The sequence below is a fragment of the Chiloscyllium plagiosum genome, chromosome 50 (genome assembly GCF_004010195.1).
Source record: "Chiloscyllium plagiosum isolate BGI_BamShark_2017 chromosome 50, ASM401019v2, whole genome shotgun sequence".
Lineage (NCBI taxonomy): Eukaryota > Metazoa > Chordata > Chondrichthyes > Orectolobiformes > Hemiscylliidae > Chiloscyllium > Chiloscyllium plagiosum.
In genome coordinates, this window is record NC_057759.1 from 849,141 (window position 1) to 921,229 (window position 72,089).

Consider the following 72,089-nt stretch of genomic DNA (forward strand, 5'->3'; position numbering starts at 1 on the left):
TACACTTTACACACACACAGATACTCCTACACACACTCTCTCTCACACACACATGCACCTCCTCATAGACTTAAGACACTCTGCACTCACTACACACACACATACACTTTCTCACACTCACAACCCACAACCCAGATAGACAGACATACACACACAGACAAAGGCCCACATGCACACATATATTTTGTGGGGTGAATTTGTACTTGCAGGGTTACATTGTACTTTGCTTAAAAAAACTGCATGCATTCACGTCGAACTCTGAGCTCAAAAACTGCATGAATTTATGTAAAACTACGTTATCTCACTTTTTAGATTAGAATCAATCTAAACATCATGGGTCAGAGAACACAGGGGTCCAACACCTTCAACAGATTATCTAGCTATCACCATTGTTAACAGCTAACCCGAGAATGAAACATTTTTTAAAAATGGTTTTGCGGTTTACACATGAAAGAAGTGAAACTATCACTGTATTCTAACAGATGAAAGGCTTAACAATCAATTTTTCAATGTATAATTTCATTTACATCACACTGTTAATTTTTGGTATAAATTCTGTGTGTTAGGATTGAGCCCTCCACTATCACCTGATGAAGGAGCGTCGCTCCGAAAGCTAGTGTGCTTCCAAATAAACCTGTTTGACTATAACCTGGTGTTGTGTGATTTTTAACTTTGTACACCCCAGTCCAACACTGGCATCTCCAAATCTTGTCTTTCATAATTATATACATCTCAATTATGTCCCTCAACCTTCTCTGCTCTGATAAATAATGCCATTCTATCCAATCTGACTTCACAAATGAAACTCTCCAGCCCTAGGACAACGTTCTGGCAAATCCTCCTCTGCACACGAGTGACTGGAGCCCAAACATGAACTCTCTCTCTCTCTCTCTCACTCACTCTCCCCCCACTCCACCCCCTCCGGATGCTGTCATACCTGTTCATTTTGTTCTGTGTTTGTTTCAGATTTATCGTATCTGCACTATTTCGTTTTTAGAAATCCACGCTTATCCTCTTGCAGCTGTTTGTGCAAACTGTGAAATGATGCAATTTTGTCAAGGAAGCCAACCTTTTGAGGGAACAGAAGTTTTGTCCCAAGTTGTATCACACACAAAGAGTATTTTGATATGTGGAAAAACCCCAACACATGCAAAGTTTAGCGTATTTTTAAAATCATATCACCAAATTTCAGTTTGGCTAAGTGAAAATAATGCTTAACATGTTTCAGAGGGGGTTACTTATCAAACTCTGACATGAATTTAAACTTTACAATAAAAGTCATATATATTGGTTATCAAGTTTAAATTCGTGTTAGAGGCACCAGCGTCTGTGAGTCGCCCATCAGGTCACTTTTAATCTTTTCATCTCTCACCTTAAACATCTCCTCTCCCCGTTTTGGACTCCCCGTCCTGGGAAAATGACCTTAGGTGTTCATGGCTTTATAAACCACTATAAGATCACCACTCAGTCTTCAATGCTCAAGAGATAACTGTCCCAGCCTATCCAGCTTCTTATTATAACTCAAATCGTCCAATCTGAGTAACAGCCCTGTGATTTTGTTTTTAATGTAATACCATCCTTCCTATTTCACGGGAACCAGAACTGTACACATTGCTCCAAAAGTGGTTATATGTCGGCAATGACTACTGCACAGCCTTCATTTATCTTCTTGGTCTCCTTTTGAAAACACACAAGTTTGTGAGATACAATTTCACAATTTCCTACACAAAGGCATACTTCATATTCCTCATCAGTCCTTGGATCCAAATACATGTAAATTCCAAATCTCAGAATTCCCTGAAACAACTTGTACAGCACATGATTTCAGACACTGCCAGGCTTCTCCTTTCCTAAATATAGGCACATTAGACTTTAGTCAGGCCTTTGAAAAAGTTTCACATGAGAGACTGGTTAGCAAAATAAATGTGAGGTGATGCTCTTTGGAAGAAGGAATACCAGAAGGGAGTTACTCAATGAATGGCAGGACATTAGGAGTCTTAGAGAAACAGCGGGATCTTGGGGTACTTGCCCACAGAGCCCTGAAGATGGCAGGACAGATTAATGGAGTGTAAAGAAGGCCTACCGGACACTTGCCTTTACCAGTCAAGGCATCAGCTCAGTTCAATGTGAATAACTTACAGCAATTTCCACCGAAGACAATCAAATCAAAGATAATTTCTTAGGGAAGTTCCTCAATTCAGTTCAACGGTACTGCTTCTGTAATTGTGGTCTTGTCACACTGCAGCCAATGAGACTGACTGAGGAGGGGAAGGTCCAACCACCAATCCTCGAAGCATCGAGTCCTTCTGAAAGCGGCTTTTGTCAAAAGAGTTCTCTGCTGTTTTGTGCATTACAAAAAACCCCAAAATAACCTCAGGGAGCCTTGAGACACCTGCAAGACTGGCATGATTTATTATTCTTTTAATATCACAGCACTCAATGTCACATTCACGTTGTCTGGATGTCAATATCAGTGTCATTTCTTTTGCTTCATTTGCAGATATGAGTTTGAAAAGAAGAAATTCACATTATTCCATTGGCCGCCCAGTACCCCCATTGGGCATGGCTTATGTCCTATTATTGTTTAGTGCAGATGGCTATTGTTGTGTTTGAAGCACATGAAACAAAGGTCCTTATTGCATGGTTGTGTTCACAGAACAAAGAGGAAAACGATGTCCCAAAACACCAATAAGCCAATGACATGTTATACAGTTTTACCAATTAACAACAAGCATAAAGAAAAGAAGCAGATGCAGTGAACTTGAGACCTCAAACCTTCCCTACTAATAATTGATGATTTGTGTTCTGATTGTGCACGACAAAGAACGTTTCTGCCATGCAATAACAATTCGTAGTATTGTAATCAAGTCATCAGGAATGTTAATGGAATGTTAGTCCTTGCTTCAAGGTGATTGGAGTATTAGAGTAGAGAAGACTTCCTGTAACTGTACAAGGTGGTGGGGAGACTACATCTGGTGCACTGCGAGCAGTTTCGCTCCTCTTAATTAAGGGAAAAAGCGATTTCATTGGAGTGTGTTCATCTAATCTTCACAGTATGGAAACAGGCCCTTCGGCCCAACAAGTCCACAGTAACCCTCCAACGAGTAACCCACCTGGACACATTCCTCCTACCTTATATTTACCTCAAACTAATGCACCGAATATGCACATCACTGAATGTTTTGGGCTATTCAGCACAGAGAATTCACCTAACTTGCACATCTTTGCACTGTTGCATGAACCTGGAGCACCCAGAGGAAACCATGCAGACATCAAGACAGAGTACAAACTCCACTTAGACAGTTGTTCGAGACTGGAATTGAACCAGTGATCCCTGGCGCAGTGAGGCAGCAGTGCTAACCACTGAGTGGCCGTGCTGCATGGTTCACTACGCTGATTCCAGGTATGAAAGGAGTGTCTTATTAGCAAAGCTTAAACAATTTGGGACTCTAGTAACTGGAGTTTAGAAGAATGAGAGTTGATCTCATCGAAACATATAGGATGTAGACAGGGTTAATGCTGAGAAAATGGCTCCCTTCATGAGAGAGTCTAGAACAAGAGGGCACCGTCTGACAATAAAGGGGCACGAATTGAGAACAGAGATGAGGAGCAATTTCTTCTCTCAAAGATTTTAGGGTTTTTCGAACTCCTTGCTAGAGAGAGCTGTGTACAGGGCAGAGTCCTTGTGTATATTTGAGGCTGAGGCAGATAGATTCTTAATCTATCGGGGAATCAAAAGAAAGGGCAAGGAAGTGGATCTGAACAATGTCGGATCAGCCATAGTCCTATTGGATGGCAGAGCAGGATCGAGGAGCCGAATGGCCTACTCCTGCTCCTATGTCTTATGATATTAAAACTAGTTTCTTGTGACCTTGAACACTACATGCTCATAAGTGACAGAGCTTCTAATGCTTTCTGAGGTTAACAATTCCAAAGATTAGCAAATCTACCCACTCCACAACCAGGAGTAAAAATTCCTTTACATCCTCATCGTAAATGAGGGGCGATACGGTTGCACAGTGGATAGCTCTGCTGCCTCACATCGCCAGGGACAGGTTTCGATTCCCACCTCGTGCACCTCTCTGTGCGGAGTTTGAACATTCTTCCTGTGTCTGTCCTCCGGGTGCTCCGGTTACTCGTCCTACAGTCCAAATATATGCAGGTTAGGTGAATTGGCATGCTAAATTGCCCGTGCTGTTGGGTGCATTAGTCAAGGGTATATATATGTGAATGTGTCTGGGTGGGTTACGCTTCAGAGGGTCGGTGTAGACTTGTTGGGCCAAAGAGCCTGTTTCCACACTGTCAGGAATCTAATCTAAATTGACCCCATTCCTGCTCTCCAGCTCCATAGTTCTCCACAACCTCAAACATATGTTCCATGATTAATAACCTGATGCATCTTAACTACGTTGTGAATAGGCCCAATCTACAAAATTCAAACTCTGATATTCCAATCGAGCTTTTTAACAAAATCCAGCATTCAACTTCCTTCTTACAAATCATGCAGTGCATTTTTTTTTAAAGAAAGTGTTCCTTTCCACGTGCACTGCCAGATTTGTCTGTGTCATAGCGGTATTATATCTAGACAGAGTTAATACAGAGCCCTAGGTCATGTCCTCAGGGTCTTGTGTTAAAATCCTTCCATGACAGATGGTGAAATTTGAACCCAGTAATAATCTGGAAACCAGAGCTAATGACATCCATGAAACCATTGTAGATTGCTGGGGAAAGACGCGCCTGGCTCACTCACTAATGTCCTTCAGGGAGGGATATCTGCCATCCTTACCTGGTCTGGGCCTATGTGTGACTCCAGGCCACTGTAATGCAGTTGACTCTTTAGAACCGTCTTGGTAATTAGGGATGGGTAATAAATGCTGGAACAGACAGCGATACTCACATCCCATGAATGAATAAAAGATTCTCAGCCCGGTCCCCACCCGAAACAAACCCTGATAGTTACATTGTACTAACGAATTGCATACAGGTCGTCCTTCTATAATACGATGCTTGCATTCTTGTGCAATGCCACCATATAGAAAAAAATGCTGTTTAGAAACAGTGCTTAAAGTGTTGGAGATGTTATCACGTAACAGCCAATGCAGGTATTAAAAGTATTAAAAGCCGTGTCCCTAATTTGTCAATTACATCACAGCAAATTCGCATTGACGAATTGTGCATTATGCCAAACGACCTTACCCCTACTTTCTCAGATTAAAATCTGTTTTTCTTTTTTGCCTTTTCACTTCATATTTCATTAATTCAGTGAATCAACATTTAAAGCTTCCCACAACTTGATATCCTCAGCTAAGTTAGTAAAGAACAAAGCTTTTCGCTACAATGCATGAAATCCATTTATCCAGCTCATGACATTAAATGCACTCAATACTGACCCTTTTGGCAGACCACTTGTTACAGCTTTTCAATTGGATAATGGCCTAGTTCTCTGATTACACTTAAGAAAACAATCAAGAAAGCTGGCCTTTATATCGAAAGGATTGGAGTACAAGGACTCAGAAGTAATGCTGCTGTTATACAAAACCCTGGTCGAAGCCCACTTTTAGTAGATCTGGGCACCACACCTGAGGAAGAATAGATTGGCCTGGGAAGTAGTACAATGCAGGTACACAAGAATGATACCTGGATTTCAGGAGTTCGGGTAAGAGGAGCGATTAAATAAATTAGGCTCAATCTCTCTAGACTATGCAAAGTTAAGGGGTGACTTGATTGATAACTTCAAGGTAATAGAAGGAAAAAACAGGCTGGTTAAAGGGAAACTATTTTTCTCTAGGGGCGGCATGGTGTCTCAGTGATAAGCACTGCTACCTCACAGCAACAGGGATTTGGGCTCGATTCTGGCCTCGGACGATGAGCTGTGAGGAGGTTTCACACTCTCCCCACGTCCGCGCGGGTTTCGTCCCACAGTTTGAAGATGTGCAAGTTCGGCAAGATGGCCGTGCTAAATTGCCCTGTGTTCAGAGATGTATTGGTTAGGTGCATGGTGCAGGGATAAATGTTGGAGAATGTATTTGGTTGGGATACTCTTCGGAGTGGTTGGTGTGGACTTGTTGGGCAGAAGGGCCTATTTCCACACATTAGGGATTCTATTTTCACTGTTGTTGGGATTATCGAACTAGGTAAGGCATACTCTGAGAATGAGGGCCAGATCATTCAGAAGAGATGTTAGGAAGCACTTCGCGACACAAAGAGTGGTGAAGATTTGGAACATTCTTCCATAAGCAGTAGTGGAGGATGGATCAGTTGCTCGTTTTCAGCCTGAGGGAGATACATTTTTGTTAGGCAGAGTTCCCATTTGGAGTTAGGCCACGGGTCAGCCACAATCTCACTGAATGGTTGAGCAGATTCAAGGGGCTGAGTGGACTACTCCTGCCGTCCTCTCCTTCCTGTTTCCTAAATAAAAGTTTGAGCACTGGCAGACAGGGAACAGACAGAGGGGTGGAAATGCCAAATAAGACAAGGACCTGCGGACGCTGGCTATCTGAAGCAAGAGCAGAAAGTGTTGGGGAAAGTCAACAGGTCTGGTGGTGATTGTGTTTAGAGAAAACAGAGTGAACATTGAGTCCAGTGACACTTTTTCAGAACCAAAGAGATGGGGATAGTGCCAAGAGAAACACAAGGGGAAAACAAAGAAATTGTTGACTGCTGTTAACAGGGAATGTTAACCCCACTCCCAAGGCCTAGATGGGTTACTTTCAACGCTGCTATCCCATTGTAAATTCCTCATCATCTCTGCCTTCCTGCTTCTCTTCCTCCCCGACATTTGATTGAAGAGCTCTTTCTCTGCCTACCTCTTTCTCCTTCTCTCTGGGTAACACCTCCATCTAACCTTCATATTCCCCTTCCCCGAAAGCCCGACTACATTTTTGTAAAGGCCACTGAGGAAGGGCCACTGAACTAGAAATGTGAACTCTCTCTCCCTCTCTCTCTCTCTTTAACTGTCTCTCTATCTTTCGTTCTCTCTCCACAGATGCGTCTTGGTCTTCTATGATTCTCCAGCACTTTGTATTAAACACCTCTGATGGTAAGTCTTTCGGCCTCTCTCCCCAAATGCTACCAGACATGCTGAGTTTCACGTGTAAATCCAATTGCTCCAATATGAATTCAATTAGCTTTCTCTTGACTGATATTGTATGTCTGTGTCCCCTTTGATCATTCCTTTTCAACTGTTGTCACCTTTTTTCTTAATTTTAATGTCCCCTACGACGAGGCTCAGTGATTAGCACTGCTGCCTCACAGTGTCAGTGATTGGAGTTTGATTCCTACCATGGGCAACTGTCAGTTTAGAATTTACACATTCTCCCCGTGTATCCCCAGTCAGATGAATCGCCTGTGCTAAATTTCTGATAGTGTTCAGGGAAGTAGAGGGGAACCTCGATTATCTGAATGAGATGGGCGGGCACTATTTTGTTCGGATAACCAATTATTTGGTTAATCGACTAAATGCCTTTCCTATGAGGCTCGGAGTTTTTAAAGTCTGCTCCCAATTCAGGAGAATTCAGCAGGACACAGTGCGTGAGACCCCGCCACCAACCCCGCCTCCCCCCCACCCCTCCGGCCAACTCCATCCAACACCATCGCCATCCAAACTCGCTCCCCGCCTGCCCCCATTCCCGTCCAGCATTGCCTCCGCCCCATGCCCACACCCCATCCCCGTCCAAAACTGCCCTTGCCCCCTCTCCGGGGCAGCCAGGCTGGACACCATCAATTAGACTGCTGCTGCTGCCTTTGTGGGATAAGTCTCCAAAGAGCACGCATGCACAAACACACACACAAAATTTAACTGCAACTTTTTGACATGTTTCATCTCTGCCCTGTACAGGACAATGTTGGTCAGATTATCTAGAGAAGGGGGAGGAGGTTAGGGTACACCGCTCGGTAGAACTCCAGGGATAATATGGGGAGACAGAGAGAACGGGATGTCAAACATTTGGAGACGGTGCCTGTATAATCAATGTAAACAAAAGACACAATCACTGTTGGAAACACGTCTTTGGTGTAATGTTTCTATTGGGACCTCGAGATCTCCATCGGATAATCCGACTTTCGGATAATTGGTATTCAGTTAATCGAGATTCCTCTGTATAGGCTAATTGCATTAGTCAGGTGTAAATATACAGTAGGGCGAATGGGTATGGGTGGCTTCCTCTTCAGAGGACCGATGTGGACGTTTTGGGCTGCAGGGCCTGTTTCCACACTGTAGGGATTCAATTAGAAAAAAGAAGTCCATTCAATTTGTCTGTCGCTAATTGCATCCTCGTGAATTCCACAGATTCTCACACAAGGAGGCAAAGCCTAAAAAATAGGGACAGATTGTTCAGCCGAGATGGTGGGAAGCATTTCTTAAAAAAACTGTTTGTGGGATGTCGATACTGCTGGCTGGGGCAGCATTTATTACCCAGAGGGCAGTTCACGATCAATGTTCATCTGGAGTCATGTATAGGCTATGCAAGTAAGGACAATAGATGTCTTTCCCTGGAGGATATTAGTGAAACAGGTCTACTTTTTTTCCTGGCAGTCAGCATTAGTTGCATTTTCATCATTATACTCTTAATTCCAGGTTATCACTGAATTCATTTTCGACCCTCTGCCATGGCAGGATTTAAATCCAGTTTCCAGATCATTACCTTGGTGTCAGGATTAACAGTCTATCGAAAATACACATCACACTTTGTGTGGGCGAATTATAGAACCGCCTTCCACAATCATTTTTAATGCTGGTTGATTTATTTTATTTAAATCATAGAGTGATACTTTTTTGTTAAACAGAGGTATTAAAGAGTTAGGGAACAAAGGTAGCTCTACGGAGTTGGGTAATAGATTTGTCATACGTCGTAGTCCCCTAATTCTCGGTGTACATAAATCTTTGCAGCACTGGACGTCATTGGCATATACTTTTATAATTGAGATGGAAACGTTTCCAAACATCCCTTGAACCAGAAATGAAAATCTTGCGGACCTCACTCTCTCTCATACTCCAGCCAGACCTATCTTTTGAGTGCAGAATGAGGCCTCCGGGGGAAATCTTGCTGTATTTCAACTTCTGGCAATGCTCTAAAGTGACTTTGAGGATTCAGGAAACCAGGGGTGGATAACTGCTGTATCAATGGATGGGAAGTGGGATGTGGGTTGAATTCATTCACAGGATGAGTTTCAGGAAGCAACATGACAGAAGTAGACGGCAACCGTGGAAGCGAGAGTACAAAGGTTGTTATGTTTTCACGTCCATGTAAACGCAGGGCTCCTCCCTGACGACTGAGGCTGATTCATTTTTATTTATACGATCCATGTTCAAGACTGCATAAGTAACTCCTTCACATTTCTTGTCATTCACATCGGAATACTCGCCCTGCATTCAGCAAACATGTAAAGTGGTGTTTGTAAAGTATACACTGATATCTTGCACTTCTGTTACTCTCGAAAGTTTTTTTAAATTTGTTCATCTATTACAACCTATTGCTTCCTGTCAATCCCTTTCACACCAACCCTACACACTGTTCTTTATTTTTGTCTTTTCAGTCTCTCAATTTGCATGAGAATTCCAGAAGGTATTGTCAGTAAGATTGCGGATTAGGGCTATTTGTGAAGAAGGTTATCTAAGTGTACAATGGTATCTCGGTTAGATGGGATAATGGGCCAAGGAATGGCAGATGGAGTTTAATTTGGATAAATACAAGTTATTGAATTTTTCTAAGGTATTCCAGGGTAGGACTTACACAGTTACTTACACCAATCAGAGAAACTTCGGGGTGCAGGTACGTGGTTCCTGTAACTTACCTCGCTGGTATATAGGGAGGTGAAGGTGTTGTTTAGTACAATTGCCTTCATTTGCCAGAGTATAGGAATTAGGACATCATGTTGTGTCTGCACAAGATATTGATGAGGTCATTTTTAGAACAATGTGTATAATGTTGGTCGCCCTGTGATAGGAAAGATGTTATTACATTAGAAAGGGTACAGAAAAAACGAAATCCAAGAATGTTACCTGGATTAGAGGGAGACGCTGGATAGGCTGGGACATTTTTCCCTGGAGCGTCGGAGACTGAGGGGTAACCTTACAGAGTTTTGTCAAATCATAAGGGACGCAGTAAAGTAAAATAAACAAGGTCTTCCCCCCAGAACTGGGGAGTCCAAACCCAGAGATCGTAGGTTTAAGGTCAGATGGGAATTATGTAAAAGGGAGCTAATGGGGGTTTATATATGGAATGAATTGTCAGAGGAAGTGGTAGAGGTGGGTACAATGACAAAGTTTGAAAGACATTTAGACAGTTACATGAATAGGAATGCTTTAGAGTGATATGGGTCAAATACAGGCCAATTGAAGTAGTTCGGCTTAAGAAACCTCATAGGCATGGACAGGTTGGGCAATCAAGGATAGTAGTGGGAAGTTGTGTGTGGAGTCAAAGAAGATAGGGGAAGCACTAAATGAATAATTTTCGGCAGTGTTCACTCTAGAAAACGATTCTAGAAAAGGAGAATGCTGAGGTACAGGCTACTAGACTAGGTGGGATTGAGGTTCACAAGGAAGAGGTGTTAGAAATCCTGCAGAGTGTGAAAATAGATAAGCCCCCTGGGCCGGATGGAATTTATCCTAGGATCCTCTGGGAAGCCAGGGAGGAGATTGACGAGCCTTTGACATTGAAATTTAACTCGTCATTGTCGACAGAAATAGTGCCAGAAGACAGGAGGATAGCAAATGTGATTCCCCTGTTAAAGAAGGGGAGTAGAGACAACTCTGGTAATTATAGACCAGTGAGCCTTACTTCAGTTGTTGAAAAAGTGTTAGAAAAGTTTATAAGAGATAGGATTTATAGTCGTCTAGAAAATAATAATTTGATTAGGGATAGTCAGCACGGTTTTCTGTCGGGTATGTCGTGCCTCACAAACCTTATTGAGTTCTTTGAGAAGGTGACCAAACAGGTAGATGAGTGTAAACCGGTTGATGTGTTGTATATGGAATTCAGTAAGGCATTTGATAAGGTTCCCCACAGTCGGCTATTGTACAAAATGCGGATAGTGGGAGATATGGCAGTTTGGATCAATAATTGGCTTGCTGAAAAAAGACAGAGGGTGGTGGTTGATGGGAAATGTTCATCCTGGAGTCCAGTTACTAGTGGTGTACCGCAATGGTCTGTGTTGGATCCACTGTTGCTCGTCATTTTTATAAACGACCTGGATGCGGGCGTAGAAGGGTGGGTTAGTAAATTTGCAGACAAGGTCGGTGGAGTTGTGGATAATGACGAAAGATGTTGTAGGTTACAGAGAGACACAGATGACCTGCAGTGCTGGGCTGCGAGGTGGCAAATGGAACTTAATGTGGATAAGTGTGAGGTGATTCACTTTGATCAGAGTTACCGGAATGCAAAGTACTGGGCGAATGGTAGGATTCTTGGTAGTGTAGATGAGCAGAGAGATCTCGGTGTCCAGGTACACAGGTCCTTGAAAGTTGCCACCCAGGTTGACAGGGTTGTTAAGAAGGCATATAGTATTTTAGCTTTTATTAATAGAGGAATCGAGTTCCGGAACCATGAGGTTATGCTAAAGCTGTACAAAACTCTGGTGCGGCCACACTTGGATTATTTTGTACAGTTCTGGTCACCACATTATAAGAAGGATGTGGAAGCTTTGGAAAGGGTTCAGAGGAGATTTACTAGGATGTTGCCTGGTATGGAAGGAATGTCTTACGAGAAAAGGTTGAGGGACATAAGGCTGTATTCGTTGGAGAGAAGATGGTTAAGAGGTGACTTAATAAAGACATATAAGATAATCAGAGGGTTAGATAGGGGCAGGGGCAACCTTTTTCCAATATGGTGACGGCGAGCACGAGGGGGCATAGCTTTAAATTGAATGGTGATAGATATAGGACAGATGTCAGAGGTACTTTCTTTACTCCGAGAGTGGTAAGGGTATGGAATGCTTTGCCTGCAACAGTAGTAGATTCGCCAACTTTAAGTGCATTTAAGTCATCATTGCACAAGCATATGGACTTACATGGAATAATGTAGGTTATATGGGCTTCAGACTGGTATGACTGGTTGGCGCAACATCGAGGGCCAAAGGGCCTGTACTGCGCTGTATTGTTCTATGTTCTATGTTCCATGCTGTGCAACTCTATTATTGTCGCTTTTCAATGTGCTTCCTATGTTTATCTCTACCTCCATATTTCATTGCCGTACCCCTCAATCTCACCACCACTTGCCAAATTATCCCTCGATTTTGTGTTGATTTTCTGCATTCCTCTCCATCTCTCTCTCTCTGTTAATCAATCTAGACTTGTCCTAAACATCCTCAAACTCCAAGTATATTTTTCATTCCAGGACGCTCTCTCGACTGGAGAATTTAATCTGACTTTGCGTAGCAACAAAGCAAAACTGATTTGAGTTTGATTAATAATTGTGTGCTTACCGTGGGGTTGTAATAGATCAAATTGGCGTTGCCACCTGTGATAAAGGAAGCACAGAAGTTGAGTTTTTCTCTGCCTGTTTTAGAAGTGATACTCTGAGTTCATGTTGTCAACTGTTTGTGTGTTCTAATTCCTGATGCCATTTAAATATAGGCCCAAAATATTTTTTTTTTCATTGTAGCCCCAACCTTGCATTGCAGAGACAGAGAGAGAGAGAGACAGAGAGAGCGAGAGAGAGAGAGAGAGAGACAGAGAGAGAAAGACCTCTTGTTGCTCAACCAAACGGTCACCTCACCTCAGAGGATGGAAACGTTGAGATGGATAGTTCTCAGCTAGCGTTAAAATTGAATACACATTATTGGTGGCACTCACCAGTCATAAGAGCGAATTTCCTTTGCATAGCCTTTAGTCTATTAAATGATGGCAAATAATATTTATTGGATCTATAAGCTCTCAACCAGGGTAATTCCTGGGATGGCGGTATTGTCTTATGAATTAAAAATATTCCGACCCTACTCACTGGAGTTTAGAAGAATTGAGGCCATCTCATTAGATTAGATTACCTCCAGTGTGAAACAGGCCCCTCGGCCGAACATGTCCACACCGACCCTCTGAAGCGCAACCCACCAAGACCCATTTACGTACATTCACCCTGACTAATGCACCTAACGCTACAGGCAATTTAGCATGGCCAATTCACCTAACCTGCACATCTTTGGACTCTGGGAGGAAACCAGAGCACCCAGGGGAAACCCACACTGACACGGGGAGAATATACAAACTCCACACAGACAGTTGCCCAAGGCTGGAATCGAACCTGGGCCCCTGGCGCTATAAGGCAACAGTGCTAACCACTGATCAACCGTGCTGCTGGGGAGCAGTGTATGCTGGGAGAGTGTTTCCCCCTCATTGAAGCATCTCGGAACAAAAGGCACAGTCTCAGAATCAAGGGGTGTCATTGGATGTCTGAGATGAGCAAGATTGTCTTCTCTTGGACGTTTTAGTGTCTTTGGAACTTTTTAATACAGAGAAATGTGTGGGTTGGCAGAGTCCTTGTGTATATTTAAGGCTGAGACAGATACATAATTAATTAATAAGTGAATCAAGGGTTACAGGGAAAGTGGATGTGAGGGATGTCGGATCAGCCATGATTCTATTGAATGGTGGAGCAGGCTCGAGGAGCTGAAAAGCCAACTACTGTTGCCCATTCTTATGCTCCTATGATCCGATGGAATGTTCCCAATCCCACGGTTCCTAATAAATTCTGAACATGTTCTGTAAGTTGCTTCTTTGCCCTGTCGGTGCAAACCAGAGTCCAGATGGAGACTGAAAAACAACATAACTTGGATAGTCTTTCTTCATCCTTCACACAGAGGAAAGCATACCACACACTACTCATTCCAGTGCACTGGGTATTTTCTACGAGATGATTCCTTTCTCCAATGCCCTTACACGATATTGGAAAATCAGGCTGTAGGAATGGATTGCAGCTCTATCATTGAGATTTCTGATTTATTTTGAGGACAGAATAGAACAAGGGTGAATGTAAACACAACTGTATCACCTCAAATGCTTGTTTCAACGTGATGTGTTTAACTTCACGTGACGTGAGTCTCCAACATGATGTACACAGTGCCCAAATGCTTGTGTTTTATCTGCCAGTCCTTTAGCTAGCTTTTCTCTGTAAGTGACATTGGACTCGAAAAATGAATGCTGTCGCTGTCTCTCCACAGATGCTGCTAGACCCACTGAATTTCTCATGCACTGTCTAGAGTTGTTTACTTTAGCTGTTTGACCTTAGAAGTATCCATGACATCAGAATTCGGATTATTTCAATTTTTGTTTCTGATGCTGTGGCGCTGCGTTAACAGAGAGTAAACAATCATAGAGTGATCAGGAATGAAGTTTAAAATGTCTCCACTGAAACTATTTACACATTTATCACCTTAATAATCAGAAAGAAAGATGTTTTATTTATAGCGATCATTACAACTAATCATGAGCATCAGTGATATACTTACAAATGCCATCATGGTTTTTACTGTGTCTATTTTGAACTGTTGAGGTTGAAGTCCTGGAAAATAAAGACATATGCTGGCTCAAATGTGCTCCCGATGTAATGGGAATTGATGGCACAAGAATAATTAAGGAATAAATACGAGATCTATAGATGTATTAATGCACATCTATGTATGTTGCATAAAGTCAAGTATCAGAAAAATACAAGTCGTTTAACATTCTCACCTCTGAACATTTCGATGTTTATTTCGACCTGAGGGATAAAAAACAACAATGCATTGTGAAATACCTCAAACATGTTGGCCAATGTCAATAATATAACACAAAGGCCTGCAGGGTGTTGAATATCCGTGTCAAAAATCAGAGAATGTTAAAGAAATACAGCAACTATGACACTATCTATATACTCAGAACAAAACGGAATCGAAAGCTCAAAGGGGAGTTGGGAGTCCGGGTTCAGGATTGTCTTCAGGTGAACAGGGAGGTTCAGTTGGCAATTAGGATGGAAAATGTTATGTTAGCATTCATTGCTAGATGGTTGGAATACAAGAGGCTGTATATGTGCTGCTGAGGCTGTATATGGCTCTGGTCAGATCTCATATGGAATGTTGAGAGCAGTTTTAAACACTGTATGTGTGGGAGGATTTACTGAGCTTGGAAGGAGTCCAGAGAAGATTCACAAGAAAGATCCCATGGATGAAGGGCTTGTCATGTGAGAAATGGTTAAAGAGTGGACATGGAAAAGATGTTTCCAGGAGTAGTAGAGACAAGGAACCGAGAGCACATGCTTAGAGTAAGGAGATGACCTTGGAGGAATTTCTTCAAAAATGGGATGTTGAATCTGTGGAACTGATTGCCACAAAGGGCTGTGGAGGCCACGACATTGGCTTCCTTGAGAACAGAATCAGATAGCTTCTTGAGTGGGAAAGGTGATCCAGGGTTTCAAGTAGAAGGCAGGGGAATCGGTTTGAGAAACGTATCAGTCATGATCAAATGATAGAACAAACTCAATGGACTGAAGGCTCTAATTCTGCTCCTGTGTCGTAAGGTCTTGTAGTGTGTTCAAGGTGCTTGCCAGTCATGGCTGAGAGGATGATCCTCCCTCATGCAAGAGTGTAGGATCAAAGGGTATCGTCTCAGAATAAAGGGACACCAGTTGAAGACTGAGATGAGGAAGGATTCCCTCTGTCAGAAGGTTGAGAGTTTTCAGAACTCCATGTCACAGAGTTTCTCTCTCTGTCTCTCTCCCTCTGTATGCCTGTGTGTGTGTCTGTGTGTCTGTGTGCTGTGTGTATCTCTCACTCTGTATGTGTGTGTTTGTCTGTGCATGTGTCTGTCTATGTGTGTGTGTTTCTGTGCGTGTGTCTGTGTGTTTATGCATGTGTCAGAGTGTGTCCACAATCCTTGTGCATATTGAAGGCTGAGATAGATTCTTCATCAGCTGGGAAATGAAGGGTTACAGGCAGGAAAATGGAAGTGAGGACTGAGGGATCACCCATGCTGGAGATGAGAGTCAAGATTAGAGTGGTGCTGGAAAAGCACAGCAGGTCAGGCAGCATCCGAGGAGTAGGAAAATCGATGTTTCGGGCAACAGCTGTTCATCATAGGATCGGCCATGGTTCTATGGGTGGAACAGGCTCCGGGACCCTAATACTATACTCCTTTTCTTATTTCTTATAGTGTTATGGACTTGAAATGTTAACTCTGCTTCTGTCTCTCTCACTCCATAGATCCTGCCAGATCTGCTGAATTTCTCCAGTGACTTCTGTTTCACTGAACTATTTTCCAAACCCAGCATCGAATTCGGTAATTTGAAAATCTAAATGATACCTCCCAAAACGAAAGGTTTAATAAAGCTATGAATATGTCCACTTCAAACGTACAAAACGCAGAACAAAAGCGATGCAATCACGTTTTCCCTGTTACAAGTTAGAAGCCCTGCAGAGGAGATAGAGTTCATTGACGGTGAATCTACACTGACCCTTCAAAGAGCATCCGATCCGCATCCTATACCTGTAACCACACATTTCCGATGACTAATCCACCTAGACCACACACCATCCCTGCACAGTTTAGCATGACCAATCCACCTACTCATCTGTACCGAGTTGTAATGACTAGATGATTAGCCAGTCAATGAGCCATCTTCTAAAAGAGGCTTCCAGAAGAGTGTCTCACAGTGAATGTGGTGAAATTACTGTATGGAACAGACTGTTTGATGAAAATGTTCTTAGTTACAGATGATAAAGGCCAAACGCCATATAACTGCCTCTGGTCTATATCCCCTTCAGAGCTTTACTCAACAAATATTTCTCTGTCTCCCATTTGAAACTGGCAACTGATGCAGCATCCATTGCCGTTTTGTACTACGTTGTGGGTCTACATGGAAGGAAAAGAATCGCAGCTGGACATCTCCTGTGAATACATTAATGACCCAAGCGGCTGGACAAACCACATGGGTCGTTCTTTTTCACCCTTAATTTGTTTATATTTCTGTACACAGAATGCTTACTGTGAGGCCTTCACTGAAACATAGCGAGGGGTTAGTGTGTTGACAGGGTTACTGGGACACTACCCCAGAACTGACAGCAACATGCCACGTGGCTCCATCTGCCATCTCTTGCGATGCATTCCAAGTTCTAGAGCTAGAATCGGAATCTAGTGATGGAATTCTCCTCAGTTGTGGTTGAAAGCTGATTCCTAATTTATTTTAATTCATTCGTGGGATGTGGGCATCTCTCTCCAGGCCAGCAGTTATTATCTCTGCTTTTAGGGGCCTCTTCTCTCAAAGTGAATTAACTCTTCTGAGGTTTCAGAAAAATAACTTCTTGGACTCCTACCTGAACACATCGGCTAATGATTTTCCTCAGGTCTACCTTTCTGTTTCTAATACAAACACTATTCACATCAGGGTTTTAAAGACCCCATTTCAATGAGTTTGAACAGAACAAATCTATATATATTCCAGTGTCATTTTCACTGAATCACCTAAAACGAAATTTAAAATAAAACTGTCTTGGTCCTCTGAACAGAGAAAACTAAAACTATTCGAGTCACACAGCAATACAGCAGGGAAACAAACACTTAAGTCCAACTTGTCCATACCGACCAAAATTCCCTAACTAAGCTAGTCATATTTACCTGCGTTTGCTGCATATCTCTCTAAATCTTTCTGATCCATGTACCTGCCCAAACGTCTCTTAAATTTTGTAATTGCACTCGCCTCTACAACGTCTCCTGGCAGCTCGTTCTATATATATATACACCACCCACTCTGTGAAAAAGTTGCTTCTCAAGTGCCTTTTAAATCTTTTCTCTCTCACCTTAAATTTATGCACGTCTGGTTTTGGTCGCCGTTACCTTGGAAAAAGACCTTGGCTGTTCATCGTATCAATGCCTCACATGATTTTGTAAATCTTTTTAAGATGACCCTTCAGCCTCTGACACTCTGGGGTAATAACTCACAGTCTATACAGCCTTTTGTTGTAAGTCAAACCCTCCAGTCCCAGCGACATTCTTGTCTAGGCAGCACGGTGGTTCATTTGCTTCCTCCCACAATCCAAAGATGTGCAGAACAAGTGAATTGGACAAGCTAAATTGCCCATAGTTTTCGAGGATGTATAGATTAGGTGCATTAGTCAGGGGTAAATGTCGAGTAATAGGGTAGCGAAATGAGTTTGAGTGGGATACTCTTCAGAGAGTCGATATGGACTTGTTGGGGCAAAGCGCCTATTTCTATAGTGTGGGGATTTAATGAAACTATGCCACTGAATCTTTTTTTTCACCTTTTCCAGTTAAACCATATCGTTCCTATAGCTGGGCGATCTCACCAATATCCTGCACAACCTCAACTTGACATCCCAACTCCTATTCTGACTGCTCTGACGGATGAAGGTAAGTGTGCCAAATGCCTTTTCCACTAACATGTCTACCTGTGACGCTACTTTCAAGGGACTATGCACCTGCACCCCTAGAGCCTTCTGGTCAACAATATTCCCCAGAGCCCTATTGAACCCTTATTTTAAAATAATATCAATACATCATTGAATTTGATCACATCTATCTATCTAAATTGTCATAGTGAAAGAAATTACTGGAACAGGAAAAGACCCATCAGTCTGTGCTGGTTTAAAAGTATTCTAATGCCATTTCATCAGCACTTGGCCTAGATTCTTGGCATCGCAATTGCACATCTAAGCACGTTTCTCCCACCCTTAGAGGAGTGAGTTCTACATTCCTCATTATAATCTGGTTTAATCCTGGTAAATCGTCTCCACACCCTCTCCCACTGCTGTCAAATCCCTCCTAACCAGATGCATTACACATTTTAACGAGTTACCTTTCTTGATAAGTATAAGGCACGGCACCACAAATAAAATAATGATCACGGCAGCACATCCCAGTCCGATGTACAGATATAATTCTGGCTTGGTGCCTATGCAATGCAAAGCAACGGTATGACATTAATGAACAGAAAGAAACATCAGCATGTACTACTGACAATAATATCCATCCTGAAGCATCACATGGTCGTTTTTTGACGCATTTTCTAACTTAATCAACAAATACAGCTAATGACCATTTAAAAGCCTTTCACAGCTTAATGTTCACGAAATTTGATTAGGGGCGTATATCTGGTCGATCCTAGATTGGTCACCATGCGGGGCTGCAGAGTGAGATTTACCAGGATGTTACCTTAGAGGCTGAAGAGTTTCAGTGATAGAAATACTTTGCACAGATATGGGTTCTCTTCTTTAGAGCAGGAGAGTTTAAGAGAAAGGGACATGATTGAGATGCATAAATTGATGAGGGCAATGGATAGGGTAGACAGGAAGAAGGGATTGATGTCTGGAAGGTGTGGAGTGCTATCTTGAAGATAAGTGGCTGAAAGCTGAGAGGAGATGTAAGAATTTTTGGGAACACCCAGAGGGTAGTAGGGATCTGGAATACTTTGCCTGTAAACGTGGAAGAAGCACAAACCCTCATCATATTGAAAGAAGGTGTGGATGTGCACTTGCGACTCTAAAGCATGGGTGGGCCAATGGGAATAGAGAATACTTAAGTGACTGTTTATCACCAACACAGATTCGATGGGTGGAAGGGCCTGTATATAGTCCTTTATGACCCTATGACATGCAATTCCACAGATCCCAGTCACATCGAGTATTAGCCAAAAGTACACCCTAGTTATGTCCTCTGTTTTTTACTTTGATGACTTCTGCTCCTCTGGCAGATAGTCCTGTGCAAATTTCACCTGCTCTGGTTAATTCACGAATATGCATCTTTTCACCATACTCAAAAGCAACTGAGAAAAGTTTGCTAAAGAATGGGGACACAAATGATCTAATAGTCTTCTTTGACAAAGCAAAGAAACCTCTGTATCAAAGCCCAGGGATCAAGTTCAGCATCATCTAGCATTGATTGTGAATCAAGATAAATTCAGCCAAGTTAGAATTAGGCAGCCACCTGCCAGGGCATATAAACCACGCTCAGACCTTTGATCCAATTGCAATAAATTAAAACGAGGGCATAAGACTGGCTTAAAACCTGAAGCACCATGAATCATTGAACAATATTTTCATAATTATCAAATCAGATACAAATTAAACTAATAGTTTCTGCTACCTTTATGTATTTATGAAAACGAGGAAGACTTTCAGATACTAAAACATGTAATTACCAGGTTGTAAGTTTGCTCGCTGAGTTCGAAGTTTTGTCTTCAGACGTTTCATCACTCTACTAGGTATCATCATCAGTGAGCTTACGGTGAAGCGCTGGTGTTATGTCCAGCTTTGTATTTATGTGTCTTGGTTCTCTTAAGGTGGGTGATATGATTTCCTGTTCTGTTTGTCAGACGTTGGTAAGTAGGTCCAAATCTATGTGTCTATTGTTTGAGTTCCGCTTTGTCTGCCAAGCCTCTAGGAATTCGCACGCGTGTCTCTGTTTATGCTCTCCTATGCCCTTTCGGCGCTCTGCCTGTATTCCTGATGAAGAGCTTTTGCCCGAAACGTCGATTTTACTGCTCCTCTGATGCTGACTGAACTGCTATGCCCTTCCAGCACCTCTAATCCAGAATCTGGTTTCCAGCATCTGCAGTCATTGTTTTTACGTTTACTATGAAAGTTGTGTTGTCCCAGTCGAAGTGGTGACCTTCTTCGTGTGTATGTCAGGATGCTAGTGATAGTTCATCAAGTATTTTGATGGCTGGTGTTACGAGGATGTGGGTGTACTGTACCTTTAACATAGTTAAAAGCTAGCTGACAACACCAAGTGTTCTGAATAAGATACAATGTAATATGTGCTGCAGTAGCTAGGGCAGCTGGTTCCTGGAGACAAAAATAACTTTGAATTAAAGCATTTAGTTTAAATTATTCACCCCCAAAAAGACCAAAGTTCAATCAAGTTTGAATTTAGTGTATTGACAATATTGAAAGCCAATGACACAATCCAAAGCTTTGGAGGTATACTACTGGGGGAAAAAATGAACAGTTGGGATTGAACTTCGAAAAAAACAAACAGATGTTGGCTGCTAATAACAACTCTCTGCGAGGTTTCTTTCTAGTGAAGGAGTTTACAGAGATTTAAAAAACATCAGCAGAGAACAAATCTATTGAAGAAGCTACAAAGGGAAGATTGGACAGTTGCCTGGTTTTGAAATTTGAACTGTTTGAAATCATAATTGGAGGGTTTATTGGATTCGTATTATAGAAGGGAAAATAAAAGAATGGTTAGAGGAAGGAATTCTAAATTGTTATTAGCTATATATTCTCTATGATACTTTAAGAAGTAAAGTTGTAAATTTTTCTATATTTTTCTTGAATTTTAACAGAGTACTGCACGTGATAACTATTTTCTGTGTTGCCAATTCAAATTAAGCTGGGGAGGAGGGTTCCAACATTAGTTGGTGTTCGTATGTCCCGATGGTTAGTATTCTGCCTGATTGTCAGATGTCGTCTTTACTGCAGTCTTTGCATTGTATTTTGTCAATGACATTCGTTTTGATGGCTGTTTTTATGGAGTCCTTTAGGTTCACCAGCCGCTGCTTAAGTGTATTGGTAGGTTTGTGGAATACCATAAAGTTGGTCAGGGTAGTCTGGTAGACTTTGATCTGTAGTAATGTAGCTAGAGTTTCTCTGCGTACTGTGTCTATTTGTTTGGGTTTGTTGTTTAGGAATCCAAAGACTGTGTTTATTGGGTACCTATTATTTTTGAGTACGTGGTATAGGTATTTTTCGTCTGCTGTTTCCTGCATGTGGTGGTGTGTTGTGGCCAGTTTAAGTAATGTCCTGGTGCAGCTCCATTTGTTGGGGTTTGGATGATTGCTCTCTGCAGATAATGAGCTGATATGTGTGCATTGTTTTCCTGTAGACGCTAGGCCGAAGTTCTCCATTAACTGTTCATAGAATTTTAGATTAATAAAATCCCGACAGTGTGGAAGCAGGCCATTTGGCCCAAAATGTCGACAACAACCCACTAAAAAGTACCCCATCAGTCCTATTCCCTTACCTCCTATTACTCGACATTTCACCTGACTAACGCACTTATCCTACACAAAGAGTCATAGTCATAGAGATGTACAGCATGGAAACATGCCATTCAGTCCAATATGTCCATGGAGACCAGATATCCCAAAACAATCTAGTCCCACCTGCCAGCACCCTGCCCATATCCCTCCAAACCCTTCCTATTCATATACCCATCCAAATGCCTCTTAAATGTTGCAATTGTACCAGCCTCCACCACTTCCTCTGGCAGCTCATTCCATACAAGTGCCATCCTTTGCGTGAAAAGGTTGTCCCTTAAATCCCTTTTATATTTTTCCCCTCTCACCCTAAACCTATGCCCTCCAGTTCTGGAATCCCCTACCACAGGGAAAAGACTTTGCCTATTAATCCCATCCATGCCCCTCGTAACTTTGTAAAACTCTATAAGGTCACCCCTCATCCTCCGATCTCCAGGTAAAACAGCCCCAGCCTGTTCAGCCTCTCCTTATAGCTCAAATCCTCCAATCCTGGAAACATCCTTGTAAATCTTTTCTGAACCCTTTCAAGTTTCACAACATCTTTCCGATAGCAAGGAGACCAGAATTTCACGCAATATTCCAACAGTGGCCTAACCAATGACCTTAGCAGCCGCAACATGACGTCCCAACTCCTGTACTCAATACTTTGACAACTAAAGGAAAGCATACTAAATGCCTTCTTCACTATCCTATCTACCTGAGACTCCACTTTCAAGGAGCTATGAACCTGCACTGCAAGACCTCTTTGTTTGGCAACACTCCCTAGGCACTTACCATTAAGTGTATAAGTCCTGCTAAGATTTGCTTTCCCAAAAAAGCAGCATCTCGCATTTAACTGAATTAAACTCCATCTGCCACTTCTCAGCCCTTTGACTCATCTGATCAAGATCCAGTTGTAATCAGAGGTAACCCTCTTCGCTGTCCACCACACCTTTAATTTTGGTGTCATCTGCAAACTTACTAATCATGCCTCTAATGCTCGCATTCAAATCATTTATATAAATGACAAAAAGTAGAGGACTCAGCATCGATCCTTGTGGCAAACCACTGGTCACAGGCCTCCCGTTTGAAAAAAAACCCTCCACCACCACCCTCTGTCTTCTACCTTTGAGCCAGTTCTGTAAAACAAATGGCTAGTTTTCCCCATATTCTGTGAGATCTAAAATCCCTGAACGCTATGGGCAATTTTCCTGGAATGACACTGTGTGGAAGCAGTGTTAACCACTGAGCAACTTTGGTCATTGTTTTCAAAAACTGCTGTTGCATTTTGGATGGTGTGAGACCCCAGATCCGCCTGTGGGCCGCACCAAGATGGGATTCTACACAGTTTCACATCACGCCTCACGTAGGCACTGCGGGCGTGCAGGTGGGTTTTATGGGAGCGGGGTGTGTATGTGCAGTCCGGTCGCTTGCCTCTGATAGGGAATGGGCCGAAAAGAAAAATAATAATAAACGTTTCATTAGCATGTTTGTTTTGAAGGGGTGCTTCATAGGAGAGAAAGACGTAATCCACACAGCTCTCTGTTTCAATGAATGTGCAAATAAATGTGATTTGCATTCCTCGATGTCTGGCATTCAAGCCAGATCTCCATTAATAAACACATCGATTTGGACCCCATCTGCCAACCTCTGGAAGAAAGAACTGGAAATGATATTACCTGCATTAACAGTCCAAGATACGTAAGTAGAAAGCGAAACAGAACACCAGCATATCACCGGACGCTCATTGATATTACCTAGCATGGTGATGTAACATGTGAAAACAAATCTGCTAACTCAGCAAGCAAACTTACAATCTGAACATCAACCTGAGCGACAAATCTTCTCAAAAATCGCAACATATGTAATTACCTTTTGATGGGCGATCCATCTTTCGTTTCTCTGTGACTGAAACTGACTGACTGGACCGGGAAAAGATGGCAGCTCCATTAACCACTGTTTCATATTGACAACTGTAATTTCCTGCAGAAGTATGTTCAAATGCATTGATGGTAAAGTCCGCAGTATCTTCAAGACTAGTCACTTCAAGGCGATACTGTCTGGAACCTTCCCCCCAATTGTTGTACAAGTAGAATGTCCCTCCACTGCGCCGAATCTCACCTTTACAGGAAATCACGACATTGCCCCTATTTGAATTATCTCTGGAATCTTGCAGCACTTTAATGATTGGTTTGGAGAGTTGATCTGTTGATTTGTAAAATAAAGACTTTTACAAATACATTTTTGCATCCTTTTTAGAGCAAAGCACTTGAAAGGGGAAAGGTGTAGACGAAAGCCACTGCAATATCACAACATAATCAGTTATCCTTGCTCATTGCGAGACAACGATCAAAGATGCAGAACGCTCCATCCAGCCAATATTTTGTTGAACGACAGCATAATTCCGTGCTCCTCTTCCGAGCTTGCAAGCAGAAATTGAAGTGACTGTATCCCGTACAGAAAGCAGTGTTGCTTTCAGGCAAGGAAAAGGCTTCTATGGGACAGTTTACATTTGCTGGACTGGTCCGTATTCAAGAACTCAGCGGCCAACCTAAGCAAGTATGACACTAATGTTATAGAGCCGAAAATGTGTTGCTGGAAAAGCGCAACAGGTGAGGCAGCATCCAAGGAGCAGGAGCATGTTATAATGTTTTAGAATAATGTTATAGGCTTCCCCAGTGCACGTGTACAAGATTATGTGTTAAGATGTTAATCTAAGTGTTCCCCAACGGGAATCAATGGATGAAGTGGAAAGTTCACTCCCGACTGCAAGTCGGAGGCTTCCAACTCAGATAGCCCTGTCCTATACAGGAAAATCAGGTACCAGCTCTGTAAGGCCTTCAGGGATGCTAAGAGGAAACACCAAGCTCAGCATGAGACCAAGACCAACCACCCAGATGTCTGTCCTTTGTGGCAAGGCCTACACAACATAAAGGGAAATTGAACATGTTCATAGTCATCACTGTGTCCCTATGTGACGAGCTCAATGCATTCTGTGCTTGCTTTGAGCAGAAGGTCAGTGAATCGATGTAATCTATAACAACAGTGTCGGATGCATCTGTACCCACGGCCATTGCCACAGATGTTCGATCAGCCTGCTTCAGAGTGACCCCACAGAAAGCGACTAGTCAGGTTGGAGTCTGCGACCATGCACTCAGATCCTGTATGGACCAGCTGAAGGGAGTACTCACAGACGTCTTTAAACTCTTCTTACTATGGTGTGATATTCTCAGCTGCTTCAAGTAGACCACCAACATGCTGGTATCAAAGGAAAATCACGCAATGTGCCTCAATGACTAACGCCTGTTGGTTGTGACCAATATAATTATCCATTATCTTCGAGAGGTTCGTCATGACTCACACCCACTCCAGGCTATCAATTACTTTGATCCTTTACAGTTCACCTACTGGCGCAACATTTCTACTGCCAACATCACCTCCCTTGCCCTACACTCATCCCTGGAACATTTGGATAAGAAGGACGTCTATGCCAGGCTCCTACTTACTGACTACAGATCACTTTCAAAATCATAATTCCAAACAAACTGGTATGGATGCTCAAACGTAAGAATGTGCAACAACATCTCCGTCATCGTAATCCTCAAGAACAGTGCCCCACAAGGCTGTGTACTCAGCACCTACTATACTTTCCGATAAAATCATGACGGCGTGGCCACATTCCACCCCAAATCCATTTACAGGTGTGCTAACAACACCACTGTTGTAGGGTGGATTTCAAACAACAAGAAGGCAAAATAAACGAGAAAGACTATGCGCTTAGCGGTGTTGTGCAAAAATGACAATCTCTCCATCAACATCAGCAAAACGACAGAGTTGAGCATTCACTTCAGTAAGTAGAGTTGAGAGAACTGCTCTGTTTCCCTCAATGGTACTGAGGTGGAGATGGTCAACCGTCTCAATTTGCTGGGAGGGATGGTCACCAGCAAGCTGTTCTGATCCACTCATGTTGATGCAATGGTCAAGAAACAGAAATTAATCTCAAATTCCTCAGGATGCTAAGGAAATTCGGCATGTCCGCAAGCACTCTTAACAGTTTTTAAACGTGCACCATAGAAAGCATCCTATTTGAATGCATCACAGTGTTGTATGGCAACTGCGCAAGAACTTACAGAGAATCGTGAATAGAGACTAGTCCATCTCACAAATCTACTTTCCATCCTTTGACTCCATTTAAACTTCCCTCTGTCTCTGGGAAATGACCAACACAGCCAAAGACCCCGCCCACTCCAGTTCTACTCTCTTCAATTGGACAGAAGATACGGAAGTTTGAATGCACGCATCATCAGATTAAAGAATAGCTTCTTCCCAGCTGTTATCAGATTTCTGACTAGACCTCTCAAATATTAATATTCATCTCTCTGTCTCGTTATGCACTTTCTCCATAGCCATGACACTCTATTCTACGCTCTGTTCTGCTGCTATGATGCACTTTGCATGTTAAGTTCTGACTGTAGAGCATGCAAAACATCATTTTCACTGTATCTTGGTACATGTGGCAACAATAAATCAAACAAATAACAAAGAAAAGGGGAGAAGTCTATTTAATGACATACCACTGACGTTTATCTGAATGGGGTCAGTGAATCCTGATCTTCTCCATGTTCCATTCGCCAATGCGAATAAACATTCACACTTGAAAGTTGATTCACCTCTCGTTAGGAATTTTAATTGTAAAGATGTATCACATTGTCCTTCAGGAAGATTTATTTCACTGCACTCGAGATCGTGACTGTAGCAACAGTGTGTCCTTGTGACTGGACATTGACAGCTACACTTCACCAATGTCGTCTCTCCTTCCAAAAACACCTCATATGATGGATTCAGAGACACGACTGGCTTCGGGATACCATCTGAGGAACGGAATTGAAGCATTTTATCAGCAGAAAAGTGTTAACCACAATACTGGAAACTGTTATAATAAGGTGACTTCTTGGACACCTAAGTCCATAAAGATCCCACACTCATGGAAATTGCCTGGGATGGTTGACTTCTTAAAAGGTATATCTGTGTGAAATTAATTGAAGGTGTTTGGGAACACTTGCCTTTGTTAAGAGATCAGAATCTAAGACCAGGGAGGTAATGTCAGTTAGGTCACACAGCGAGCGACAGTTCCGGAATCAACATTCCAGGACAGACGCTATAGCATTGGGAAACGATGTGGAGGGAGATTAACCGAGATGTTCCTTCAGGGCTGGGGAGTTTCAGTGATGGAGAGAGATTGGACAGACTGAGTTGATTTCCTTGGAGCAGAAGAGAGTGGGTTGGGGGGGGGTGTATGACTGAGATGTATAAAATGAGGGCTAGAGATAGGATAGACAGGAAGAAACTTTCCCCTTGATGAAGGGAACAATGTGCAGGGTGGGGAGTGGTCGTGAGAGGAAGGGGGTGCACAGATCCAAGATAAGGGAGCGAAGGAATGTGATGAAAACCTTATTCATCCCGAGCTGGACCAGTATCGGGAACTGACTTCCTGTAAAGGTCGAAGACGCAAAAACCCACATCACATTGAAGAAATGTTTAGATTTGCACTTAAGACTCCAAGGCTATGGGGCCAAGGGCCAGGGAAATGGAATTACAAAATAGTGAGTTAGCTGTTTTTCACTTGAGCAGATAGAGTGTATTAAAGAGCCTTCGGTTGTGCTGTAGATTTCGAGGATGTTTTAAAAGATTCGAATGGCCATAATAATTTTATGAAGTTTCAAACAACATAACCTGGGAATGCAACGATAGTTGTGTTGAACATTGCAGTTCCCACGCTGTTAGCTATGGAAGCTGCTGTGAAATATAGCTAGCAAATCTGTGGAACTTCATGACCGACACAAAAAAGAGAGAAATGAGAAGAATTACTTTCAAAATGATGTCTATAAAGCTGTACACAAATTTTAGCACTACACTTGATAAGCTGGTTCTGATTGGTGATCTGACAATCAAGTGGAAAAGCATTAACGAGGTATTTTTTATGTTAATGAATCAATGCGTTATAATTTCACATACTCACATATCTCATGCATTTCGATCAGCACGTGAAAATGAACTAATTGGAAACAATCAAAGAATTGCTGTGTATTAATATTTTCAACTTGACAAATCTCGAGACAGACATATATGCAAATTTCTGCAATGAGACATTTGGATGGTGGAGATCTGAAAACGAAGTGTTTTTTTTGCAAGATAGTGGAAAGAGATATAAATTGGTGTAATGCCCGTTAAAGATACTTCAGGTTGAGTTTAAACAGGCATTCCTTCAGACAGTTTGGATAACATGTTACTTTGAATGACTTGGACACATAATTTCATGAAGTGTTTATAAATAATGATTTGGAGATGCCGGTGTTGGACTGGGGTGTACAAAGTTAAAAATCACACAACATCAAGTTATAGTCCAACAGGTTTAATTGGAAGCACACTAACTTTCAGAGCGTCGCTCCTTCATCAGGTGACGTGATGAAGGAGCGACGCTCCGAAAGTTAGTGTACTTTCAATTAAACCTGTTGCACTATAACCTGGTGTTGTGTGATTTTTAACTTTATAAATCATGTTAGTGAACAGTGTATGGAGCTTCCTCATTAGCACTCCCCCAGGACAATCTGCATTAAGAAGGAATAGACAACAAAGAAAGGGTCCTGGGCGAGCTCACAAATAACAAAACCACCAATACATTAGCATGAGGAACTGTGATTGAAGTAAAAAGATGTCGAATCGTTTTGAGTCCAGCTATTAAACGGCAAGGGGGCCTCAGTAATTGCTGTGAATTATTCTTAGAACACAAACTTGTAATAAATATTTTGGCGATGTTTTAATCATAATGCATTTAATATGGATAGAGTCACAGGGGCACAGTCACACAGTACAGAAATAGACCTTGATGTCCAACTCGCCCTGACATCCCAATCTGACCTCGCCGCATTTGCCAGCATTTGACCCATATCCCTCTAAACGCTTCCTGTTCACCTACCTATCGGGTGCCTTTTAAATATTGTTATTGGACCTTCCTGCATCACCTCCTTTGGCAGCTCACTCCATACACATAGCATTCTCTGCATGAAAATATTACCCCTCAAGTCCTTTATAAATATTTTTCTCTCTTGCCTTAATTTATTCTCTCTACTTATCGATTCCCTATCCCCAGGATAAATAACTTGGTTATTCATGCTATTCATGCCCTTTGTGATTTTATAAACTCCTATAAGAACAACTCTCAGCCTCGCACACTGCAAGGAAAGAAAGCCTCACCCTATTAATCTTCTGCCTATAACTCAAAACGTCCTGTCCTGTTATGACATATTTTTCATTCCAAAAGTTGGAAATCTTGTCTGCCCCATTCAAGTTTAACAAAACGTTTCCTATAGAAGGGTGACTAGAATTGTACTCAGTATTCTAAGAATGGCCTCAACAAAGTGCTATGCAGCAGCAACATGACATACCAAATCCTAAACTCAATGTTGTGACCAATGAAGAAAGCATGCCAAAGGGTTTCTCCACCACCCTGTCGACCTGCAACTCCACGTTAAAGGAATTGTGCACCTGCTCGCGAGTTCTCTTGTCTAAAATAAATAAAGGGACTGCTATCCTCTCTGTTAAACACATCATTTCTTATCCTCCTTGACACATGTGGGGACAGCCATTCTCTGTAATACACCTGTTTAACCGTCAAGGAAAATGATTTAGAATCATTCCAGTGGAAATGGTGCAGAAAGTCCCAAAAGGCGCCAAAGGAATTTCAGAGATGTTGTGACAAATAAACAGGATTAGTAAAGCGATAGTTGAGACAAAAATATTGGAGACGACCTTTCTCTATAATACACACAGCGACTGCTCTTCAGTAATAAATTAATAATGAGCAATTAAACATTTTATGTGGAGAATCAACGATCAAATCAGCATTAATAGAGAGAGTGTGTACAAGATGTTGTCCTGAGCTAGTGCGTTGAGGTACCAATCAGGCATTGGACCAGGTAAGAAGTAATATTTTAGAGTTAACTAATATCTATTCTTTAAATATGCCAATGGGAAGTAGTGGTCATGACATCGTAGAATTTTGGGAAGTAGCGAATATAACATATTACAGAATTTTATTTCAAGTTTGAATGTGACATCATTCATCTTAAAGATGAACAAAGGAAATATGGATATCCAAGGGGTACGTCGTCAGGAGTAAATTTTGTCAATAGGCGATGGGGAGCTTTACAAATAAACACTTAGGTTCGACAACAGATGCATATTCCTTGAAAGTATAAAGATCCAAACGGAATGGTGCACCTATGAAGGTTCACAAAAGATACCTAAATTTCCTCAATTGAAAACCTACAAATTGTAACACTGCCAGAAGCAACGGGAGGCCTGAAGATTGTGAGTAATTGAGGACCTAGCATAAGTATACCACGAAATTATTGATTAAAGGAAATCAATACAAATTCAAGCAAGTGATGAATAAAAAATGGATAATAAAGGTTTTAATGATACAGTGAAAGGAAAATAAATTGGACAACATAAATGTGGAACCATCATAAATAAGGGTAGTAAATTTACATTAGCTAACAGGAAAGTGCAGCTAACAGATTTGCAGAAGATCATTGAACCATAGAAAACTGGCCTGTCGACGCTCCAGCCTCTTCCAACATTCAATAGGAAAATGCCTGATCCGACATTCCTCAAATTCACTTTCCCACCCTCTCCCCGATGGCACTGGATTCCATTATGAACCAAAACTATGTCCCTCTCAGCCTTAAACATACAAATGTACTTTGCCTCCATCCACAGCACTTTACAGCAAGGAGTCCTAAGACTCACGAATCTCTGAGAGAAGACACTCCTCCTCATCTCAGTCTTCCATTGGTGCTACTTTATTCTAACGCTATGCCGTCTTGTCCTAGACTCGGCCGTGAGGGGAAACATCTTCTCAGCATTGACCCCATCAAGCCGCTGAGGAATCCTACCTGTTTCAATGAGATCACCCCTCATTCTTTTGAACTCTAGTGAGGAGTGTGCCAACTTGTTTACCCCGCAAGGAAAATGATCCAGCAAATCATTCAGGTGAAAATGATAAAGAAAAATGTACAAGGTGCCAAAGAAATTTCAGAGAGGTTGTGACAAATAAAAAGTGCTAGTTGATATCAAAATATTGAGAGTGAGGATTGATAAATATCTTTAACTGATTGAAAACAAACGACCAAAAAAGTAGCCACATTGTTGGCTACCTTTTGTAAATCTGTAGATTCTGAAACTGGTTATGCTGACTCAAAGATTTTTAACATAAAACCTTACATAGCAAGGAAAAGGGGTTAATGGAGATCTTTGTTAACTTGATGACCAGAAATAGAGAATATAATAGGAAGAATCTGGTAACAGAGTGGAGCAAACTGATAAAATTGGATAGAGCCAACATTGTTGTGTCAATAGAACATAGAACATTACAGCACAGGACACGCCCTTCAGCCCTCAGATATTCTACCAATCTGTGAAATCAATCTGAAGACCTACACTCTAACCTACCCTATTCCATTCTCGTCCATATACCTATCAAATGAACACTTAAATGTCCCTAAATTGGAATCATGCGTAAGAAAACTGATAGAGCATTTTCAGCGTATTCCTTGCAACATCTGTAAATAAGAAAGAGAACTGAATCAGTTCTCAGAAGGCTTTTCATAAGATCCTGTAAACAAAAATAAATACACCTCATGAATTGAATAGTATGGTCTGGGAATTGCTAAGTTTAGACAAAGCAATAAGGAGGAATGAATGAGTCATTCTTCGGAGGCAAGCTTTTTCACGGGGCATCACAACCATGAGACATCACGAGTGCAGAGATCCGTGAAGTTGTCAGCACAGGCAGCTAGGGTGGTGAAGAAGGCATACAGCCGACAGCATGGGTGTAGAATATAGGAGCAAGAAAATCTTGTTGCATGTTTACAGACTATGGGTTCGAACACAGATGGAATATTGTGTGCAGTTCTGATTGTCAAACTATCCTCAGGACGTGATAGCACTGGAAAGGGTGCAGAGGAGATTCATTAGTATGTTGTCTGGGATGGACATTTTCAGTTTTTGAGGAGAGATTGGAAAAGCAGAGTTTGTCTTCTCTGGGGCAGAAGAGGTTGGGTTGAGGGGGAATGTGGGTGGGGGGTGGGGTGAACTGATAGAAGTGTACAAAATAAGGAGGCATGAACAGACGAGATTTCTAGAATGCTATCCTCATGGCAGACCTGTCTCAGACCAGAGTGCATAAGCTTAAGGTGAGGAATAAGTGCCGTGAGGGGATCAGGAAGAGATTTTTTTCCTCCCAGACGGTGGTAGAAATATGGACTGTGCTGGTTGAGAGGATGCTGGAGGCAGATACTATCACGACATTTAATCAGTCTCTGGCCAAGCACTTCAAATCGCAGGGCATTTGTGATATAGACCAAGTGAAAGAAAATGGGATCATTTGTTGGTCAGAATAGACATGAAGCGCGAAAGGGTGTGTATCTATGCTGTATGACTACATGACTCTGACTGTGATAAGGATCAGGCCCACAGCTCGATCACTTTTGCAATGATTTGGATAACGAAACGAGTGATAATAATTCTAACGTTGTAGAAGAAGTTGGCCATTCAGCCCTGAGAGCCTGTTCCATATTTCATAGGATCATGCCTGATCCAACACGCCTAAAGTGATATTGCTGTAAATTCAGGAATGTGAATACTCAGAAAAGTCTTCAATTCTTTTACCATCACCTCATATCTTTTTCCCTCCAACAAATATTCCAACACTCACTCCAATTCTGCCCCTCAATTTGAGTCAGTTTATCTTTCCATTGACCACAGATTAGCATGCATTTTCCTTTTGCTTATCAATTAATTTCTCCGATCAAATTTACACAACCTGCATCACTTCAACGTAATCTACCCCTCTGCATAAAAAAAACAAATCAACACTAGTTTGCCAAAACTGAACTTCATCTATCAGCTAGAGGTTCATCGGGTTTATAAAGATATTTCTCACATCTTCCTGTATATAATTGAATTTGGTCTTGTCCACTATACACTCAGTCACGATTACAAATCTATTTCTGCACCCCTTTTCATATTCTATTGTTTTACAGTAGTCAAAAATGATGAATACATGTTTTCTTTTCTTTCATCTCTATAAGTTTTTACGAGCTCTGTTAGAATTTAAGAAGATAAGATCGATCAACGGATTAAACATTGCAATGTTACACTTTAAAACTGTAATAGTAGAAGGTGTTTATTAAAAAGTTAAAGTCAGCTGAACTCTTTTGACAAACTCTCACAGCTGACCAGTTTCTGATTTATACAAAGCAACGCATTACTGAGAGTTATCATCGAGAAATTAAAGGACCTGATACTCACCAATTGACAGAAGGATTGAAAAAACAAACATTTTCTGATGAATTTCCCACCCAATACTTTGAACAAAGAGATCGGTGGGTTGGTTTCCTTTCATGCTTGACTTTCTAACTGGTGGGAAGATAACAGTCTGTCTTGAGCAAGGATCCCATCGGAACTGAGATGACAACATAAGTTGTCATGTGATTTACAAAAACTATTTCTATTACCCGTGCTTGTGTGAGTCAAGTTATTGCTAAACTTCAAGCAAGAGAATATTGTTGAGCAGTCGGCACAGAAGCAATGTGTGAAAATGAGAGAGCCCGAACGCCCCTCAGCCAGATTACACACATGAGCTAACTGCAGCTCAGTTGGCTGGACAGCTGGCTTGTGATATATTCAGAAGAATAGAGGTGTGGACTATTTTCTAAATGGGCAGTAAATTCAGAAATTGGAGTGCAAAGGGACTTGGGAGTACTAGTCCAGGTTTCTGTTATGATAAACTTGCAGGTTGAGTTGGTAGTTAAGAAGATAAATACAATGTTGACATTCACCTCAACAACGCTAGAATATAAAAGCAAGGATGTACTTCGGAGGTTTTATAATGCTCTAGCCAGACCACACTTATAGTATTGTGAGCAATTTGAGCCCCATACATCAGGAAGAACGTATTGGCCCTGGAGTAGATCCAGAGGATATTCACGAGAACGATCCCAGGAATGAAAGGCTTAACATATTAGGATGGTTTGAGGACTCTGGGACGAGGGGGATTTCGTTAGAACTTTCAAAATACTGAACAGCTTGGACAGATGGACATTGGGACAATGTTTCCATTGGCAGAAGAGAATACGACTTGAGGACACAGCCTATGCATAAAGGGAAAGCCTTTTAGAACAGAGATAAGAAGAAACTTCTTTAACCAGAGAATGGTGCAATCGTAAATTCATTCCCATAGAAGTCTGTGGAGGCAATTTCATTAAGTATAATTAAAACAGAGATGGATCATTTCTTGAGTGCAATGGGGATCAAAAATTACAGGGAGAAAGCAGGAGAATGGGTTTGGAAAGCCTAATCAGCCATGATCGAATGACAGAGCAGACTCGATAGACGAAATGGTCTAACCTCCGCTCTCCTGTTATATGGTCTAAGATCGTAAATGAAGACTGGAAATGAAAATGGAGCGTTCAATGTCCATAGGTGTATCTGAATCATATTCAAAGGACGGTACTTAGTTTACAACATTGTAATTTGTCAAATTTTAAATGCTGTATAATATGCTATTATAAAATTCAGGAACACACGTGGGGAAGAAAAGCTGATTGTACATTCCACATGTTACAGTGCGTTTAACCATTTCCCTACGATATCTAGGTCTTTTTCATTTCCACATGGCCAGCAATTATTGCACATCTCTATTTCCTCTTGAGTGGGTGGTGGTCAGCTTCCTAGTTGAATAGCGGTTAAGATGTCATGTCCAATGCAAAATGTCACTGGAAAATGACATTCTCCCAGCTCCTTCTTAATGTTCAGTGTCTACTGAAGTTTTTTTATTATTTTAGTGATGATGGCCAGAAATGTGGTGTACTGAAAATAGAACCCCAGTTGTCTAAAGGAGCTCAAAGGCATTCGAAGATTCTTTCTGGTTTACCACATGTTAATTATAAACTGAGCATATTTTGTTATATCTCGTCCATATCGATATTATTTAAATAACATTCTAACTTCATAACATTGCAATTGAATAAAGTAGCTCCCTTTTACCTTTCAATTCAATGATCAGATCACCGGATAGAACATTCATGATGCAGGTTTGATCAATGCATTCAGTTCACTTCAATGCATCCTTAGCCCTTCCTTCCAGCATAAGGTCAGAATTGGGTTGGTTGCCGATGATCGCACAATGTTCAGCACTATTCACCACTGCTTAGATACTGTTCAAATGCAAAGAAATCTTGACAATATCCAGGCTTGGGCTGACAAGCAGCATGGCACACAGTGACCATCTCTTTGCACAGATGTTGGGAGATCTGCTGATTTTCTCCAACACTTTCTGTTCAAAGGGTAAACCTTGTAGAATGGAGATAAGCAGGAATTTATTTGGCTGGTGAGCGTGACAGTGTGGAATGATTTTGTTGCAGAGAGCCGTGGAGGTCAAGATATTGAGTGTCTTTAAAAGAGAGAGAGAGAGTTTCTTGATTGGTGAGGGGATCAAATAGTACAGGGAGAAGACAGGAAAATGGAGTTGAGAAACATTTCAGCCATGAGAAAATGGCGGAGCAGAAGTGATGGGTTGAATGGCCCCATTCAGCTCTTGCATCTTGCGGCCTTCTGTCTGTTAGAACAGGTAAGGGCAATAGATTTACTTTGCTGAAGGGCATTAATGAACCAGGTGGAACAAACAACAGGGCAAATAATTTGAAGGAAGTGGAAATGATGAACTCCGTTATGGGACTGTAGAACAATTAAAGTACAAATGATACTCCTTCAGCAAGATGTTTCAGTTGTCTCTCACAGGAAATCAGTTTGTCCATTCCCAACGCCAATTGTCGAATCTTCCGTATTATTATTCTCTTCGGCAACTTGGCCATTTAACTTTTGAAAGCCACAAGTGGATATTATACTTAATTAAAAGGAGAACGTTCCAGTTCCTAACCTCTTCCAGAGTGAAAAAAGCTTGCTCAATTCTACCTTCTACGTTCAGATTGTAATCATGGTTCCAGGAGCTCCCCAAACGGAAACTCTGCACCTCTCTCTATTTCTCTTTGAACAGCTGTGGCATTGAGTAATCCCCATCAACATCCTGTCAACATGGATTTCTTCAAAAAGGGGAAATTCCATCAGCTCGTGTCTGTCCAACTGAAGGAAGGTTATTTGTCGCTTGACGTAGCATTATACCATTTTCATATGAAGCCTCTCCAAGGTTGCAAAATAAAACAAGAGAACGAGAGATGGATAGATGTTGGAAATCTGAAACTGACACAAACAGAACTTTTAAGAAGAGTTCAAAACAAATGCGTATATGCAACTGTTTCTAAATAGTCTACAGAAGCGAAAATTCATTTTGTTCTGTTGATCACCACTATTCCCCTCCCAGTCTCATTCCGCAAAGATGATCAGTCCAGCATCCTTTGTGTACAGTCTCATATTATTTCTACGGTTCAAATGCACTCATTCTGTCTTCATAGTATTTAAAACAGATTTATTTTTAAATGGTCTGCTTTAAATTGAAAGGTAGAAATAATCAATACAATTTGCAAATTTTTTATTATACTTCTTTGCAAATTGTGCAAAATTCAACAATAAATTAATAGCTCTACAGCTTTGAATGAAAGCCAATAAAGATTACACAATTTATGTACAACATATAACATTACAGCGCAGTACAGGCCCTTCGGCCCACGATGTTGCGCCGACCTGTCATACCAATCTGAAGCCCATCTAACCTACACTATTCCATGTATGTCCATATGCTTGTCCAGTGACGACTTTAATGTACTTAAAGTTGGTGAATCTACTACCATTGCAGGCAAAGCATTCCATACCCTTACTACTCTCTGAGTAAAGAAACTACCCCTCATATCCGTCCTATATCTATCAACCCTCAATTTAAAGTTATGCACCCTCGTGCTCACCGTCACCGTACTTGGAAAAATGCTCTCCCTGTTCACCCTATCTAACCCTCTTATTATCTTATTTGTCTCTATTAAGTCACCTCGCAACCTTCTTCTCTCTAACGAAAACAGCCTCCAGTCCCTCAGCTTCACCCTATCTAACCCTCTTATTATCTTATTTGTCTCTATTAAGTCACCTCGCAACCTTCTTCTCTCTAACGAAAACAGCCTGGAGTCCCTCAGCCTTTCCTCATAAGACAGTCCCTCCATACCAGGCAAAATCCTAGTAAATCTCCTCTGCACCCTTTCCAAAGCTTCCACATCCTTCTTATAATGTGGTGACTAGAACTGTACACAATACTCCAAATGCGGCTGCACCAGATTTTTGTACAGCCGTAGCATAGCCTCACGGTTCTGGAACTCAATCCCTCTTTTATTAAAAGCTAAAACACTATATGCCTTCTTATCAACCTTGTCAACCTGAGTGGCAACTTTCAAGGATCTGTGTACCTGGACACCGAGATATCTCTGCTCATCTACACTGCCAAGAATCTTACCATTAGCCCAGTACTTTGCATTCCGGTTACTCTGACCAAAGTGAATGACATCACACTTGTCTGCATTAACCTCCATTTGCCACCTCTCACCCAGCTGTGCATCTTATCTATGTCTCTCTGTAACCTACAACATCCTTCGTCACTATTCACAACTCCACCAACCTTAGTGTTGTCTGCAAATTTACTAACCCACCCTTCTACGCCCTCATCCAGGTCATTTATAAAAATGACGAACAGCAGTGGACCCTTACGGTACACCACTGGTAACTGGACTCCAGGATGTACGTTTCCCATCAACCACCACTTCCGTCTTCTTTCAGCAAGCCAATTACTGATCCAAACTGGTATATCTCCCACAATCCCATCATCCGCATTTTGTACAATAGCCTATTGTGTGGAGTCTAATAGAACGCCTTGCTGAAATCTATATACTCCACATCAACCGGTTTACTCTCATCTACCTGTTTGGTCACCTTCTCAAAGAACTCAATAAAGTTTGTGAGGCACGACCTTCCCTTCACAAAATCTTGCTGACTTTCCCTAATCAAATTATTATTTTCTAGATGATTATAAATCATATCTCTTTTAACCTTTTCCAAAGTTTTACCAACAACTGAAGTAAGGCTCTGGTCTATAATTACCTGGGTCAATAATACTCTATAACTCACCCTTTGGGCGTTTTTGCAAAGAAATGTTAAAAACAGCAACTGTAGCAGGTTTGAAACTGAAATGAACACAACCCAGGTCATGTCTAAGATATGAGAAAAAAAGTAATAGAGTAACAAACATATGCACGTATCCAACTCTCAAACTTGACCATATTTATTATTAGATTTAAATACTGGAGCTATTAACTTAACAAACTGGACTCTGGTTTTATAATCACTCAATATACCTTTCATTTATTGTGGTTGTGTTCGCCGAGCTGGGAGTTTGTGTGGCAGACGTTTCATCTGCCACATAAACTCCCAACTCGGCGAACACAACCACAATAACGAGCACCCGAGCTACAAATCTTCTCACAAACTTTGAATCCCTTTCATTTAAATCTTCGTAAATGCATGAAGCCAATCTCTTGACCTGGAGGAACAAGTACAGTGGGTGATGAAAATTCATCACAGTAGAAGAACGTGCTGTGCTTGTTGGTAGAATTGGACACAGGGGTACAATCAGTGACAGCCCTTTAGAACTGAGATGAGGGGAATGTTTTTTTTTCAGCCAGAGTGAGGTTAATCTGTGGAACTCATTGCTGCAGAGGGCTGCGGAAGCCAAATCATTGAGTGTATTTAAGACAAAGATAGACAGGTTCTTAATTAAACAGATCAAATGTTACAAGAGAAGGCAGGAGAAACATATCAGCTACAATCGAATTACAGAGTAGACTCAATGGGCTGAATTGCCTAATATTGCTTTGATGTTTTGTGGACTAGCATGCATACACATCATTGTCTGCGATATCATTGTTTACATCGAGTTTAGGATTTAGAGAATGATTGTGCACTTCGGATCCCATTTCTTACTTTGTAAGTAGATGGTTTCATGGTAATTATTAACGTCACTTACAGAGTACAGAGACTTACAGTACATTATGAGGTCCTTCAACCCATAAATTCTGCACCCTTCAAAAACAAGCCAAGTATTTCAATTGCACATTCCCAGCACTTGGCCTTGGCAACGCAAGTGCACATCTAAATCCTTCTGCAAAGTGATGTGGGTTTCAGATGCTCCGATTCATACAGTCAACAAATTCCAGATTCCCCATCATCCTCTCGGTGAAAATGACTTTCTTCACATCCCCTCGAAACTTCCTGCCTGAGTTGTTGTTTTGTAAATTTACTGAGTGATTAACATCTTCACGAGAGGGTAGAACACAAATGTACTGCAAGGATTGATTTTGGGTCCACTGGTGCTTGTCGTTTATGTAAATAATTCGAATGAGAAAAGAGATGTCACAGTTAGCAAATTTGTGGCTTTCACCAAAATTGGTGGTACAGTAGATAGTGAAGGATGTTATCTAAAATTGCAAAAAGATCTTGATCAGATGAGCCAGTAGGCCGAGAAGTGACAAATGGAGTTTAATTGAGACCAAAACAAGGTGTTGTGTTTTTGGTAACACACACCAGCACGGGATTTACACAATTAATGATTAAACTCTTGGGAGTGTCGTCAAACAGGGACACCTAGCAGTACAGGTACATAGTTCCTTCAAAGACATACCTTAATTGGTCAGAGTACTGAGTGCAGGAGGTATGATGTAATGTTATAGCTGTGCAAGATACTGGTAAGGCCACTTTTAACGTACTGCATACAATTCCAGTAACTATGTTATGGAATAAACAAAAAAAATGCAAAAAAAATTTGCAAAGATGTTACCAAAACTGGAAGGTTTGAGTTATAAGTAGAGACTGGAAAGAGAGGGATTTTTTCATGAGGGCTAGAGAAGGTGAATAGCTAAGGTTCTTTTCCGTGTAGGGGAGTTTAAAACTGGAAGTCAGAAGTTTAAGGTGAGTGGTAAAAATTTAAAAAGAAACGAAACTAATGGTCATTTGTTTTCTCACAGCAGCTGGTGCATATTGTGGAAATGAGATGCAAGAGGAAGTGATAAAGGGTGTAAAATTGCAACATTCCAAATGCATTTAGATGGTGCATAAATTGGAAAATTTGAGAACAATATGGGCCAAATGCAGGCAAATGGGACTAGTCAGTTGAAAAAACCCGGTTCTGGTGAACAGCGCCACCATCTCCAGGGCAGTTAGGAATGGGCAATTGAAACTGGACAACCTAGGATCACCCTCATCCTACGAATGAACGAGAAAACCTCCAGAGATTTCCCAGATAGAATGTGATACAATAGCAATAGAAAGGACATTTAGTTGTTTAAAGAATAGGTTGTGTTAACTGATCTTTTTAATGACAGAAATCTTTACATTAGCTTTAAACGATAAATTATGCCCAAACTGTCAGAGAACAGTTGCAACATCAGGTTTGAGTGCAAGGAATTGATGAAAGAGAAGAGAAAATTACGATCTCAAAATGCTCAAATAAATACAATTTACTGTGAATTCTGTAAACTAAAAATTAAAACAAAACACAAAAAATGCTGGAGAACATCAGCAGGTTTGGCAGCATCCGTGAAAAGAGAGACAGATTTAATGCTTTTAGTTCGATAAGACTCTTCCTCACAACTGCGGTGAAAGCTTACCACAATGATAATTAAGTATCTGATTTAATGAGAAATTCACCATATTAAGCAAAGATTGATACATAAGCTCAGGAACATCAATCTCTATGCTCTCATTGAAAAAACGATTTCGATTTTATTTCAGAAAGAAGTAAAGAATATTTCAACCAATCCTCATCTGAGAAAATTGACAATAAGAAAATATAATGACATGATCTTTCACAGATACTTGACAACTTATGACTTCTGATCAGCCAGAATAGTCAATTAGATATTTATCATGTGCCACTGAAACCATTAATCAGTAAGGCCAACCTGAATGCAATGAAATTATTGATCTTGGTGTGCGTTGTGATTTGGAACATTGTCATAAAGCAATAGTCATGTTGACCAAGATACATGAGAAATTCTGTGTTGTCCTGCTTCTAATCGACCTTGGAGAGGCCTTGCACAATTGGATTGAGATAACGATCTGGGGTAAACCGTTGCAACCTAAACTGAACAGGAAATCCAAAGCCATCGTGCATCCAGGCTTGCTTTTATACCGTCAAATTTCCAAATGTAGCACACTTCTGTTTCATTATTGGTTGAAGTCCGAAATGAACAAATTAACATTGGGATTTGAGTTTAAGTCAGATACAAGTTTAGTGGGGAGCACAGAATAAAAAAGGAATGTTGGCCTTCATTTCAAATGGAATGCAATCGAAAAATGAGCAACTGTACATAACCACGCTCATTAGACCATGGTTGAATAATAAACAAAAAGTTATATTTGGACTTGTGCCTCTTATCAAAAAGAAAAGTAGAAGTCGAAGTCAGCCAGCTAACTGAGCTAACCGATTCTTCCAGTGAACATACTGCAGGTAGAATGGCGGACAGGCTAACGAAATTTCAATCGATACTAACTGTTCCCTAGTCACAGATGAGAAAGATGCACGCAAGCACAGTAACCTGTGTGAGTGTAGCATGCATGGGGGGAGTCATGGCGAAGGAGCAGTGGTGTGTCATGTGGCTCCCGGACCATTAACAATCCCGGAGGAAGAGGGGGCCGTTAGATTCGGTGGATGGATGGAAAGGCTTTATAAAGATGTGAAGGAAGCTGCAAACGTCAATGTGATCTCCTTATGTCTCTGTTTGTCGCCATTGGCGAAGTTAAAACTGTAATTCACTGTCTCCATCTGGTTTGGGAACAATGGACGCTAGGGCACAGACACGTTGGGAATGTTTGTTGGGGAGTGGGAATGCGGTGCCGTCATGTTTTTAGGGGGCGATATTGTTCATGACTGGGAGGAATTTTCCACAAGTTGCTTAGAACGGGGATAACTTCTCCATGAAAAAAAAAAAATTGTGATTTGAGCATGGTACAAGTGGGCAGATGCACAGTCGAGAAAGTATAATGTGGATAAATTTCAGGTTTTCAACTTAGTAACATAAACAGAAATCCAGTTTATTCTTTTCCCAACTATTAACTGGAGTAGTCATCGTGTGAAACGTTGAGATGAAGTAGAAATCTTAGCATGCATCCAAGGCAGGTTTTCAAAGTGAGTATAAGCAAAGCCCTACAAGAGAAGGAGCAGTATTGGACCTAACGTTTTGTAATGAGGCCGAGCAATTGTTTGAAATATAGTAATTTGTAGACCGCAATCAGAACTCAGTTATAATCAAGATTGTGATGGATAAGGTTGGGCATGAAATCAAAGTTCTTAACTGGTGGAAGGACAAATGTGATTTGGCCAGAGTAGACTAAATGCCAAATCTGCGGGATAGATTGAAGAAGGAAATCCGGAGAGTTCCAATGAAGCCAAATGATGGGAACAACAAATCACGTGAACCCTGTATTTGCAGGGTTGGACAAAAAGAAAATTAGTCAATTAGAAAGTACTGAAGGTTCAACACATCAGAATCTCAAGAGGAGTACCCGATGTGCAAGGAATAACTTGAAAAGGAAATTATAGGAAAAAGGGCGCATGAATTGATTATGACAGTCAAAATAAAGGAACGTGGCAAGTTACTTTACAATTACCTTCACAGAGATGCGCACACGCACACATTCTCTTCTAACTCATTAATTATATCGTCAACGTAAGGACCCCAACGCTCATTCCTGTCGTACACCACTGAAAAGCAGCCTCCAGTCACATAAACAGCCTTCTACCACATCCCTCTGTTTGCTGCTAATAAGCCAATTCTGGATCCAACTTGCTAAGTTACCCAGAAAGCCACGTTGTTTTTCCTTCATATCATTTGTCTTCCATTTATAACCTTGTCAGAAGCTTTGCTGAAATCCATTCCAAACACTTGGTCACCTCCTTGAAAAATTGCACCAGATTCGTTCATCTTGCCAAGTTAACTTCGATCCCATGAGCCTCTACCATCTTTATCAGTTTCCCATATGGAACTGTGCTAATGGCCTTGTGAAATACATATAAAAGACATGAACTGCTCTCCCCTCATCAAAACACTGGGTCACCTAGGATGTAGGTACATAATTCTAAAAGGGGGTATAGGTGGTTCTTGAGTAGATTCACATCGGGGATGAAGAGGTAATGGAGATTTTGGAAGGTTTACAAGTGGGGAGTGGACAAATCCCCAGGTTTAGATCAGTTGGGTCCCACGCTGCTGTGAAAGATGAGGGTGCAAATTACTAGGCCTTTAACGGAGTCTCCTACATTCCTTTTATTGGATAAAGGGTAGGTGCCAAAGGACTGAGGACAGCTAACGTACTTTTACCTTTCAACAATGTGAGAAGATTATAGATCAGGAATTACAGACTAGTATGTTTACCTCAGTGGTACTATCACATCAGGGAAACGGAGGAAACCGGAGCGCCCGGAGGAAACCCATGCAGACAAGGGGAGAATGTGCAAACTCCACACAGTCAGTCGCCTGTTTAGTGCCGTGTCCCTTATTGCTTGTGATATTCGGTAATGGTGAGTATGAGATTGTGAAATAGATGATAAGTACGATTTGTAGCTCATGTTGAGGTTCTGGGTGTAGGCCTGCTCGCTGAGCTGTGAGACGTTGTGTCACACTACTACTACTGGGATGATGTCATTTCCTGTGGTGATGCCATTTCCTGTGGTGATATTATTTCCCATTCTTTTTCTCAGAGCGTGGTAGACCTCATTTATCTCCACTGAGAAAAAGATCAGAAAATGACATCACCACATGAAATTAAATCATCAACCTAAAGGAACCCAAACATTTAAATACAAAGCAGGAATCTGCAACAGTATTTCGTCTGGAGGCCCACTGAAGATGTTACCTAGTAGGATGACGAAACGTCTGGAAATGAACCTTCCAGCTCACCGATAAACCGACATCCATTATAAGTAATTTGGGGATGATGCAAAAGCTGGCTGGATAGTTGATTATGAGGGTGAAGGTGTTAGGTTACAGGAAGATGTAAACAGATTGTTTAAATGGGCAGATCAGTGGCCGTTGAAATTTAAGCCTGATAAATATGTGGTGATGTATGTTCGAAGAAGGAAGTGCTCAATGAATGGCAATGCACTAGGAAGCTCAAAAGAACAGAAGGATCTTGAAATGTTTATCTATGGAATCCTGAAGTTGGCAGGACAGGTTGTAGGATGAATAACATATGGAACATTTTATGCCTTTATCAGTCATTGCATAGATTGCAAGAGCAGGGATATCATGTCAGAGACATATATAACTTTGGTTTGGTCATAACTGGAGTACTGTGTGCAATTCTGGTCACCACATTATAGGAAGTACTTGAATGCACTGGAGAGTGTGTGAAGGGTTTTCACCAGGATATTGTACAGGTAGGATCATTCCAGTAATGAAAATATGCTGGATAAGCTCAAGTGGAAATCTTTGCAACAGAGAGGTTGAGGGGGAATCTGATAAAGGTGTGTACGATTATGGACGGCTTGGAAAGGGGGAATAGAAAACAGGTGTTTCCCTTAGTTGAAGCGTCAATGGCAAGTCAGCATAATTTTAAACTGAAAGTCGAATGGTCGACAGGGAAGATGAGGCAAACCGTTTTCAACCAGAAGGACTGTTTTGTACTTTATGGGAATGTAGTTCAGGCGGGACTATTAAAACTTACATCGAGGAGCACTTGTGTCACAAATCTCAAGGCTATGGGCCTAGCGGGGAAATTGACGCCCATATAGGAAGCAGAAGATTTTTGGTGATACAAACTAGAGGGATTGATGTGGCCTCTTCTGTTCTGTATGATTCTATGATTCTAGTTCTCCTGAGTAAAGACGATATGAAGTATGATTTAACACGCTGGCTCCACGCAGAGATCGACCCCTTTATCCCTAATGCCTGGTTCTTTTCTTCGCCTTGATATCCCTGTAGAATATTTTAGGATTCTGCTTGATTGTACCTGACAGTGTTTTCTTGTGCCTTTCTTTGTTCTCCTCATTTCTTTTGTAAGTTCCCCCTTGTGCTTTCTGTTATCCACTGGGGCCTACATTGCTTTGCTCCCATTGCACCTGTTGAAAATTTCCTAGTCTGTGCATTCAGATTCACATCAGCCTCTGAGTAAAAAAAAAATAGATTTTCCAAATCTCCTCCAAACCTCTTGCCTTTCATGTTAAAAGTATGCCCATTTTTATTTGAACCTTCAATGAAAGTGAACAGCTGCTTCATTGTGATTAACCAGTTTAGCTGAAATCTTTGAGAAGTGACGAGCTGTGAATAAATGTAGTCTGATGATATATTGTACTTGGATTTCAGGAAGGCATTTCACAAGGTACTATGTTCAAAAAATAGAGGCTATTGGTTTTGTGGTAGTAAACCAGCCTGAATGGCTGGCAGGAAGCAGAAAGTATTCATTGATAGGGGCTATTTTAGATTGTCAGAATGTCACGGTTGGGGACCCACAGGGTTCTGCTGAGCCCACAACTTCTTACAGTTTGTATCAATGATTTAGTTGAAGGGAATAAACTCCTGGTGCTTACATTTTGAGATAGTACAACGTTGGGAAGGAAATATTGTTGTTAGGAAGACTTAATTTGTTGGCATTCAGTTTGTGTTATTGTGTGAATGAAATTTTCAGGTGGATTGTAATTTAGGAAATTCAGAAGTTGTTCCTTCCAGAAAAAAAATAGGAAAAGCAATCAGGAGGACAATAGCAAACGTCGAAGCTGTAGAAGGATTTTGCTGTTCTTGTGAGTGTGATCTGATCCACAAAACAATAGTATTTAATTACAGGAAGTAATGAAGAAGGCAAATGGAAGAAGGCTGATCATTTCTCATGAAAGGAAGTGAACAGAAAAGAAAGGAAATCATGATTAAGTTATACCAGCATTGGTGAGAGCATATTTTCAAAAGAGTGTACATGTTTGGTCTCCATACAGTCATAAAGCACAGAAACAGACCTAGACACTGTCCAACATGTCCATGCTGAGCATAATCCCAATCTTAACTAAACCCAACTACCAGCCCCTAGCCCATATCCACGCAAAGCTTCCCCATTCATGTACTTACCTTAGTGTTTTTTAAATGTTGTAACTGTGCCCACATCCATTTTTAAAAAATTCCCAATGACGTTTTAAATTTTCTCTCCTCTCACGTTAAAAAATATGCACCCTCGTCTTGTAGTGCCCCATCCAAAGTCATGGACACTACCAACAACCCTATTTATACCCTCAGGATTTGATAAACTTCTATTTTAACACCTCTCAACTTCCTAAGCTGCAACAAAAAATATCCCAGCCTATCCATACTTTCTTTATAACTCAAAGCTTCCATAAACAGCAACAGTCTGGTAAAACTCTTCTGAACCTTTGCTAGCTGACAAATATCCTTACCATAACAGGCTGACCAGAACTTGGTGCAATACTCAAGAAGACGCCTCATCGTTGTCCTGTGCAAACTCAATGTGATTTTCCAACTTCTGCATTCGAAAGACTGAGCAATGACGGCAAGGTACTAAATGCCTCCTTTACTACCCTCTCTATATAAGGTGCAAAGTTTTCAGAATTACGTACCTGAACGCCTAGATTCATCTGCCCTACAACATCACCCAAGACACGACTGAATTGTCTAAGCCCTGACGCTGTTTGTTGTACCAAAATACAATCAGTCACATTTACCCAAATTGAGCTCCATCTGCCATATTGACCCATTCGATCAAGATGCCTGTGTAATCTTAGAAAGCCTTCTTCAGTGGCTTCTATGCCAGCAATGTTGCTGTCGTGTGCAAACTTACTCACCACACTTTCTATATTCTCATCCAAATTGTTTATCGAAATGACAAACAAAAGAGGACCTGGAATCAATCCCTTTGGGACACTGCTGAAAGGCCTCCAGTCCGAAAAGCAACCTTGTACCACGATCTCCTGGAGGTAAGCCAATTATTCACCAATTGACAAGCTCACTTTAATCCCATGCGACCTAACTTTACTAATTAGTCGACCATGTGGACTCTTGTCAGAGGCTTTACAATAGTACAAGTAAACAATATCTACTGCTTTGGGTTATCTTTTGGGTAACTTCCTTCAAAAAACGTAATCAAGTTTATGGGACATTATTTCTCTACACGAAACCAAGATAGCTGCCCTTACTCACTTTGTTTCGCTAAATGTTCGTAAATCGTATCGTTTGTAACCACCTCCCACATCTTTTGGGTAACTTCCTTCAAAAAACGTAATCAAGTTTATGGGACATTATTTCTCCACACGAAACCAAGATAGCTGCCCTTACTCACTTTGTTTCGCTAAATGTTCGTAAATCGTATCGTTTGTAACCACCTCCCACATCTTACCCATAACCGACGTCAGACTCAGAGGCCTGTAGTTTCTTGGTTTCTCCCTTGAATCCTTTTAAAACAAAGGGACACCATATACACCTTCCAGTCATCAGACACATGTAACTATAGATGGTGCATAAATTTCTGCAAGGAGCCCACAATTTCCTCACCTACCTCATACAGAATTTCGGGTTATTTTAGATCAGATCCCAGAGATTTATCAACTTCACATTCTCTTAGACCTCCAGAACTTCCAGTTCTGTAATGTGAACGTCTTTGAGGAAGGATGGAAATTCATTAGAGTTAGTCAGTCGAAGTTTACCAGACAAATATCTGGAATGAATAAGTTGTCTTACGAGAGTCTTTGGACAGGCTGGGCTAGTGGATATGAATGTGGAAAAGTGAGGATATGGATAGATTGGCAACTTGGGCACAGAAATGGTAGATGGAGCTTAATCTGGACAAATGCGAAGTGATGCATTTTGGAGAATCAACTTCAGTGGTAAATTATACTGTGAATGGCAGAAACCCCTAGGAACATCAACATAGAGGCGTGCAGGTCCACAGTTCCCCAAAGGTGTCCAAGGGGATGAAGAAGGCATAGGGCATGGTTGCCTTCAACGGCTGGGGCTTGGAGTACAAGAGTTGGCAAACCGTGTTGCAGATCTATAAAGTGTTTTTTGAACCGCATTTGCAGTATTGTGTGCAGTTTTCGCCACCAACTACCAGAAGGACATGGAAGTTTTGGAGAGAGAGTGCAGAGGAAGTTTACCAGGATGTTGCCTCGTCTTGAGGGCATCGGCTATGATGAAAGTTTAGAACTAGGATTGTTTTCTGGAAAGACGGCAGCTGGGTCGACACCTGATAGACGTCTACAGAATAATGAATAATACAGTAGATAATAGAGACTTTTATCCCGGGGTTGAAGTAACAATTGCAAGGGGCCATATGTTCAAGACGATGGGGGATCATTTAAGGGAGATGCACGAGGGAGGTTTTTCACGCAGAGAATTTTAAGAGCCTGAAATGCACGGTCAGAAGAGTTGGTGGAAGCAGGCATGTTGGTAACATTTAAGAGGCATCTGGGTGGTTACATGGATAGGGAGGGAATAGTGGGATTCGACAGAATAAAGGCAGAACGTTTGTCTTTTAGTTTAGTAAGGGCATGGTCATCAGCACAGGCTTCAAGGCTTGTTCCTGTGCTTTCCTTCTCTTTTTTTCTTCATACTTTTTGTTCTAATATCCTGAATTGGTTTTGACAAGATGACTCGGCATGACATTTCCTCTTGTGTGTAAATCCAACAAGGATGGTTGGATCCAAAAATGATGGTTGTTTGCTTTAGGACATGGATTTTTGTATTGATGATTGATGTGACTTTGGCTCTCTGTGCCTCAGAACGTGGTGGATACTGGGTCATTGAACATTTTTAAGGTGGAAGTGGATAGGTTCTTGTTTGGCCAGGGAATGAAAGGTTAGTGGGTGTAGCTGGGAATTCAGTATGTAAACATATCGATCATGATCTTAATAAATGGTAAAGCAGGCATGAGGGGCTGTAGTTCATATAATTGTATGTTCATATATTTTTCATTAAACCATATGGGGAGATATTGGTGAGATAGATTACTTTGTTTTTTTTTGATGGGGAGACTGTCACTTCCCTTATTTCTGTTCTGAATGAATTCCACGGGATATTAGAAGGAAGATTCACTGTCCGGAAAGTGCAACCTAACATTATATCAGGATTACATGGATTGGCCCAATTCAATGTGAGCTGAATCTATTTGGGTTTTGAACATGGAAGGAGAAAGAACCATTGACAGTGATGAGAACTGTTATATGTGTTGTATCTGTGCACGAGCTTTCAGCCTATTATGTGACCTCTCGAAACATAAACGGATTCACAAAGAGAAATCGTGGAAATGTGGGCATTGTGGGAATGGATTCGAATCCCCGACTGAGCTGCAATCACACTGGGGAGAAACTGTTTACGTGTTCTGAATGTGGCAAAGGATTAACTCAGAAATCCCACCTGCTGAGACACCAGCGAGTGTACACTGATGAGAGACAATTCTCCTGCTCTGTCCCCCTACTAGTGGTGTGGCACAACGATCTGTTTTGGGACCACTACTGTTTGTCATTTTTATAAATGATTTAGACTCTGGCATAGGATTAGTAAATTTGCAGATGACACGAAAGTCGGTGGAGTAGTGCACAGTTTGGAAAAATTAACAGATTGCAGGGGGACTTCGATAAACTTCAGGATTGTGCCGAGAGTTGGTAAACGGAGTTCAATGCAGCTAAATGTGAGGTGATGCACTTTGGGAAGAATAACAGGAAGGCAGAATGCTAGGTCAATGGAAAGATTCTTGGTAGTGTGGATGTGCAAAGTGACCTTGGAGTCCATGTACATAGATCACTGAAAGTTGTTCGTGCTGTTAGGAAGGCATACAGTGTGTTAGGTTTCATTTGTAGAAGGATTGAGATCCAGAGCTGCAATATTATGCTGCAAAAATGCAAAACGCTAGTGCATCCACGTTTGGAATATTGTGTACAATTCTGGTCGCCACATTTCGGGAAAGATGTGGAAGCGTTGGAAAAGGTGCAGAGGAGATTTACGAGGATGTTGCCTGGTCTGGAGGGAACGTCTTATGATGAAAGGCTGAGAGTCGTGGGTCTGTTCTCATTGCAAATAAAAAGGCTAAGAGGGGATTTGATAGAGACATACAAGATAATTAGATAGGGTAGACAGTGAAAATCTTTTTCCTAGAATGATGACGGCACCTTGTACAAGAGGGCATAACTACAATTTGAGGGGTAATAGATTTAAGGCAGATGTCAGAGGCAGGTTCTTTGCTAAGATAGTGGTAAGTGTGTGGAATGCCCTACCGGTCAATGTAGTTAACTCAGCCACATTATGGAGATTTATACAATCCTTGGATGTGCACATGGATGATGATGGGATAGTGTAAGGGGACGATCTGAGAATAGTTCATGGGTCGACGCAACATCGAAGGCCGAAAGGCCTGTACTGCACTGTATTGTTCTATGTTCTATGTTCTATTCCATGTGACCTAGACTTGCTCACAAGTTGCCCATGACGAAACGTTTGAACACCTTACTGAAGTCCACACAGATCACGTCACCGCTCTGCCCTCATCATTCCTCTTCGTTACTTCTTCAAAAATATCAATCAAATTTGTGAGAGAGATTTCCTATGTGCAAAGCCATTTTGACTTTCTTGAATCAGTCTTTGCCTTTTCAAGGACATTTAAATCCCGTCCCTCAGGATCTCGTCCAACAATTTGTCCACCACAGATGTCAGGCGCAGTGGTCTATGGTTCCCTGGCGTTTCCTTACCATCTTTCTTAAATAGCGGCACCACGATAGCCAAACTTGAGTCTTCTGTCACTTCATCTCTGACTATCAATGATACAATTTTCATAGCAAGGAGTCCAGCAAAGACTTCCCTCACTTCCCACAAACTTCTAGCTTATACCTGATCAGATCTGGAAATTTATCCAAATTTATATTTTATAAGACTTCCAGCTTCACCTCCTCTGTGATAATCACATTTTAAAAGATGTTGTTATTTATTTCCCCATGTTGTCTATCTTCCATATTCTTCACAGTAATCACTGATGGGAAATATTGGTTTGGTATCTCCTGCAGTTCCACACATCGGCAACCTTGCTGATCTTTAAGGTACCCTATTCTCTGTTTTGTTACTCTTTGTCCTTGGAGACTTCATAGATTGTCATTCGATTCTCTTAACTCAATTTGCTAAAGATAACTCATGTCTCCTTTTTGGTCTCCTTATTTCCCTCTTCAGCATACTCCTACTGCCTCGATACTCTTCTAAGGAGTCATTTGAGCCCAGATATGTATACCTGACAGATGCTTATTTCTTCTTTCTTGACCAGAACCTCAATTTCTCTCGTCATCCAGCATTCCCCACACCTACCATCCTTGCCTTTCACTGCAACAGGAACATATTGTCTCTGGACTCTCCATCTCTTTTGAAATATTCTAACTTTCCATCTATCCCTTCACCTTAAAACGTCTGCTCCCAGTCAACTTTTAAAATTCCATACCTAATATTGTCAAAATTTGTCTTCATCAAATTTAGAGCTTTAACTTTTGGATAGTTCTATACTTTTCTTTCATTATTTTGAAACTAATAGAATTGTGCAACTGGGCACAAATTGCTAACCTACTGACGTCTCAGTCACTTGCTCTCTGTCATGCTTCCCAAGAGCAGGCCATGTTTTACACCTTCTCTAGCAGGTACGTCCACCTACTTGAATCAGAAAACGTACTTGTATACATTTAATATATTACCAAGCCCCTAGCACTACGGTAGACCTAATCTATATTTAGAAGGCCTAAATCTCCCACTATAACCGTTCTATTATTCTGATAGATAACTGAGATATCCTTACAATTTTGTTTCTCAATTTCCCACTGATTATTAGGTGTCTATAGTGCAATCCAAACAAGGTGATCATCCCTTTCTTATTACTCCATTCCACCGAAATAATGTCCTTGAATTAATTTGCAAAACAAAAATCAGATATTTCCAAATGTAACACCCATTTACTTAAGGTATCACCGACTGATGAGTGGAGAATGTATTAGAAAATTTATGATGCAGAAACTATATCCACTCAAAGAAAGAAGCAGATACTGAGAGGTTTAATCTGAGTCTAGAACTACTGAATGTTTGAACTTCACATAAAATGTTGCTGAATACTAGAATTGAACCTGGGTCACTGGTGCTGTTAATCCGCAGTGGCAACCATTGATTCACTGTGCTTACTATAATGTACTTATCATACCAATAATACCACATGGATATTGACACATAATGAATCTCACTTCAAGAACATTAACAGAAAAGGCAACCTCGTGCAATCCAGAAGAAAAAAATATGTGGACCTCATCCATTCATTTTCCAGAAATTTATCCCATATTCATTCAGAGCACAAAAAGCTATCAGATCAGAATAAAATTCGAACTCACCTACCAGGTTCCAGGTTGACATTTAAAGAAGAAATTCGTTATTTTCTCTTTGGGATTCAAAGTTAATAAAGCACAAACACATACGGTAACAATGAGTCATGCTGACAGAATTGCATCCACATTCTCTGACTGTGATGGATTGGCAGATGGATAATTGCAATCACACAGACATACACAGATCATCAACAAATTCGCAAAGAGCTTAAAACAAAATCAATTGAGTGCCAGCAAACTCGCACCTTAAGAGGAAGATGAGTAGAAATGTGACTGTACTCATCATGCAGAAAGCTAGCCTAATTCTATGGGAACACAGGTAGTGATAACATTATGGCAGTTGATGATATTTCAATTCAATTGATAAATCCGGATAACAATTGCTGAAAACAATGATGGCCTTGAAACTATCATCCAATATCTTTCTAATGTTCATTATCTTCATTTGGTCTGACTGAAATTAACTCCAGAGACAAACCAAAGTTGGTGATTTTTGCCTTGGCTGTGATATCCATTCAAAGCGGAATTTAGGATGGGTAACAATTCCTGACTTCACTAGCCTTGCACAAATCACATAAGAAAACAGGGGGATAAAAAACATGGAGCGCAGTATCATGGGTAATTCACTCAGTAAGACAAAATGCTATAGGATATAAGGTAGGAGCTGTGAAAACTCTCACCCATTCACGGTCTTCTTGACTAACTTTCTACATTCATTTGACTTCACTGTTTCCTCGGGATTGTCAACTAAACGTCAGGAAATTTAAGTATGAATGTTTTGTTTTTTGACAAAGCAATGTATTCAGCCACTAGATTATGTTGAAATTGTATTCTGCTTACTACGATTTTAAACACATAAAACCATCAGTTATATAGCCGTACTAATCATGACTAATAATAATAGAAGTAAGAGTTTAAAAAAGTGAACATCATATTTACAAACATCGTATTTCTATGAAGAGAAAACCATTCACTCAAGGAACGTAATGTGAAGATATCTGCCATCCTTACCCTTCTAGTGTTGTCAAGGTTGTGAGTTTTAGGATTTGGACATGCCGGTGTTGGACTGGGGTTTACAAAGTTAAAAATCACACAACACCAGGTTATAGTCCAACAGGTTTAATTGGAAGCACATTAGCTTTTGGAGCGACGCTCCTTCATCAGGTGATAGCCTGATGAAGGAGTGTCACTCCGAAAGCAGTGTGCTTCCAATTAAACCTGTTGGACTATAACCTGGTGTTGTGTGAGTTTTAAAAGTCGTGTTGAATGAGCCTGTGAGAGTTATTGGCTAATTTCAGTGCTTATGAAGGTAATATTAATTAGAAGCAGCGAACCATAGAAAATAGAAGCAAAAATAGTCCATTCAAACTTTTGAGCCTTCTCAGTCTTTCAATGTGATCATGACTGATCACCCAAAACAATACCCAATTTCTCCAGAATCGCGTTTAGCCAGAGGAATTTGGAAAAAATGTATTCATCCTGCTGAAACTGAAAGTGACTGGTTGACAGTGACACTCAAGATTTCTTATAGCACCTCCTATCCAAATTTGTTGCTATTCCGATAACCTGCCTTTCTTTTCTTTTATACCAAAGTGAATAATTTCTTGTTTATCCATATTATATTTTGACTATTATTCATTTTCATTCTCACTCAAAAATTGTATTCTGCTTACTACGATTTTAAACACATAAAACCATCAGTTATATAGCCGTACTAATCATGACTAATAATAATAGAAGTAAGAGTTTAAAAAAGTGAACATCATATTTACAAACATCGTATTTCTATGAAGAGAAAATCATTCACTCAAGGAACGTAATGTGAAGATATCTGCCATCCTTACCCTTCTAGAGTGGTCAAGGTTGTGAGTTTTAGGATTTGGACATGCCGGTGTTGGACTGGGGTTTACTAAGTTAAAAATCACACAACACCAGGTTATAGTCCAACAGGTTTAATTGGAAGCACATTAGCTTTTGGAGCGACGCTCCTTCATCAGGCTATCACCTGATGAAGGAGTGTCACTCTGAAAGCTAGTGTGCTTCCAATTAAACCTGTTGGACAAAAACCTGGTGTTGTGTGAGTTTTAAAAGTCGTGTTGAAGGAGCCTGTGAGAGTTATTGGGTAATTTCAGTGCTTATGAAGGTAATATTAATTAGAAGCAGCGAACCATAGAAAATAGAAGCAAAAACTTTTGAGCCTTCTCAGTCTTTCAATGTGATCATGACTGATCATCCAAAACAATACCCAATTTCTCCAGAATCGCGTTTAGCCAGAGGAATTTGGAAAAAAATGTATTCATCCTGCTGAAACTGAAAGTGACTGGTTGACAGTGACACTCAAGATTTCTTATAGCACCTCCTATCCAAATTTGTTGCTATTCGATAACCTGCCTTTCTTTTATTTTATACCAAAGTGAATATTTTCTTGTTTATCCATATTACATTTTGACTATTATTCATTGTCATTCTCACTCAACCTGTCCAATTTACACTGAAGCATCGCTGCATCTTCCTTATAATTTACAGCTTTGTATCATAACACATAAACAGTGTAAAGCCCATTTACAGAACACATTGATTTTTATGTGAACACTCTCTGCTCATTCCTGAAGTAGGGCCTGTGCCCGAAACGTCGAATCTCCTGTTCCCTGGATGCTGCCTGACCTGCTGTGCTGTTCCAGCAATAAAGTTTCAATTTACACTGAAGCATCGCTGCATCTTCCTTATAATTTACAGCTTTGTATCATAACACATAAAGAGTGTAAAGCCCATTTACAGACACATTGATTTTTATGTGAAGCTCAAGACCTTCACTTTCAGAACATAAATTGATAGATAAACTTTGACTAAAACAAAGTCATTAGAAAAGCATAAAAGTACAGATGCAGATTTGGTCAGATTTCCAAGACACTTACAAACACTTACAAAGTGAAAGACTGTGATTTTAAAAGTAACAACTACTCATTCATAACTGAAATTGCAGGATAAAGGTTCGAAATACACGTGTAGCCAAATGGAAATAAGACCATAGGAGCAGAAGTAGTCTATTCAGCCGATTAGGTGTGGCATATTTGGTACTCTTTTACTCTTCATTCCTGCATTTTCCCCATAACCCTTCATTTACTGACCGCTTAAAAATTTGTCTGTCTCAACTTAAAAAAAACACTTGACTGATATGATAACCCTCTGTGGTAAAAGTTTCCACAGAAGTGCTATGCTCAGAAGAGATTCCTCCTCATCTCTACCTTAAGTATGCAATCCCTTATTCTGTGTTCATGTCTTTTAATCCTAGTACCTTCCATAAGGAGAATCCAGCTTTGTCAGTCTCCACTCCTTTGTCCAGTACCATTTGAATCCAGTATGTACCACAAAGGCCACCTCTCAGTCAAGGATTGTGAACACATTCATATGATTATCAGATAAAGCTCCGTAGGAAAGAAAACATTGTAAATTACAGGTTAAACAAAAGACAAAAAAATTGGGAACTTTTTTTTAAATCTATGAAATCTACAGCTCAAACCTGCCAGGCCCTACCAGGAATTGACAGGCACTATTTAAAAGACCCCGTAATTAAAGAATCCTCTTAATTTCTGAATCCAAAGCAATGAAGATGCGATTGAGAGCTTTAGAATAAAACCAAATCTATTGTCGGCACGTTAAACAGAAACTAGGAGTAGGAATGGACCATTCAGCCCTTTGACCTATCCACTATTCAATATGATCATGAATGATCATCTATGTCAGTTTTCCCTACGTCCGCGTAACTCAGGATGCATTTAAAATCTAAAGAACTGTATCTATGTACTGACTCGGCCTCCACATCCTTCTCTGGTAGAGAATTTCACAAGTGTAATATCTGCTGTGTTAGAATTATTTCATTATCTCAGTCTTAAATGTTTTACCTTAGCCTGAAACTGGCCATTGATTCTAGACCCCATAACTAGAGAATATATCCTGCCTGATGGCAAGATCACAGTCACGAGTTAGGTGGTTGAGTCAGCGTTCATCAAAAGCAATGAGCCAAAGTGCCTTTTCCTCTACTCAAGTTTTCTCTGATTCTAAATCCCACAATTGATTTACTGCACAGCAGACAGGTACATGATATATCCCTCACTCACATTACTGAAGATGAAAGTTCAGACTCAAATATACACCCCCATTCAACATATTACTTTTACAGATAACTGAGATCTCCTTTCAAATTTACTTCTTAATTTTCGGCTGGCTATTGTGAGGTCGATTGTGCAGTCCCAATATGCTGATCATCCTGTTCTTATTTCTCAGTTCCACTGGATGTTCTCTAAAAAATATCATCCCTAAAAACAGTCGTATTGATTACCCTGACAAAAAAACCTCTCCCCCTCTTCTCTTGCCCCTCCCACTTACTATCCTTCACATAGCATCTGTAGCCTGGAATATTGAACTGTTATTAGTCCTGTTCATCCCTGAGCTCCGTTTTGTAATAGCCATGGTGTCCCATTCCCATCCTCCCAACCATGTCCTGAATTTATTTACCTTAATTGTTATGCCTCATACATTGAATTAAAGCAGCCTAATTAATTAACCCTTCTTCATTCTCTGAATTGCTCCTGCCTGCTTTGATTATTTTACTTGCTTCTTTTCTCAACTGCAACAGACTCAGACAGATCTCTTTTCACAATAGCTCTCTGGTTCCCAGCACCAACACTGCCCTCACCCCATCCCGAAACCCCACCCTGCTCTGACTATGAGGGCCTCAAGCAAACTTCCCTGCAAACGCATTAATCCCCTTCCTTCTCAGATGTAACCACTCTCGTTCTACAGGTCTCATCTATTCCAGAAGACCTTCCTATGGTCCAAACATGTGCGTTCATGCTTCCTGCACCAGCTCTTCAGCCACACATTCAACTGTTCTATCCTCCTATTTCTACTCTCAGTAGCACGGGGCACCAGGTGTAATCCAGATATTACTAATGCAGAGGACCTACTTTTTAATTCTTTCTTATTTGCTACGTTCTGACTTTATAACCTCGTCTTTTTATTTTCCTATACCATTGGCTCCACCCTGTTAAAGTACCTGCTTCTCCCCTTTGCGAATATTTTTCACTCTCACCGAGATAGTCTTGACCCTGAGAGTGGGGAGGCCACACAACGTTCTGACGTCTCGCTGGCAGCCACAGAAACACCTGCCTCGGCCTCTGACGAGAGAGTTGAAACTTTATTGCTGGAACAGCACAGCAGGTCAGGCAGCATCCCGGGAACAGGAGATTCGACGTTTCGGGCACAGGCCCTTCTTCCTGAAGAAGGGCCTGTGCCCGAAACGTCGAATCTCCTGTTCCCTGGATGCTGCCTGACCTGCTGTGCTGTTCCAGCAATAAAGTTTCAACTTTGATCTCCAGCATCTGCAGACCTCACTTTCTCCTCTGATGAGAGAGTCCCCTGTCACAATTAATCGCTTGGAACCTGAAGTACCCCTTGGTATAGTAGAGACAGTCTGGGTAACAGAAACGTAGTTATCAGTGCCACATTCTCCTGAGATTACATCACCCCTTACTTTTACCATAACAGCATACTTATTTGAAATGGCGATAGCCTCAGGAGACCCCTGCACTCTCGAGGAGGAAGGGAGGACTGCAGATGCTGGAGATCAGCGTCAAAAAATATGGCGATGGAAAAGCAGAACAGGTCAGGCAACATCCAAGGTGCAAAACAGTCGCCATTTTGAACAAAACCCTTCATCACGAATGTTCGAGTCCCCTGCTGCTCGGATGCTGTCTGACCTGCTGTCCTCTTCCACACTGTTCGACTCCTGCACTACCTGCCTCCCTCTCCTAGCTTTCCCAGAGATAACCTCACTAACTGCATCTGTGTTTTTCTACCTTCTTGAATCTGCCATCCATCACATTGCCAGCTCCTATAAATTCCTCATTACCTCAACTTGCCACTGCAATAGAGCACATCATTCAAAGGCCATGTTTGCGCCTAACCTACCGGTTCAGAAAATACCAAGTCTTACTTCTCGAGGATAACTTAAATACTTATATTTTATACTTGAACAGTTAATCAAGAGACAGATCTCAATAAAATATATTTTAAAAATGCATTCAGCGCACTCACTGCTATAGATTTACAACAAAGACAAACATTAGGATTTTAAAATATATATCAATTTCAATACAAGCATTTAGCTCAGATTGGGAAATTCTGAAACTCCCAGCTGTGAGTAGTTCTGATATTGAAGTCTCTGTAAGGCAGCTGTGAAATTTCACTGTGTGTTTGTTTTTTTTTGAACCAGAGTCTATTTGCAGAGAAGCTTGTAAATTCACAGTCAGTCAGCTATGAAAGTTGACTACTTGATCGTTTTGACTTTTTTTTTGTTGATCTCTAGACCCATTCCTCGACGTCCCACGTGGTCTCTCCCGAAACTATGACTCCTGCTCTGTCTGCTTCCTCCTCTTTAAAATACTTACGATTTTTTCTTATTTTTGTAAAGTTCAAACAATAAAGCAAAACCTTAAATACGCTAATTACTGCTCCAAGGAAATCAGCTTCATCAGTGGAAAAAAAAACCTTCAAGAAGAGCATCTCTTACAGCCACGATTCTCCCTTGTCCACCATAGGTGGAAAGTTGACAGATTAAAAAATACCACAAACAATTCCTTAGGGTTGGTCTCCTTTTGCCTTCCGTTGCCCAACCGTTACACAATGCACACAGTCAGTTCCCTTTCAGTTCAATGGTATTGCTTGTGCAAGTGGAGTCCTGTCACACTGCTGCTAGTGAGACTGGCATGGAAGAGTGGCGTGCAACTAACATTACTCAGAACACTGAGTATTTTTCGAAGCTGCTTTTGGCAAAAGAATTCTCTCTCATTCTGTGCATCAGGCAAACTCTGGTATTAACGCCAGAGGCTTTGATCCCCTCCGAGACTGACATGATTTTATATTCTTTTAATAGCAGATGACTCACTGGGGCATTCATGCTTCTCGGATGTCACTATCACTATTACTTCAGTCCCTTCATTTGCAAATGTGAGTTTCAAAAGAATAAAGGCGCATTATTCCATTGGCCTCCCAATAAGTCCCTGGGGCATGGTTTTGTGCCCTGATGTTGTTTAGAACAGATGACTAATGTTGTCTTTGAAATGCAGTTTGTTGTGGTCCCAGCACATGGTTGTGTTCAAAGACCAAACACAGGAAAACAGGACAGGCAAATACAATTAATATTTTCTGAACTGCTGTGCGTTACGTTTTGACTAACCATAAAGAAAAGAAGCCAATACAGTGAGTTTGGAACTTTGAATCTTAGCCCATTTATAAATAGGACAATTTTAGTTCTGACTGTGGATTGGAACTAAATGCATTGCCAAGCACTTACACCAAAACATGTATCTGTATTGTAATGATTTTATCAGGAAGGCTAATGGCGCCTTTGCGATTATTTCAAGGGGGTTGGAGTATAACAGCATGGAAGGCTTACTGCAACTGTACACAGTGCTGGGGAGACCGCATCTGCAGGACTGTGAGCAATTTTGCTCCCCTAATTTACAATTTCTTTGAAGGCAATTCAGAGAATGTTCACTCGAATGATCCCGGGTATGAAGGGATTTTTTTCATCAGCAATAGCTAAACAGGTTGGGGCAGATATTAAAAGCGCTGCAGATATTCAACTGGTCTGGCAGAGTCTGTAGAGATTTAAAAGCAGAGTTAACATTTGTGTCGCTAAAATCATAAGAATTAGGATCAGGATTAGACCATTCGCACAATCGAGAGTCCCCCATCATTCAATAAGATCATGACTGATCCAATATTTCTTGTGTCCACTTTCCTGCCATTTCCCAATAACCTTTGATTCCCTGACGAAAAGAAACTATCAATGGTCGCCTTAAATATACTTAAAGACTCTGCTTCATAGCTCTCTGTGGTAAAGACTCTTCACCCTCTGACAGGATAAATTTCTCCTCATCTTAGTCCATAATTGGTGCCCCTTTATTTTGAGAATGTGCCATCTAGTCCTAGACTGTCCTGTGAGGGAGAAATATCTGCTCAGCATTGACCCTGCTGAGCCCGCGTATGTTTCAATGAGATCACTTCTCATTCGACTAAACTCCCATGAGTTGAGGCCCGCTCCATTAGAACTCTGATCTTGAAGACAACTATAGCCAGAGTATGTTGTGACCTGTCCTGTAATGTGTTACCTGAGGCTTCCTGTATTTACCACATAAGAAATGTTTTATGTTTTGTATCTAGACAGACTGTCGCCACTATTGTATCTAAAGGAGCATTATGTGGCTGTTTTTGACACTTCATAATCATTTGCGATTTAGTTAACAGTATAAAATCAGTGGCTGGAATTGGACTTTGTGATCAGAGATTGGTCAATTCATTGGCTGAGTGCCAACAAATTTCTGGAAGAATGAGCACACTTTGAAATAAAAGTTACCAGAACAAAGGATTGTTCGGGAGTGAGCCCTCAAGACCACATTTGAGAAGTATGTGATGTGACGTTTTCTTCGGTGAAGACAAAGTGGCAAGATCTACACTGAGAGCACAGTTGTTCAATTGACTCAAATCGGGGCAGCATTTGTTTCAAGCTAAACTTATAATGTTAGAGACAATATTAAATGTGAATTGAGTTCAGGTGAAATAAAGTCAAGCAAATTACATGTTGCATCGAGTGTATATTTCATTTTGATACCTAAAGTTTTAAATACTGGAAGGTTTATTTGGAAGTGAAATTCCAAATCGATTGCCTCTGTCACACAAGGGAGGAACATACGTGAAAAGCGTGAAGTTCTCTTTCAGCTAAAAACTTTTCCCAGCCCGTGAAAATAGTCTCAAAAGCATCCGAAATAAATAACATCCAGAATCGGCAACAATTGATTGCCTTGCCAGTAATATCCACATCCATCAAAAAATTAAGAGACCAATAGGGAAACAGATTTTCTAACCAGAATCCCTACAGTGCAGATAGAGACCATTCTGTCGATCAAGTCTGCATGGACGCCCAAAGACCATTCAACACCTCCTGTCATGACTAACCCACAAAGCTTGCACATCCCTGGACACAGTGTGGCAATTTTAACACGGCCATTCCACTGAACCTGCAGGTCTTTGAATTGTGGGAGGAAGCCAGAGCACTCACAGGGAACAGACACAGACGCAGGGAGAACATTTAAGCTCCAAGCAGGCAGTAAGTCAAAGCTGGAATCAAACCATGGTCCCTTGTGCTGGGAGGCAACAATGTTAACCACTGAGCCATCATACCACCCTAATTAGTTTAGCTCTGCCTTTTCCTGTTATTTGTTGAAGACTTCAATCAGATTTCACTGAAACATTTTAAATTCTGGAGAGGAAAATATTACCTTCGAAAGGTCGCAAAAACCAATTAGATTGGAAATATCAGAAAAGACTGAGATAAGATATTTACATTCAAGAGACTCTGTGAATACATATTAATTTCTCTGGAAAAATTTGGAGTTTTGGAAAATTTTCTGAAGTGTTGCGGCATAACTGTGTTCCTTCCCTTGGGAAGGATACAAGTTTGACGATTCATTGCTCAGTGAATTAAGAATTGAACCTGAATGTACAGTATACACTGGAAATAAGTATATGGATCTGTTCACAGTGCTTATTAATTTTTGGACAAGTCATTTCTTTACAAGAAAGATCTTTGTTTTGTTAATACTATGAAACCTTGCAGTGAAGCTCTCTTGGTTAAATCAGGGTTCAAGAGTTTCTATTTAATTTTTAGCGTGGTCAGTAGGGAGATTGTAAAAATAGCCCCAATTTCCTTTAAGGCTCAACATTTCGACAACACTTAGATTTGCTGTTGATTTCTGTAACTTGCCTAAGTTCCATAATGTATGAAATCATGATCGCATGATTCAGAGACAGTAATTTGCTTCAAGTTGTCTCCTAACAAACAACTGTGTGCTGTTCCCACTCGTGAAGATGTTAATCACTCGATAACTCAACAACACAATAACTCAGGTTCAGAGGGGATGTGAAGAAAATCAATTTCACCCAGAGAATAGTGGGGAATCTGGAACTCGTTGATGCTAACAGTAGAAGAGGTTGAAATCCTCATCACGTTGCAGAAGGATTTAGATGTGCACTTGCATTGCCAAGGCTATGGGCCAAGCGAAGGTAAAGTGGAATTGAAATAGTTGGCTTTTTTGATGGGTGCAGAATCCATCGACTGAAGAGCCTCAAAATGCATTGGACGTCTCTGTGACGTTAATAATTACTATGAAAGCATCTACTTACACAATAAGTAATGGGACCCAATGTATTCAATACTTCTCTAAATCCGAAACTCGACATAAACCATGACAGCACAGAAAATGATGCACATGCATGTTAGACGAAAAAACATCAGAGCAATATTAGGCCATTCAGCTCATTGAGTCTGCTCCGCCATTTGATTGTAGCTCACATGTTTCTCCTGCCTTCTCTCTGCAACATTTAATCCGTTTAATCAAGAACCTATCTATCACTGGCTTAAATACACTCAATGACTTGTCCTATGGAGGCCTCTTCGGCAATATGTTCCACAGATTCACCTGCTTCTGGCTGAACAAAATTCCCCTCATCTCATTTCTACAGTGCTGTCCTTCACTGTACCTCTGGGTCCGATTCTACCGACAATCACAGCACGTTTTACTTCTGTGATGGGTGCTCATCACACACGGTACTTGTTCCTCCAGGTCAAGAGATTTGCTTAATGTGAAAATTTAAATACACATGATATTAGTGATTTTGAAACCAGAGTCCAGACTGCCAAGTTTTTACCTCCACTATTTAAACCTAAGAATAGATACGGTCAAGTGTGAGAGCTGGATACCAGCTTTTGCTTGTTAGTCTATTATTTTCTTCCTCGTATATTTGGCATTACCTGGGTTTTGTGCCTTTCAGTTTTAAACTTGCTATAGCTGCTCCTTTTAATTGTTGTTTGCAAAAATGCCCAGATGGTGAGCTTTGCAGTATTACATAAATCATGTGCACTTTAATGGCTTTTACCTCATACTGGTTTTCATTCAAACCTGCATACGTATGGAGCCATTAATTTATTGGCGAATTTGGCAGAATTTGCAAAGAAATCAAAAAGTCTTTGCAAACTCTTATCGATTATTTCTAGTTTGAAATTTAAAGCAAGCCATCGAAAAAATCTGTTATAAATATCATGAAGACGGAATGAGTACTTTTAAAATGTACAAATAACATGAGAGCATATGCAACGAAATGATGCATAGGTCATACTTGCAGAATGAGATTGGGAAGGGTTGGTGGTGACCAACAACAGAAAAGTACATTTTTGCTTCAAGAGACTATTTACGAGCAGTTAAGTATACGCATTTGTTTCGAACACTTCTTAAACGTTCTGTTGGTGGCTGTTTCAGAACTCCAGCACCCATCCATTGCTCTTTGTCCTGTTTTATTTTGCAACCTTGGAGAGGCTTCAAAGAAAATGGCATAAAGCCAGGTAAATACCTGAAGAAGGGCTTATGCCCGAAACGTCGATTCTCCTGTTCCTGGATGCTGCCTGTCCTGCTGCGCTTTTCCAGCAACACATTTTCAGCTCTGATCTCCAGCATCTGCAGCCCTCACTTTCTCTCAAAGGACAAATTGCCTTCCTTCAATTGGATAGGTACGAGATGATGGAATTTCCCTTTTTATGAAGAAATCCATTTTGACAGGATATTGGTTGGAACTACTCAATGCCACAGCTGTTCTAAGAGAAGAAACGAGAATTGCATAGTTTCCGCTTGGGGGAATTGCAAGAATCATGATTGCAAACTGAACGGAGAAGGTAGAATTGAGCAAACTTTTTTTTTCCATTCTACAACAGGTTAGGAAGTGGAACGTTTGCCTTTTGCAAAAATATAATATCCATTTGTGGCTTTCAACAGTTACATAGACAAGCTACCGAGAAGAGTATTCATATTAAAGAAACAACAATTGCCATTTGGAATATACAAACTGATTTCCTGTGAGAGACAACTGAAACATCTTGCCGAAGGACCATAATTTGTACTTTAATAATTCTGCAGTCCCATAAAGGAGTTCATCATTTTCACTTTCTTCAAATTATTTGCCCTGTTGATTATGCCACCTCATTCGTTAATGGCTTTGAGCGAAGAAAATCCAAGGTTCTTACCTGGTCTAACAAACAGAAGGTGGCAAGGTTTAAGAACTAAACGAGGCCATTCAGCCCATCAGACATGCTCTGCGAGTATCTCATGGCTGAAATGTTTCTTAACTCCATTCTCCTGCCTTCTCTATGTAAGCCTTGATTCACTCACCAATCAAGATCCTATTTGTCTCTGTCTTAAAGGCACTCAATATCTTGACCTCCACGGCTCTGTGCAGCAAAAAATATTGCACAGAATCACATCCATCCGGCCAAATAAATTCATGCTTATCTCCATTTTACTAGGTTGGTCCTTTCACACAGAAAGTGCTGGAGAAAGTCAGCAGATATTGCAACATCTGTAGAGAGAGATAGTGCTTGCCATGCTGCTTGTCAGCCCAAATCTGGATATTGTCGTGATCTCCTTGATATTGAACAGTATCAGAACAGTGGTGTATGGTGCTGATCATAGTGTAATCGTCGGCAAACATCCCACTCCTGACCTTATGCTGTAGGGAAGGGCAAGGATGAATGTGCTGAATTGAATGTATTATTAAAACCAGCAACATGAATAATTTAGCCAGTGTTCTGATCATTGAATTGAAGGTAAAAGGGAGCTAATTTATTCAGATGAAATGTTATGAAGGTAAAATGTTATTAAAATGAGATCGATATGGATGATGTATAACAAAATATGATCAGGTTATAATTAACATGTGTCAGAACAGAAAGACTGCCTCGGAGTTCCGTTAGACAACTGCGGTTCTATTTTCAGTGCTCCACATTTCTGGCTATCATCACTGAAGGAAAACTTCAATAGACACTGAACATTAAGAAGGAGCTAGGACAATATCATTTTCCAATATACTTCACATTGTACATACTGTTGTGGTTCTGTTCGCCGAGCTGGAAGTTTTTGTTGCAAACGTTTCGTCCCCTGGCTAGGCGACATCATCAGTGCTTGGGAGCCTCCTGCGAAGTGCTTCTTTGATGTTTCCTCCGGTGTTTATAGTGGTCTGTCCCTGCCGCTTCCGGTTGTCAGTTTCAGCTGTCCGCTGTAGTGGTTGGTATATTGGGTCCAGGTCGATGTATTTGTTGATGGAGTTTGTGGATGAATGCCATGCCTCTAGGAATTCCCTGGCAGTTCTCTGTCTGGCTTGCCCTATGATAGTAGTGTTGTCCCAGTCGAATTCATGTTGCTTGTTGTCTGCGTGTGTGGCCACTAAGGATAGCTGGTCGTGTCGTTTCATGGCTAGTTGATGTTCATGTATGCGGATTGTTAGCTGTCTTCCTGTTTGTCCTATATAGTATTTAGTGCAGTCCTTGCATGGTATTTTGTACACTACATTCGTCTTGCTCATTCTAAAAACAAACCTAGATTTCTCAGGGAAATGGATAAACACACTCTCAAATGTGGAATGTACAATCAGCTTTTTTTCCTCAAGTTTGTTCCTCAAATTTATAATAGCATATAATACAGCATTTCAAATTTGACAAATTACAATGGTTTAAACTCAATATCGTCCTTTCAATGGTCCCGGTGTAACTACAGAAAATGGAGTGTTGAAGAGGCAGCCATAACTGGGACTCACATGGGCAGCCCCAGCCATAACTGGGGCTGCCCATGGTGACCCCTTAGATCTGGAGGAAGTGGGAGGATTCAAAGGATTCTGCCAACTTGTGGAACCTTTCAGACAACATCTCTGGGAGACCCACACTAAACAACCCCACCGCCCTGTGGCTGAAAACATTAGCTCCCCCATCCATTCCATCAAGGGCGTGGAAGTCCTGGTCCCCCTCTGCTGCCAAACACTAGCCACCGGACACCTGGAGCAAGGCCTCCTCATCTTTCGCCTTGGGACTCTCCAACCATACACGATTTCACGAGTTTCTTCATTTGAACTCCCTCCACCAACTCAGATCACACTCAGCACAGTCTTCTTGAACTGTCCTATCTGTCCATGTTCCTGCCCACCTATCTGCTCCACCTCCTCTCCGACCTAACACTTTCTCCCCGCCTTCATCTACCAATCCAATTCCCACCTACCTCCCCCACCCCCCACCCCCAGCCTCTTCCCTCTCCCATTTATCCATCAGTTCCCTTAGGTCATCTCCTCATTCTTGATTAAGAACTTATGCTCGAAACGTCGACTGTCCTGCTCCTCGGATGCTGCCTGGCTGGCTGTGCATTTGCAGCACCGTACTCTTCGACTCAACTCTTCAGCATCTCCACTCTTCACTTCTTTCATTTTTCAATCTAACATATTGTGCCTTTTCATGTAATAAGTTTGAATTTGCCAATTACTGCTGTGTCCCGTTACTGTTCCTTGTAATTTCCCTATGTCAACTTATCTTTTATTAAGTACCTTTTAACACTTAGGGCTTTAAATGAATTCCTTGTGCTTTTGGAGATAATTCATGTTTCATATTCTTTTTCATGGTAATTGGCATTAATGAAACATTTTCTTCACGACAGCTGCACTATTAATTTGTTCTTGCTCGTTATTTTACACGAAATAAAATGGAAATGTGCATGATCAGAGATTTCTCAACATGTTGCAGTATGCTCAATGTATCACCAGGCTCTTCACATTTTGTGTAGTCTCACAGAAAGATAAATTGAACCTAAATGCCTAACATTGTTTACCAATCCGTCCTGCCCACTGATAATGTCTGTTCCTGGTTGGGATGTCAAATCTTTAACTGACCACAAACATCTCCCAAAGAAAGGAAGTAAGCATAGATGTAATGAATGCATCAGCAGATATTTTACAACATTACATAGATTCTGCTAAAGGTATTTTGCTATGGATCAGGCCAGACCAACTCAAAACAATTTAAGAATACAGCCCAGATCCTAAGTATTATTCTTTTTAGGCAGATGTAAAGCAAATATTATGGATGTTGTGTGGCTCGTCAACCACTCAGCTTTAGACAAAACAGGATTTATTTAAACACTACGAATGAGACACGAACAAAAGAAGACCGAGTTTAGACCAACTTGACTTATTTGATAACCCAACTGATTCTATCGCAATTCAACGAATCTCGTCCAATCCTGCAACATGCCTTAAACGCAGATCTTGGCAAACTGATAAAATTTATTCTTATAAAAGACGCAAGTTCGTAACTGGAGAAAGGATTGGTCCACTAAAAGATAGTGAAGGAAGACTGTGTGCAGAACCTGAGAGAATGGGTGAGATTCTGAATGATTACTTTGCATCAGTGTTCACTGAGGAGAGGAACATGATGAATCTTGAAATTAGAGATAGAAGTTTGATTGGTCTGGATCACGTTGGCATAAGTAGGTAAGATGTGTTGCGTATGCTACAGGTTAAAAGATGGGCATATCCCTAGGACCAGAAGGCATCTATACCAGGTTTCTGAGAGAGGCAAGAGAGGAAATAGCTGGCGCCCTGACAGCTACCTTTGTATCCTTCAATACAAGTGAGGTGCTGGAGGACTGAAAGTTTGCTCATATTGTCCCACTGCACAAGAATGGTGGTAGGGATATTCCAGGTAACCAGTGAGCCTGAAGTCTGTGGGGGCGGGGAAGTATCTGGAGGGGGTACTGAGAGATACGATCTATTTATATTTGGAAAGGAATGAGCTTATCGGTGATGGGCAACATGGTTTTGTGCGGGGAAGATCGTGCCTTACCAACTTGATAGAGTTCTTCAAGGAAATGAACAAGTTGTTAGATGAAGGAAGGGCTGTTGATGTCATATACATAGACTTTACTAAGGCGTTTGATAACGTTCCCCATTGGAGACTAATGGAGAAAGTGAAGTCACATGGTATGCAGGGTATTCTAGCTAGGTGGATAAAGAACTGGTTGAGCAACAGCAGACAGAGAGTAGTAGTTGAAGGGATTTTCTCGAAATGGAGAAAGGTGAACAATGGTGTTGCACAGGGGTCAGTATTCGGGCCACTGTTGTTTGTAATATACATAAATGATCTAGAAGAGGGCATTGTCGTTATGATCAGCAAGTTTGCAGATGGCACACAGATTGGTGGAGTAGCAGAAAGCATAAGGGACTGTCAGAGAATACAGGAGGATATAGATAGACTGGAGAGTTGGGTGGAAAAGTGGCAGATGGCTTTCAATCCAGACAAATGTGAGGTGATGCATTTAGACAAGTCTAATTCTAGAGCGAAGTATGCAATGAATGGAAGAACCTTGGGAAAAGTTGATGGGCAGAGAGATCTGGGAGTGCAGGTCCATTGTGCCCTGAAGGTTGCTTCGCAGGTGGGTAGAGTGTTCAAGAAGGCATATAGTACGCTTGTCTTCATTGGACGGGGTATTGAGTATAAGAGCTGGCAAGTCATGATAAAATTCTACAAGACGGTAGTTTGGCCGCATTTAGAATACTGTGTACAGTTCTGGTCGCCTCATTACCAAAATGATGTGGACGCTTTGGAGAGGGTGCAGAGAAGGTTTACGAGGATGTTGCCTGGTATGGATGGTGCTAGCTATGAAGAGAGGTTTAGTAGGTTAAGTTTATTTTCTTTAGAAAAAAAGGAGATGGGGGGACCTGATTGAGGTTTACAAAACCATGAAGGGTATAGACAGGGTGGATAGAGACAAGCTTATTCCCAGGGTGAAGGATTCAATGACGAGAGGTCATGCTTTCAAAGTAAGAGGTGGAAAGTTTGAGGGGGATACACGCGGTAAGTACTTCACACAGAGGGTGGTGGGCGTTTGGAACGCGTTGCCAGCAGAGGTGGTAGAGGCAGGCATGGTAGATTCATTTAAGACGCTTTTGGACAGATGCCTGAGTAGGTGGGAAACAGAGGGATACAGATGCTTAGGAATTGGGCGACAGGTTTTGACAGTACATTTGGATAGGCTCAGGCTTGGAGGGCCCAAGGGCCTGTTCCTGGGCTGTAAAGTTTCTTTGTTATTTGTTCTAAACACAGGTTCTTACAGGCAACTGAGTTTTCAGAGAGAAGGTTCAGGAAAGATCTTTGTTGAAGCATGTAACTGCTTCTCTCAGTCCTCAGCAGATTTTTGGCTGGTTTCTAAAACAAACCAGCTAAAAATAAAATAACTGGCTGAACTGCCATTGTTCTAAATAACCTTTCCCAAACAGCTGGTCACCTCTGCCTTTAAGACCGTTTTTGAAAAAAACCAAAGGACACAATGACCTTATTAAAGGGGCAGCATCGTCACAGTGTGCAGATCAGGCAGAAATGTGTAGTTGGTTTGTTTTAGTGTCAGTGAGGGAAATGTTAGAATACATTGCAAAGGCTGACTTAATCGGGCACTTACTGTGATGAAATCTTCAACTGAGGTCTGTTCTGCTGGTTCACTTATACAGTCACAGAGTGATACAGCAGAGAAACCAACCTTTCTGTACAACCAGTCCATACTGATTATAATCCCAAACTAAACTATTCAAAACTGCCCGTGGGCCATATCCTTGCAAACATTTCTTAAAATGTATTTATCTAAATGTCTTTTAAACGTTGTAACTATACCCGCATCCATTACTTCCTCTGGAAGTTCATTACAATCACGAACATACTCCGTTTAAAGAAGAGTGAACCCATGTCTTCTTTTATAAATCTTTCACCTCTCACCTTAAAAAATATGTTCCTTAGTCTGAAATACCAGAACCAAGAGAACAAGATACCTGGAATTCGCCTCATTATTACGTGTAATGATTTTATAAAGCCCCACAGGTCACCTCTCTACCTTTTTTGCTGCAGTCGAATGACTCCCAGACTATCCAGCCTCTATTTGTATCTGAAACACTCCATTCTCGGCATATCCTGGTAAATCTGTTCTGAGGAGAATATATGGACTGCAGATACTGGAGATCAGAATCGAAGAGTGTGGTGGTGGAAAAGCACAGTCTTTCAGGCAGCACCCGATCAGCAGGAGAATCGACGTTCCGAAAATAAGCCCTTCATCCTCAAGTTTTGCTGCCAGTTAGTGAGAGTTTTCTGTTAACTTTTGATGCACAGTTGTGACTGTCTGGCTGTGAGAGTGAAAAGTTAGACAGCAGGACTTCCTTTTAAATATCAAAAGGGTCAGATTGTTTCATTCCGCCAGACTGGGAAGGATGCAGAACAAGAAAAACAAAATTGAATGTCTTGCTGAGTTAGAGTTTTGTCAAAGGGAGTGTTTGATGGACGATGTCTACACTGGAACAGTTGATGATTAGTTGTTAAAAAATACATTACCTTGCTAAGTACTTCAATTGATTTAAAGTTGTGTCTTCTGTTGGTATATTAACTGTGCAATAAGCATAAAATGTGTTTTTATTAAAGACTCATCGTGGACCACTGAATCATAACTGGAAGCTACTACATTTAAATAAATGAAAAACTTACAGTCTAGGCTATGTAATGAAAACAATTTGGGGGATATGGGTTCTGGTCTGGTCTATAACAAAACGGGAATCTGGTCTGGAATCAATGTCTCTAATTCAAGATTGGAGTCTGGACTTTTGAATATAAAGACCTTTAGTGGTCCGGGTTGGAACTCTATTTTCTTGCGTAGATTTCGCCTGATTCATACGGTTAGTGCCTTGAAAAAGTCAGTAGAAATGTCGGCTTACTTGTAAAACGTGATGAAGGCAGACATTCTTAAATTGGCAAATAAGCTGGAGATAGAGTTGCCTGTCTTCACATGGAAAGAGGGGGGTTATTGCTGCAACAGATTAGCGTTTGGAATTGCCAGAAATGCATGCAGAGCTATTAAAAATAGCTAAAATTCATTTGCAAATGAAACCGCTTGAATTCCAAGCGAAAGCAAGGGGAAAGCAAAAGAATGAATAACCTAAACGTAAAAATACAGAAACAAACAAATAAACGTAAAAGAAGGAATGGAGGAAGACAGAACTGGAAAGTCAAGACCGACTTAACAAAGTGGGAGGTAAAATTAACAGTTGGGAGTAGTGACGAGAGCAACGATGAACAGGAAAACTATCGTAACCAAAAGACTGCATGGGATCTGTTTAAATACACATAAATGCTGTCAAGGTTCGAATAGAGGGAATTGTTTTTTTTCCAGTTCGTTTGAGAAAATGGCTAGATAAATCAAATGTCCACTGAATATTTGGATATTGTTGATTGAAATAAAATTTGGGAGGTAGTGCAAATGTGGTGGTTGCCTCACCGAAATGGCAGGTAGCTGTGAAGCATGATGAGGCGAAAGAAAGAAATGATTTTAAGCGTTTATGAAGTCATTCCAGAAGTTTACAGACAATGTCTTTGTAATCTAAAGAAGGAATTTGCTCAGGCATACACAAAATTTGAAAATTTCAAACAATGTAACTTTGAAAGCTGGATAAAGTCATTGAAAATAGTTCAGATTGCATGACCAACTTAGCGAGACTGTTACTTTAGAGAAGTTCAAATAATCATTGCCTGAACCGGTAAGAAGCTCTGTGGAAGTGCAAAGGGTTGAAACAACAAGTTTCTCTGCAGAGATGAAAAATGATAATGAGCTTGTTCATTGCTTAAAGTTTTACCACAGGAATTTCAACCAGTCATGGCCAGAAATTGTGGTAAAGAGACAACCTCAGGTGGTAAAGGAAAATAAGACAACTATGATGACAGCAAGAATAGGTTACCACAGGTTAAAAAAAGT

The 72,089-nt window shown here is 41.0% G+C and overlaps 1 protein-coding gene across 11 annotated transcripts; it reads right to left on the reverse strand.

The window, feature by feature from the left end:
- Positions 1-8,062: 8,062 nt before the first annotated feature.
- Positions 8,063-36,309, reverse strand: LOC122544523 (immunoglobulin superfamily member 1-like). 11 transcript variants are annotated; one of them, XM_043683822.1, is made up of 11 exons: positions 35,049-36,281; positions 33,312-33,419; positions 27,958-27,993; positions 26,513-26,809; positions 24,060-24,143; positions 23,811-23,921; positions 18,777-18,872; positions 14,663-14,690; positions 14,440-14,492; positions 12,421-12,455; positions 8,063-9,364 (listed from the first exon to the last, which is right to left on the reverse strand). In XM_043683822.1, exons 1-11 carry the CDS (start codon positions 35,086-35,088, stop codon positions 9,227-9,229), a joined length of 1,026 nt encoding a protein of 341 aa, XP_043539757.1. In that variant the 5' UTR covers positions 35,089-36,281; the 3' UTR covers positions 8,063-9,226. The 11 variants fall into 11 exon arrangements, with proteins under 11 accessions (XP_043539757.1, XP_043539760.1, XP_043539753.1 ...); XM_043683825.1 differs by lacking the exon at positions 24,060-24,143 and having other exon boundaries at positions 35,049-36,284; XM_043683818.1 differs by having other exon boundaries at positions 23,811-24,143.
- Positions 36,310-72,089: the final 35,780 nt, after the last annotated feature.

What these genes read in the sequence shown, in the direction of transcription:
- LOC122544523 (XM_043683818.1), bottom strand. Translation starts at nt 35,088, where the DNA reads ATGAATGTTCTATCCGGTGATCTGATCATTGAATTGAAAG. An exon ending in TCTGATCATTGAATTGAAAG is followed by an intron (nt 33,420 to 35,048) that starts GTAAAAGGGAGC and finishes TCTTCCCACCAG; the next exon opens with TTAGAAAGTCAAGCATGAAA. An exon ending in GATCGAAATGCATGAGATAT is followed by an intron (nt 26,810 to 27,957) that starts GTGAGTATGTGA and finishes TCCGTTCCTCAG; the next exon opens with ATGGTATCCCGAAGCCAGTC.